General features: G+C 40.7%; 2 protein-coding genes across 3 annotated transcripts in view; both read left to right on the top strand.

The window, feature by feature from the left end:
• The first annotated feature begins 14,418 nt into the window (after nucleotides 1-14,418).
• On the top strand, nucleotides 14,419-60,082 carry adamts9 (ADAM metallopeptidase with thrombospondin type 1 motif, 9). 2 transcript variants are annotated; one of them, XM_067588037.1, is made up of 40 exons: nucleotides 14,420-15,474; nucleotides 15,785-16,185; nucleotides 17,951-18,113; nucleotides 20,088-20,425; nucleotides 21,129-21,212; nucleotides 21,307-21,431; nucleotides 21,575-21,615; nucleotides 21,734-21,839; nucleotides 23,048-23,194; nucleotides 23,926-24,067; nucleotides 24,797-24,901; nucleotides 25,956-26,101; nucleotides 26,520-26,701; nucleotides 26,832-26,968; nucleotides 29,280-29,397; nucleotides 29,593-29,688; nucleotides 30,858-31,024; nucleotides 31,228-31,357; nucleotides 32,452-32,578; nucleotides 32,686-32,896; nucleotides 33,004-33,168; nucleotides 33,972-34,133; nucleotides 35,469-35,588; nucleotides 37,414-37,521; nucleotides 37,603-37,770; nucleotides 40,175-40,423; nucleotides 41,542-41,703; nucleotides 42,004-42,180; nucleotides 47,281-47,451; nucleotides 49,593-49,769; nucleotides 54,478-54,648; nucleotides 54,881-55,075; nucleotides 55,656-55,785; nucleotides 56,206-56,300; nucleotides 56,847-56,941; nucleotides 57,092-57,225; nucleotides 57,739-57,830; nucleotides 58,495-58,599; nucleotides 59,640-59,748; nucleotides 59,884-60,082. In XM_067588037.1, the coding sequence occupies exons 1-39, from the start codon at nucleotides 15,378-15,380 to the stop codon at nucleotides 59,727-59,729; spliced, it is 5,829 nt and encodes a 1,942-aa protein (XP_067444138.1). In that variant the 5' UTR covers nucleotides 14,420-15,377; the 3' UTR covers nucleotides 59,730-59,748; nucleotides 59,884-60,082. The 2 variants fall into 2 exon arrangements, with proteins under 2 accessions (XP_067444139.1, XP_067444138.1); XM_067588038.1 differs by lacking the exon at nucleotides 42,004-42,180 and having other exon boundaries at nucleotides 14,419-15,474.
• Nucleotides 60,083-67,434: 7,352 nt separating this feature from the next.
• The window catches only part of prickle2b (prickle homolog 2b), an 88,599-nt gene continuing 83,944 nt past the window's right edge, over nucleotides 67,435-72,089 (top strand). Inside the window, exons 1-2 of the mRNA XM_067588032.1 lie at nucleotides 67,435-67,632; nucleotides 68,825-68,910. Of these exons, the coding sequence (XP_067444133.1) occupies nucleotides 67,591-67,632; nucleotides 68,825-68,910 (128 nt within the window). The 5' untranslated portion in view covers nucleotides 67,435-67,590. The remainder of the gene's footprint in view (nucleotides 67,633-68,824; nucleotides 68,911-72,089) is intronic.

The raw sequence follows: 72,089 nt of genomic DNA, 5'->3' as shown, positions 1-72,089 counted from the left end.
GCTAAAAACCTGTGCAAATAGACAGTTAGCGGCTAGCTGGTGAACATAGTGGAGCATTTAGCAGCTGAAGAGATATTCCCCTCCAAAAAACAGAGCTAAAACAGAGTAAATATTGGACTTTTGCCAGGTGGCCAGACACTATGAACTTCAAATGAATGATAATATTGCTTCATAACTTCTAGATTATTATCTGATTATTATCATATCAACTTAGAAGGTGATGATATGTCAATGTTGTGTTCACAACTTGTTTCCGCTGCCCCCAAGTGGTCAAAAACTCTGTTATAGCAGCTTTAATGTAAATGAACTGAAACCAACACTGACCTCAGTGCAAGGTTGGCAACAAATAAGGACCAGAGCAGTCTAGGCGTCAACAATGCAGTGAGTATGAGTGATGCTGTAGGAGACAAGTGGAGCAACTGTTGCTGTGGCCCATTAGTAGCTGCTTTAGCTTAGTGGTAATGAAATCTCCTAGACGTAACAACAAATAATTTTACCAGTTTTACCTGTGCTGTACTTGTATCTGCCACCATTATCATTGTAAACTGTATATTTGAAGTGCTACAATGGACAGTTAGCTTAGGTCAATTAGCAACTCAGTGTTTCTGCTGAGCAGCCTCAGTAGGACAAGTGGAAGAGCATTTTGATAAAGGCTTTTGAAGGACAGCAGGGTAATAATTTTTCACTTCCCAAATTTATTTTATCTTGTTAAAAGATGGCTTCTGTTAACAGCTCCCTTCTTCCAACTTATGGCTTTATGGAAGTCTCATAGTCTGAAATACCTTAGTTTTAAGGGGTTTTCACATTAAATATAGTGTAAATTAGTTCATGTCAGCAACGCCCCTCATGAAATCCATGTTACAAATTCACCGCTCATGTATTGCCAACAGCCCAGTCTGGTTGTTTCTCTCTCTGAACTAGACATTGTGAAAGCCCAGCTGTGCAGAGACCTAATTTGTTATTCCACACTGATTAGAGGTCAGCCTATGTTTGACCACCATTAGCTGATTGTAGTTTGTCTTTATAGCCTGGTCTAAACTTTGCTCATCATACCATAGTGACATTTTAAGATGAGGTTTGAAAATGGTTACTCTAAATGTCAAAAACAGAGCCCTTCTCCTCCCACACAGGCAATAACAATGCAGCTTTCTGCCTCTCTGAACTTGGTAGAATCACATGGTGCTTCTCACTTTTAGCATTGTGTTTTGTGTCAAAGTTTGCATTCCTGTAATATTAAAACATTCTTGTACAACTATTTTCCAGCCCAGACCTGAGAGGATATGATTAACAATGAGGTGCCACAAGAAAGGGATGTGAAGAATTTTCCTACTAGTTTGGCTTGTTATGTATGAAACTGTCACTCCTCCATGCCTCCAAAACACCAGCTGCTTGATTGTCAGGCTTTTATTATGTATATTTCTACTTTTTTAAACCTCACGTTTTTGTTTGACGTTAGACAAGGATGTTTTATTTATTTCTTGCTCAAAAGCAGAGGCCAGCTGTTCTTATCACAGTTATATCATATGTGATAAACGTATGATATAACTGTAAGAGTCAAAAGGTAAATCACACTATTTCAGAATGTCTGGATTTGATTATACTCTTAGAAGATCATCGACCCCTCTCACTCAGCTTCAACTACAAAAACAAAAGATATTTTATGACAATACTGTGACTCAGGTTAAATTACCATCATAACATTTGACCCGAGGTGTGACAAAGAATTAGTCCACGGGTAAATCAAATGAGGTGAGAAGTCCAAGCTAATGTGTGATGATGTGACTTCAGCCATGGGACGCCAACGCTTAGACTAGATTGAAACTGACCCTCAGGGTGACCCAAGTGGGAGTAAATGTGAAAAACATGACAGCAAGAGCGGAGTAGAGCAAGTGTGAGCAAAGTTGATCGCTTTGGTTTACCTCGTGTATATTCAGGCTTGTGTGGTAAGCATGAGACTATTGTCTACAGAGCCTGGACATTTTTCTTAATTGCATGGGCAGCTGAGCTACACAGATCATTGTGGAATATCAAAAATTACCCAGATGTTTCTGTGATAGCATTTACATGGACATTATTTTTAATTCTAGTGTAATAACATGTCTGTTGACAGGAAAGAGCATTGTAAAAATGTTAAATGCAAAGGCTTCACAGTGTTAGTCTGCAACCTGTACATATGACTGTTATTTTAGATTATCAATAACTTCTTATATTTCTCTCCTACAAGCTTTTGACCGAGCAATCCTGTCTACCTTACCCAATTTCCTTCATAGACTTGTGCCCTCACTTTTGTATCTGACTGAGGAATAACTATTTCCTGGGGATGTAATCTAAAGGAATCCTAGCCATCTGACATGGGATATTTCCTGTACCTCTGAAACCATCCATTCCTAAACAGAAATGTACACAGAAGAAGAGCTGCAGTATGGTTTCAATGGCCAAAGTCCAGTACACATTCCTCTTATCACAACAGTATTTTCAGCAGAAATCTTCATCAATTAAAACCGCACGAAGAGGATACAAACAAGAAGAACCTTGGTATAACATGGAGGTAGATAAAAGTAAGTGAATTTAGCTACTAATTATATGTTTTCAGTGTTGGACTTTCCAACAAGCACATAAATGCAGCATAAAAAGCTATAGATCCAGGTCACAAAGAATCGCATCAACCCATCATTTGGCCAGGGGTGATCTGTCCATTAACTATATTTATGCTGTTATGCAAAGTTCCCTTGGTTGAACCCCAGCTACTCTCAGCATTTACCATACAGTGAGATATTAGTCATGTCACCAATCTTCAAATGTAACAGTTTAGTTTTAACAGTTTTGACTGACAATATACTAAAATGACATGCCTGCTGCATCTTATGTCTTTGAAAATAAGTTGCAAAATAGAGTTTAAAAAAGCGTGTGAAAGCCTAAGCAGGCTTTTCTAATATTATATTATTTCTAATAAATCACTTTTAAAAATTGCAAGCAGCTGAGTATGTTGACACCTTTAGTTTATTTTGAACAATAACCACTATAACACAAACAAAATATAGACTTTCATACAGCAGCTTAAGTCCTCGGAAACCATACAAGTCATACATCTGTAGGTGCAATATACATTGTTTCATATTAGAAGTAAACCCATAGAATAAGATGACACAGTTTGCTACTTGACAGTTTTGCAGCTAGTGACCAGTTTAAATGCCCAAAAGTGAGTAGTGACATAATTAACATGAATGCAGGCATTGCAGTAGTTATCTTTGAACATCAGTCGCTATGGCTGGTGTAATTTAATTTTAAGATTTTTTTTTGTTTGTGCAGCTACAAGGCTAATCAAGCATGGATATACTGGTTGCACAAAGAATATGCTGTGCATTACTATCTGGAAAGCCATCAGGAAAGCCTGAAATAATTATAGAGGTGACTCACATGAGCATCTGCCTATGGAGTCAATAAGATGAGGCCAGACAAAGCTATCATCAAATTGCTCACTTCTTATTTCCCTTTATGTGTAAACAAAAGTTGACATTTGAAAGGCTGCGTTGCTGGATTGTTGTATACACCAAATGCGTTCTGCATTTTGTTGGGTTTCATGATTATAGTATAGTATACACCGTATTGTATTGTATAGCTTTAGAGCAAGGTTCCTGTGGTTTATTCATATCATGAGAAACAGCCCATCTGTTCCTAGGTTTTTGAACTGGAAGCAACTCATAGAATGCAACAATTTTCACTGAGATTCTCTCATTTTTCATCAAAATAATTTGAACAATGAAATAACTACTTTAAAAATGTACACATAGTGGCTTTAACTGTCTTTTAGCTGTGTAACTCCTCATTTTAAACTCTGGTTTGTGATTAGAATAGGGGATGACTTCAAAGACTCTAAGTCATTCTTAAATTTGAATTCACTTCTGAGCAGTATAATACAACCCTGAGACTGATTCTCGTGCGTGTAAACATATTTTGGACTCTCTACAGCACATACTGTATGCTGCTCCAAAGCCATCACAGTCATTACTTGGTGCTATTCACCCTGCTGTGTTAAAACTATAATACGATTATTGATTCATAAAAACAGATTTGGTGAGAAATAATTTCTTAATTAAGTGATAATCCTTAATGGCATCTGAAAGATCATATTAAAACAGATAATGAACTCTAACTAGTGACACAGACCGTCTGTTTGGCTTCTCTGACCAGTGATGGAAACAATTCAATACTATACAATACTATATGATATAATTTTTAAATTGTTGGAGTTGCACAGCATGAGTAACCTCAATATTAGTTTAAGGACAGTATGTATCTCAATTATATCACAGACCACCTGATGATAAGAGATTTCTGTCTGGAGCAGAAGATAGTCAAGTCTTATTAAACTATACAGGGAATGTGATTGTGATTTAAACCATCTTTGTATTATTGCAGGCCTTCCCTATGGTAAAGATTTCCCCCTCACATCCAGCTGGGGTCCTGGTGCACACTGCTGTGCGCCTGTCAGCTATAGTGAGCTTGCTGGCTCCTCTTGGTCCCAGATGACCCATTTACACAGTGGCCCTACCAGCAGGACCCGGGTCAGCCTATTCTACAAGCCCTGACAGCCAAAAAATAGAGTCCTTGACCCAGAACACTAAACTATATCCAATATGACAAAGGGGCAGATGAAGCAGGAGAAACAGATCTTACAGTGCAGTCACGTGTGGGTTGAAGATGTAAAGATATCAACTCTGCTACTAAAATTGTGGTGCAGTGCATACAGTTTTAAGCTCATGTGTTTTTTAACAAAAAGATCACATTGCGAAAAATATTAATATTGCCACCTCCTTTCACATTTGAGGATGTTAATTAATGTGCAAAGAGACAATATCACCTCCACATGCATGGGAAATTTCATATATTCTCCCACGAAAACCAACACGTGGTGAAAAAGCACATGTGCTTTGGATTAACATGTGGGTTCTCATATGTGAGTAAGCCTATACTGTCCTTACTCTTTTTAAACATGTTAGCTTAGTGCTGCATGAAACAGATGGGGAAAGAAGACCCGAGGATCATGCCTGTCGTATTCAATCAGGAATTTTAAATAAATGTGTGTTTTCAATGACGGAAAACTGATAATCTTACTCCTCCCTATACATCCCCTCATTCCCCTCTTTTGTTCTGCTCTCAGTTCGTCACTCCAGCTGTGCTGTGTCCATACAGAAAGTCAGGTGGTTAAGGGGTGTCACGATATCTTTTTTTTTTTCACTCCCTCCTGCAGCTGAGAGTGATTAGGTCATCATGCTGTACTTTTGCTAAGTGTTGGATACCAAGTGAGCTGAAGGGGGAACATGGGGACTGGGTAAGACTGCAAACTGTTGACATCAGGACTCTTAGTAACAAGATCACTACTACACAATATCTTTATCACTGAGGCAGCGTGGGAGAGCTTAGCTATACACTGTTATGCCACAGCTAGCTCTGCCCCCGACAGTGTCAGTGACACCCTCTAACCCCACCAGGCCCTGCCTTTCACTCAACATAATCATGTTATGAAGACATACATGTCCTTCTACAAGGCTTTGGTGAAGGGGGAATGACTCACTGAGCCTTCTTCTACTGTAAACAAAGTAGTTCCTGGAAGCACTGAAGGATTTTTGGAACTCTGAGAGCCACGGAGTTAATGTGTGGCATACATCTGGTCACACTGCTATCTTGGCTGTGCCACACCACATCTTTGATGACTTCTTCATTCTCTCTTCAATCTGGAGTCTGATTAATTTGGTCTCTGGCATTAAGTCTATTGTTGCCTTTCCACAGAGAGCCAGAGGATCTGGAAACATTCCGATTTTGGAGGGACCTGCTGACAGCTGCTGTACTGCTTGGGCAGAGTCCAGGCCCCTATCTTGTGGTCTGTGAAAGCTCCTCTAAAGCCCTAATTGCACTTCAGATGTTGAGCGTTGTTTTCACTCAGCTCTCAACCAACGTAAACTTGCCCAGCACCATCCTAAAAGCCCATTTAGAATCACCTCCCTCACTGGTAAAGCTCTCAGCGCCTGCTGTCTGCTTTGCCAATTAAAAGAGTCAGGGCATGTGACATAGCTTGATGTTTGAACATGTGTGCCCATCTGTATGTGTTTGTGTGCGGTTGTGTGTGTATGCCTGCAGGTCTAGAGGAGCCATGTGTCTCTGTGTCTCTGGATGTTTACCCAATTACTGCGGGAAGTCCAATGGGTCCCATGCTGAAAGATGTCTGCAGCCACAGAAATCATACTTTGTCTCCAAGGGAAACATTTGCTTCAGGACTCAGTTGTTACAATGACAAGTATTATGCACACACACACACACACACACACACACACACACATACACACACACACACACACACACACACACACTAGCTAAATTGTCTTGCAGCAGATAGGAGAACTTCCTAACAGCCTAACAGAACTGACTGAGAATTATGTTGCAAAATAATCTTGAACCAGGCAGGATATTAAAATGCAAACAGCTCAGCTGTGCAGCTAGAAGGAAACTGAGAAAGTTATTTTGATGATATACAATTTGGGTTGCTTTTCCATAAAACTGTAAAATTATATTACGTAAGGCTTAGCAAAACACTATGACATAATTTGATTACAGTTTACCTATTGGTTTTTTTTGTGTGTGTGTATAATACTGCCACCAGGGAATATATGCCCTGTTGTCTGTTGTCTGTGATTAAAATACAACTTCTTGTTTCAATTACGGGTGACTTTTATTTTCCACTTCAAAGCATTTAATTCTCATCTGTTAGTACGAAATAAAATAAGGGTCATTAATATGTTTATGTGAATTATATGAGTAATATAAGCTTGTGAAATGGTTTGTGAATGTGTAATGAGGTTTTGCAGCTGTAGAAATATTTTGTGCATGTGTGAAGAAGTTTTGTGCACACAGATATGATTTGCACATGTGTACAAGGTTTTTGTAGCTGTAGAAATATTTTGTGTATGTGTAATTAAAATTTATGAAGGAGTATTTTCAACGGTGAGGTTTCACAAAGTCTGAGAGATAGACATACACATTTCCTACCTGTGTATGCACTGAAGTTATAAACTAATGTATGTCAAATGTAGAGTTAATCTGTCCAATCAGAGGGTAGATGGTGCCATTGTGTTGATCCCCCTACAGTTCCTGAATTTTAAGATGGACCAGGTGGATTTAATTGCATTTGAGGATGTGTTGTGTATTTAGTTTTCAGTTAGTTCACTGTTATTGTAAGGCAATGCAGTTGTCCAAATACATATTTTCAAGTTCAGGAAGGCTGATTTGTACCCAGAATAGAACAGTAATGTACCTTTAGGATGTTAGCAAATGTCCGCTAGTGTTACCAAAGTAGCATTATCAACGCTGGCAAGGAACTTTTCAAGCTGAAGGCAAACCAATCACTCGGCTGTATTACATACTGTTGCTCTGCTTTAGCATGTTTGATTTAATCATGTAAGTATTGCTAGGCTAACCATTAAACATGCTTCTGAGAAAAATTTCCCTGACTAAGCTATTGTATCCCCAGATGGATCAGCAGTTGACGTTACTGTGTGACTATAATGCTTTATTTCTAAGATCTTTCTAATAAGAGTAATATCCAGTCTTCCATTGTGCCAATAAATAAAGTAATTCACTTTGTGTGCAGTTGCTAAATACATCCGTGAGAAGCGGCACTATATTAACGGACAAACTGTATCTGCAGCTTTGTGTGACCTGATAATAACACCCATTTGCTAGTAGACATGAGTTGTCATTCTCATATTTCAGATGCTGAAGGACGCCAAGATTACAGCTCCATCCCAAAAGTTCAGAGGGCCATGGTAATAAAATGAGTGTTATCAGGGCCGAGGATGCAACAACTTTGATCCAGAAGACCAGATGATCCACATCAGCTTAGTTTGCAGTCTGCTGTCGACTACCTCAAAGCCATCAGCAGGAGGCATGACATTGCATGAAAATATATCACTGACACCACTGCTTTGCAAGAGGTGGTTGTTACACCTAAGTCATACATACAAAATATGAATATTGTTCATCCAGTTAATCTACTTGGCATGAGTGTCAGTGCTGATTTCTGAAAACAGAAAAGTATTTCAAAACAATACAGGCCACATCTGTGTATTGTTAATGTTCCCAAACAGTAACTTTTCTTTTTTTTTTCTCTTGGCATGTAAAGATTCAATATGTGGATCCTTTGAGATTTTTAATTGTATTTTTTCCAGATGCAATAGAGATAGAGGCTAGCCCCTGTATCAGATGAAGACCACCTGTGAAGTATCCACAGTCACCACATCAAACTACATATCTGCCATATTAAATTGCCATCTATATAGCTGTTCATTTATATTTGTGACTGGTAATCTAACCTTCTGTACTTATTTATTCTTCAGCCAAATAAATTCTTACAACTCTAAAAAGTCATAGGCTAATTCATTTTTGTTTAACATTTTAAAGACTGCATATCATGATTAGCTGACTATTAATTGATGTGTCCATGTATTACTCCAAATGAAGGTGAGGGTCTGGTAAAAATAGTTAATGGTACAATGGTGTTACAAACATGTATTTGTTCAGAAAAAAAATACTGTAGTCACTTTATTGTAAAATAAACAATATCACAAGAAATATTACATAAAAAATAAATTGTTCAATTGAAAAAGTGACACTCTGGATATCAGATTCTCCAAAAACAGCCATTTGAGATGACAAGTGTGTGACCTGGACCTCACTGTTCCACACTGCCATGCAAATACTGTCTGTATCCTCCGCTGTGTCTGGCAGGTCAGCTATTACCTGGGTGTCATTCCTGATCCTCTGTGCAACACCACCTCCTGAAATATGTGTGCCTCCGTATGCAGCAGCATTGGAATTGTCTCTAGTCAGTGGTTGTAGCACAGAAGTACCGCAGCACAGCACAGAAAATATAATCAACTTCCTGCTAATTTACTGCCTAACTGTTACTATCAACCTCACCTAAGCTAATAGCTAATGCTAACTTTAGCTTAGTAAACAAGTCAAAATGCTGACTGAGATTACTCTGGGCAGCATGCATGGGAGTACATTACAGTATAGTAGATTTGTGTTTATTTCTCGCTTTCCCCTGCTGCTGTTGCGCTGCACTGCACTGCTCTGACTTATCTGTCCGTGCTCTGTCAGTGTCCTCTTTTTGCACCGCAACAGTATCAGTTATGAATTTGCTTTTCACTGTGTAAAAAAATAGACATGTGGCGTGAGAGCATGTGAAAAGTGTCAATTGCGTGAGTCTCATGGTCAATGCAGGAGCTCTGACCTGATAATATCTTCAAATTTACAATGAAGCTCCTGTAGTCCTACAGGAGCTAGACTGTCCTAAATCCACAAAATTGTAAATACAAAGAAGTGGGCTAGCATTCATGTCTAACTTTGTGTAATTACAGTACTTGTCTTCATTCTTGGTTTGCCTTCAGCTTGAAAAGTTCCTTGCCAGTGTTGATGCTGCTACTTTGGTAACACTAGTGGACATTTGCTAACATCCTAAAGGTACATTACTGTTCTATTCTGGGTACATAAAGCAGCCTTCCTGAACTTGAAAATATGCATTTGGACGACCGCATTGCCTTACAATAACAGCGAACTAACTGCAAGCTAAATACACAACACATTAAATGTTTACTGACCTGCAGCAGGATGAATGCAGCGGAACCATCTGCCCTCTCATTGGACTGATTGACTCTAAATTTGACCAATTAGATTCAGATATAAAAACAGGGTCAAAATTTGTACCCTTAAACCCTGTAGCTTGTAGCCAAGTCCCCAGGAAGTGCTCTGAGCTCTGAAGCCAATTTGACATAGTGGTCAAACTGTTGAATTACAACGGCTGTAAAATGGTGGATACATTTTTTTGAGCGTTGCAACCCCGCGAAATTAATGAAAATCAGAATTTGATCCATTAGGTCCAATAACATTTGGAAAGTCTAGAAGAGCTGCACGATTGAATTGTTTTATCCCCATTCAAGTTAGCTGGAGGGCTAAACTGGAATTTAGCGGAAGTCTCTAGTGAGCACACTATATGGGCACTGGGCCCAGAGAGCGTACGCAGTATGTTTTGGGTAATTTCTTTACAGCGGGAAGTGGGTTTTTTGGCTTCATGCGCCACTGAACAACTTTCCTCAACACTCCTAAACTTTCATAGGAATGAATGGGGCCCCGCCACCAATGCTGTATCCAGTTCTCTGTAACTTCAGTGTCGCATACACAGGTAGGAAATTTGTGTGTCTGTCTCTCAGATGTTGTGAAACCTCATTGACGAAAATACTCCTGCACAAATTTTAATTACACATACACAAAATATTTCTTCAGCTACAAAACTTTTTAACACGTGCAAATTATATCTGTCTGCATAAAACTTTTTCACACATGCACAAAATATTTCTACAGCTGCAAAACTTTATTGCACATTCCAAACCATTTCACAAGCTCAACATATTAATGACCCTTATTTGACTCCATATGTTAGTGCCCATCGTTTGCCTCTCATCGTGTGTTGTACATCGCTGGTTTCAAATGGCTAAATAGTCTATGCATTATAAAATACTTGCTCACTTTCCAACTCAGTGCACATGGAGATTGCCTTGTAATGAAGACAAGTTCACTGGGCCAAGAAAGTCTGCTGGGGTGGGGGGGCTGAGGGAGAGACGAGAGTAAAATGAGATTTTGAAAGCTCCACAATTAAAGTGCATCTCTTTGAAATCCCAGGCCAGGCTTGGCTACTTCATTCAAGCTTTCCGCTCCCTATCGGCCTATTATCTGATCTGGAGGGGAAGTGAAGTTTACACTGCTGATAGCTGCTCTGAATGATGCTGCCTGCGCACAACTGAGGGTGGGTGACTCTGATGACCTCAGTGACCATTGAGAACACACACACATGCACACGCCCACAGCTGTAGTGACTGTTCCATTGAGAAACATGGAGAAAAGGTCAGTTCACTGGAAATGCTGGCACACGTAGCAGCTTAAGGTGGAAGAGTCGCTCTTCAATGCTTTGGAGTCAAATGCCCATTCACCATTCAGAAACTTGAAATAGTCATTCTTAGTTTGAAATGAAGGGTGTCTGTAACAACTATTCAGTGACTATGACAGCACATTAAAAAGTAAACGGCTCACTTAAAGTTATAGTCGCTGCACACAAAAACACAGCCTATAAGGCAACTTCTGCCAACTGTTTTTACTTACCTGTGACCCCTACACTGTAAAAATGTTTTATGGGGAGTTCTGGGAAAAGGGACTAATTGTGAGAGAAAGGTTGTATTTAAAGGGATTTGTGACCTGCAGCTGCCCATGTTGATGTTTTAGGTTCTACCCTGAGGAAGAACTTCCAAATAACAAGAGGAGCATAGGAAGAAAACCAGCTCCTGTGCAAAGGTGAGCAGATTTGAGCTCTTTGGAGTTCATAAAGGTGATTACAAAGAACCTCTAGTGTATGTAATTCATTATAACCATTACAACCATCTTAATTGCTGACATGTCAGTGACCCCTAAATCATACCTAATTAGTTCCATTACACTTTAAAATAAGTGACTACATGGTGCAAAAGGCTGGGTGGCCCATGGATGTTTAGAAGATTATGTTCGTTTTGTGAAGTTTAGATCATACATATCAGAAATCATGATTATTAATTATTGAAATGATGTTCTCTCTAAAAAATGATCATGACTCTTTGTGTCACCACAGACCTGCACATGTAATGACCACAATGACAGAGGCGACAGAGCTTTTTGGCCTGTTTCTGCTCAGTAAGGATCCTGCAGACAAACATCATCATCTCTTTATTTTTTCAGATACTGGAGGCATTTCATGTGAGTCTTTAGTTTGAGGTATGCACCTGCAAATCCAAGTTAGCCTCCTTAATGATGGTGCGTGTTGATTGTGCACAGCAAATGAGCTGTAAAAGTCATGTGCCAGCTGCTAGCATTTATCACCACATAAGGTCTTGTGGGCGGGAAACATCCACGAACGCCTGCAGTGATGTGGCTCTGAGTGGCGTGACGACATGGAGGCCAGTTGAGTACAACTCAGGACAGAGTTGCTGGTGATGCATTGCAAAAAATATCCAAGTTATTTTCTAATCTTTGTGCCCAGTTTTACTATTTCAGGAATATCTCTTTCAAGGATCACTGACAAAGATTTAAACACAATTCCTAAAAGTCTAAAATAAGTCTGATGTATAATGAATGGTATTTATAATGATAATGTATTAAGATTGATGTTTTTATGTTATTCTCTCTCTGTAATCAGTGTGCTTAGTGTAGTATGAAATCTGTTGTGGCTATATGTTATCATTAAGAACAAGACTACCTTTAGTAAGCAATGTTTTCTTCATTTTTTCATACAGTAAGTTTGGGAACAGGCCCAGTCTTATCGCTAAGATAATACTGATAATGTGTGTTCACTGTGGTGTGCTCTCAATGTGTTTCATTTAATGATATGAATTCCTTTATATTTTCATGACCACTTATTGCAAGCTATTCCAGTGCAGTTGGTCAGATGTTGGGAAACAGATTTAAACCCATTAGTGTGCGGTTGCCATTAACCACTTAGCCACCTGCTGCCTCATACCATTTTGGTGTTACACAATAGATTTGGCCTTGTAGGTCCATCTCAGTAATTAGTCTAGTAATTGGTGATAAGTACATTATTCAAGTAATGTAGACTAAATTACAGGACTGAAAAACTGTACCTGTCAATGTAGTTGGGATAGTGCTGATGTGGTAATAAAAACTGGCCACTAATATGCAAGAAAAAATCCTGCACCATCTTTTCATCTTCCCCTCTTTTTAACGCTACATTAGTAGGAGCAATACAATGGCAAAAAGACTGCCTCCCCACCGGTGAGTTAGTATTTTCTTCATCCTGTATCAAATAAGTATGTAACAGTTGGTATGTCAGTTTTGTACCAGGTCTACATAGCTAGCTAGTTTGTAACTTTACTGTTGCCTAGCTAGCAACTCTACTTGTTTGTGTAGTTACAGTGTTTTTGACTATCACGTAATTGTCCAGTAAGCCAAGTTTAATAAAGTTACAGGACTTTTCTATTGGCTTACAATGCATGCTCATATTGATGTCTAAGTTTAAAATTTGTGGAGTGGAAAGCTTTCCCACTGTCTTTCATAGCATGGCAGAAATGAGCCTGACAGAGTTACCTATCCAGTAAAATTAGCCAAGAAGCATGAAATGTCATGTTAGAAGATGCCAAGCCCAAAAAAACTGTATAATGGCAATGCCTGTTACTAGCACATATCCAGACAAGTGTTAGAAAGGTGAGCTTTTTATACAATCATTTTAAAACAATATCTTAACTTTTACAAGAGAAAGGGTTTCAATGATAGAAACAACCAATGACAGGTAAACCTCCAGTAGCCTCCGGTACTGGACAGCTTCCACCTACACTGCTGTAGTAAGCGTTTCTAGCTAGCTTAGAAGTTTGTGTCAGGTTCTATCTCAGTTATAAGTTACCAGAGCTGTTATTTAGCTGGAATCTTGCAATCACCAAACAGCTGAATTCACTTTTAAATGGTGGTAAAATAGAAATATGTTGAATATATGATTAATGCAGTTATGACTTCCCAAGACATAAAATGTATATTAGCCCACATTGTTGTCATTTAATTATCTTGAAACAGTTTACCAAGAAACAAAGTTCGGCTAATATAATGAGGTTTATGTTTAGGCTAATGTGCAGTAGCAGGAAATGCACAGGTGTAATCAATGATGATTAATTAATGGCTGCATTCCATTTAGGTTTGTTCCTATCAGGGTCTAGGGATTGTGCATGCTCACTTACTGGTCTGGTTTATTGGGACTCTTGAATTGAGCAAAGCCATCAGTATCAGTATTAGTTTCAGCTGTGCTCTTCCTGCTATGACAACTCAAACTATCTGCTGTGACAAAGGCCTGTTATTTTAGATGTACGTAACTCTATTAGGTAGGTCATGTTTCCATTCTTGGTCCTTGGTATGTATGATGGATTTTATAGTCAGACCAATACTGGATTTTTGAAGCTGTTACCGATATTGACATTTGAGAGTGAAAAAAAAATATTGGCTGATAGCTGATATCATTTTGTGAACATTAAATATCTAAATATTTTTTAAGGACTTTTACCTCGACATGTAAGCGGGACATTTTTCAATTGACAGATAAACTTCTCAGTGGTCTCTTGTGGACAAACTATGTAATTGCGATACTTTTTCTAAACTACCTCATACATACACTACATTATTTGTCATTGCTGTCCTGTTCAGATGATTTACCGGTCTAGCTCTAGTTGATATACCTATTTGGAACATATTAGAAAAAGTTAAGAGAATAAGTTGTATATTCTGTCTGTAGCTCTGTGTGTGCATGCGTGTGCGTGTAGGGGAGGGGGGTCGCATGAATGGGGCAGGAGGCAGACTGGATAGCCCACTCTTTGATCCTCCACATAACAAAGGCACCTATAAAGGCGTCCATACAGGCTGAGGCTGTAGCATTGTTCTGCTGAGGAGACTATAGCTCATAAAACCATTACCATTATCCCTACACAATACCTTTTCCAGCACCTACTTAAGACCTCAAATCACTACTGTATATGGCTACGCTGCTTGCCAGTTTGCATTTTGTCACTCTGTGATCCCATGAACTTCTAAGTATACAGCCATGCCCATGGCCCCAGGGCAGGCATTTCCTATACGGGCCCCACCTCACTGTCATGGTCGCCGTTCTGCTCTGCACACTGCAACTGCCCACCCCTCTAAAACCAGATTTACCCAGAACTATTGAAAGTAGGCTAGTATGCCAATTTATATGACAGTGCGAATTTACCATTTAATCACACATGTATTCATCTTTCCCATTATGCTAGTTCTTTTGGGCCCTTTATGGTCATGGGGACCCTTGCGTTGGACTATTAGTAATTTACTGTAAAAAAAAAAAAAATCCAAGAGACATCTGAACAACGCATTAACTGATCATAACATCATACAAAGTGGACCTAAGTAACCACCCTTGTCACTACAGTATATAACGGGAGTGGCTTCACTGTAGCACCAGTGTACCTTGCCTGACTGAGCCCGCCCCTAGCTGGGGAGAGAGCTGGTGCACAGGCTTGCAGCGGAGCCCATCGCAGTAGACTGTCTGAGCAGCCCACCCCTCTCTGCAGTATGCATGTTCGCCAGGGAATCCGCGAAGCGCTCACGTCCCAGCAGTGTACTTTACCGGCCAGAGACCATCTACTGAAGAGTCGAGGATAATAAAATTGGATGTGGCAGGCGGACCGGAGGCGGAAAGCCCGGAGTGACCGGAGGAATACAGTATTACTACAGGAATACAGGCTGCCGCTCTCCTCTGAACGTGGACAATCATGCATGTGCTCTTCTGGGGCTTGGGGTTCCTACTATTCCCTGATTTCTTGAATGTAGTCGCATCTACGGGGAGATTGCTTTTGAATTCAAGCACAGGTAAAGACTGTCGCTCTGACATCCCCCCGCTTTTTCTCTTATCGAGTTATTTTCTAACACGGAGGTCAGAGAATGAATGAGTTTTGAATTCAGCCAAGCACATGACTTGCAGCGCTTTCTAGTTACCTAAAGTTCACTGATTGTCATTTCCTTGCAACGCTGTAAAACAAGTGATTTTTCAAGAAAGTAAACATTGATATCTAAATCATAATCTACAGATTAACACATCTAGGCTTGTTGATTTGTACTGATGCTGTTGGACTACCACTTAATCCTTAATCATTGTTATTCTTCTGCCTTTATTCCCCAGGAAAAGAGGAGATCGGCGCGTATGAGATTGTAACACCGGTGCGAGTGAATGAAGCCGGTGACAAGTTTCCAACCAGTGTGCACTTCAAGAGGAAAAGACGAAGTTTGGATGAGAGCACCGGCAATAGTACGGATCACTGGGCCTCGCCAAATATCCACTACAGGATATCTGCTTTCGGACAGAACTATCACCTCAACCTCACGCTGGAATCGGGATTTATCGCACCTCTCTACACTGTGACAATACTTGGAGTACCCAGAGGAGATAACATAACGGGTTTTGCGACAGATGGGGTGGTGGAGGAGGAGGAGGAGGACACGGAGTTAAGGCACTGCTTTTATAAAGGACATGTAAATGCACAAGCAGAACACGCCGCAGTCATCAGTTTGTGCTCCGGACTGGTGAGTTTTTACGCACGGAGACTCGCCGTGCATGTGATGACTTTACGACAGGGTGTTTTACTTTTCCACCATGGCTTTTTAGGCACCATTATTGCTTACACAAGGCTTGAAAAGCTGCCTCACCATTGCCCGAGAAAAAAAAAAAATCTATTTTGAAGTTTTGCGCACACGTCCCATCTTTGCGCGCTATCAAATCAAGTCATTATTAGTCAGTCTATTATGGCGTTTTTTTAACATCTTTGTATCATAAGTCAAAAACATAACTGCGAATCCTTATTGGCTGTATAAAATTAAATAAGTGAAATTGGAAACAATTTTAATAACCTAGATTTTTGTTGAAAGGAAAATAAGAGTTGAGACTGCATGGCTTGTCAAAACTGATATTTGTTTCTGTTGATTCTGTTGTGGGCTGCTTACAGAGACGAAAGAACTCTTAAATTTGCAGAGGATTGTCCTGATTTGTGGTGTCCATTATCTACAGTCGAGTTTAATGAACACTCTGCTCTATATTTTACTTCCATGCCTCTCTCTGGTCTCCCGGTAGTCGGTGACGTGTTTACGCACGCTAGTACAGCGGGAGTACGGGTGGTACTGACGTCATCATGAAATGGTCCCACTCCCGGGCTTGCTGAAGCATGACTTTTTGAGTGGAGCAAAAGTGCACTCTGGGTTTATACATAGAAACCACAGTGAGGTGACAGATATAAGCAAAGGGTCAATTTCTTCCCTAATGACAAATCAAATACAAAATGCTTTGAATGCTCTGCTCCGCCAAGAGCTTTAGGGAGTTGAGCTGACATTTATGGAGCATATCTTATTATTTATTCAAGACCTCTGAGGGCATATCATTTTAGAACAGGCAATACTGCCAGTGACCACAATTGTATTTATTTATGTACATCCTAGAACATTGTGACACTTGTTGTCCTGCAGGAACATGCTCTTTGCCTTGCCAGCTCCCCTCAATCAAAGTGCAGGTCCTAACACAGTAATAGAAATAGTGTCTTGCTTAAGGGAACATGAGCAGGAAGCTTCTCCCTTGTGTCTCCTTGCTGAAGAGCAGTCCAGCCCGTTGCACATGCAGGAACATGGATTGTTGTTATAATAATCATGTTTGCTATTATCAGGGATTATAAATATGACTTGTGCCAAACATAATTGTGTCAAATGTATTTCAGCCTGCAGGCATACCATGACGGTTCTCCACCCAATGAGCAACAAGTGAAATGTGCTTGCGTTGGCATGTACCTAATCTGGCACATCATGGACCTCCAAGTTATCGAGTTGCACTAAATGTGCCACGTGAAATACATGTAACAGGGCTTTCTGCATGCTTGCCAAGAAAGCAACAACATGCATTCTCTCTGTTGCCCTGATAGGCATCATAGATCACAATAATCTTTTCCTTCTGTTTAGGGACTACTCTTACATGCATGCAAATTCACTTATTTCACCTTTTTATGAAAGCCCTTAGGCCTTGGCATTGCTTATTTGTTTTGCTAATGGATGGTAAATGAGCCACATTCCACTGTTGCTTTCTGTAAATATTTTTTAAAGTAAATATACATTGCATTAGACTGACATAGCAGCTCACTGATTAACAAGAAGATCATTAAACTTTTTAATATTCCCCTTGGTCCCGTCATTTTTAGATTTGACAAGTTGTCTCCATGTTTGTGTATTTTGTTGATTCCTGAAAAGGAATACTCATTCGTAGAAAATGGATGGATGGAGACTAACTGTTATGCGTTTTTTCTGCTTCCAGCTTGGGACTTTCAGGTCTCCAGAAGGGGAGTATTTTGTGGAGCCCCTTCACAGCTATCAAGGAGAACACTATGAAGAGGAACACACAAAACCTCATATTGTATACAGAAAGAATGCCCCCAAGAAAGAGACATCCGGGGAGGACTCAGCTTGTGACACTTCAGGTATGGTGTGTTACATGATGGATTTGCATGCATGCAATTTACACAGACAGTCTCCGCACAAATATACACACACATAGATCACACAAACATACACTGATGCAACCTTAATGCTGCTACACATATGCTTGCAAACATAATACAGGCATGCACAGTTACTGCACATGTACACAGACTTCACCACTAAGCTGGCCAGGCCAATCAGCAGACTTGAATATCTGCTCCACTAAACCCTCACCCAGCTGGTCAGCACACTGCTGCTTCTGAGCGTGGACCTTTCAGGAGCTCTGTGTATGTATGTGCTTGTGTGTATTCATGCAGTACATGTGCTTGTGAGTAAAGCATTAGTCAGTTTTTTTTTTGTCTGTATATGCATGTGTTATCAGACCTTTAAATTAGTTCCTACAGATGTAAACAGGCGTAATCATTGCGTCACTCCCAAAGTCCCCACTATCATTTGTAACAGGAACCGATTATGTAATAGTAACTGAGCTTATTGAGCTATTAGAGTGATTGTAGTGTAGTATTAACATATATGACTTATCTGGATCAAACAAATAAAGCTGGTATGTGTGGCTGGATATTATGTAGATTTTGAAAGAAAAACATTAAAAAAGTGAAGTGAAAGAAAATGGCTTTACAACACTGGATTCTTAATTGTAAAATCACAGAAAATGTTATTATAATTGTTAAAATAGTATGATATTGTTAACTATTCAGTTGTTCTGTGCTATTTATTGTGACATAGTCATGAAATGTCACTATGTAATTTATATATTTTCCCCATTAATAGGCCACAAATGGAAGTGTAGTGACCGAATTAAACTGCAAGTATGGTGTGAAACCATCTCAGTTCACACATCATTTCATAGCTTGCACAGTTAGCGCATACAGCTGCCACACAGTAGTGAGGAAGCTTTCCAACTCTCACACAGGAAAAAAATCATTTGGAAGTTCACCCCTGTATCATCCCATCTCAGTTTACTGGCTGAACTTCCTGTTGACTCTTGTACTTCCTCTGCCTCTTTGATAAGAAAGTTGGGTAGACCCACTGCCATGAACATGCAGTGTAAATTGTATAAAAGCAAAGTGATGCCAACTTGAAACTGTCAAATAATCAAATCTAAGACAATAAATCTGAATATATTTTCTTTTTGTCTGTTGGACATCTTTCAGCAGATTCCTTTGACCCGTTCTGTAATACAGTATTTGTGTGTGTGTGTGTGTGTGTGTGTGTGTATCTTTGATATCATAGCCTGAGGGAACATACATTTGACTAAGAGCCATTTTAGGCAAGAGTGATTCATCTTTGTACAAAGCTCCATTGTTATCTTGTATGTTTTGAAGTAGAGAAAATTGTTCTTTTTGATCAGACTCATAAATCACGGACACTTTAAGTGTAATGTAACATGTTGTAGTCTAGTTTCCTGTTAATAGGTGGTGATGCATTGCTGGTGGTCCAGAAGGTTGATTTACATGTGCTGAGAAAACAAAAAAAAAAGACCAAGATTCAGCAGTTTTGTTGCCACATAATGATAAAATCTGACTTAATTTCTCTCAACATTGAAGTTCTGCTCCTGCCCAGTAGTTGGACTGTCTTCTTTTGGTGTGTGCACTGCAGTTTGTGCTCCATTTTTTTATGGCTGGGTGCCAGGTTTACCTAGCCTGAACTCTTTGCCCTCCTCTCTCCCCTCTTCTGAGAGAGAAAAAAGGCACTCCAGGCAGTGTTCATTTGTCAACCCGCTCTGAGCAACAATAAACAAAGGGAAAAGAGGCAGCAACATATTTTAACAATACCAACTTACAGACAGCCAGCTCACCTCATGCATCTCCACCTTTAAAGGCATACACCACATGTATAGCTGAGTAGCTAACACATTATATCTTGTCTTGTTTTCCTGACCCAGTGTATTTCCCATCATCCCTGCATCTTTGTGTATTTACATATGCTCCACTCCTTCTGGCTTCTCTCTCTAGGACACAAACACAGACATAAGAGGCACAAGCTGAAGAGAAGGCAGGCAGCAGGGGTGACCACTGTGTCTAATGCAGCCCCCGTGGTCAGCGCTGGTATATTCAGTGACATGGAGTCACTGAGTGCCGTTCTGACCAGAGATGCCTTGCTCAGATCAGAGAGCAGCAGTGCTAGCGCTAGACCATCAAATGATAGCAGTGGTGACTCAGGACCTCACAGGAGATCAAAGCGTTTCCTCTCCTACCCGCGCTTCGTTGAAGTCATGCTGGTGGCCGACAGCAAAATGGTGGAGCATCACGGCAGCAACCTACAGCACTACATACTCACATTAATGTCCATAGTAAGTTCTGATATATCAAAGGGGCTCAAGGCTGCTAATAGAAAAATGTTTGGTTGTGAGAGGGGGTCGGCTATGCGATTGCAGTGTGTTTATGTGTCTGTATACTGTATATATGCACATATTGACAGAAAATAGCTGCATATGTACATCTGCATTTGTATAGTAGATGTATGTCCCTGCACTGCTTTGCTGTTTGTGCTGCAAGTCCGTCAGCTTGCATTTGGAGGAGGGCTGTGGGAGGGAAAAGGGCAGCCCAGGGCAGGGGTAAACACCACTTTCAAACGGCCAGGGGGAGGAGAGGGCAGCTTGAGGCAGAGCCTGTCTGACAGCTTTGATGAATGTTAAAAAATAAGCTCAGGTATGTCACATAGACCGCATACTCTCGGCCACTTCAAATACAAGCTTCCGCAGGCGTCTGAGGCCGGCAGTCCTCAGGGGGAGGCTGAGATGACCTATATTCTGGTCTTGGCAAAGGCTGCTTTCTCCACAGGGGCGCAGGCCATTATCAACTTGATCCTCCAATCAACCAAATTCTCTGGTACTTGCTTGAAACTGCAGGATGGCAGTCCATGATCAAGATACCAGTAAATATACTGTGTCACGTTTAAGCTGGTTTACGTTAATGAAAACACTGTAATGTATTGAGCCTCATAGTAGAAGTAATCATAACTGCATGTTGATGTTTTTTTTTTCTTTTATTCAGGTATCTTCCATCTACAAGGATCCCAGCATTGGCAATCTGATTAACATTGTGATTGTGAAGTTAGTCATAATAAACAACGAGCTGGTAAGTGACATATTTGCATATTTACGTCCATAAATATGTTGTGTCTACACATTTGACAAATGAAATTTCACATTTTTCTCTCACTTTACATTAGGATGGTCCCGTCATTTCGTTTAATGCACAGACCACTTTAAAGAACTTCTGCATTTGGCAGCAGAGTCAAAATATCCTGGATGATAATCATCACTCCCATCATGACACTGCCATCCTCATCACAAGGTATAAGAAAAAAATATTTTTTTGATGCATATAGTATCAGTTGCTTCAAAGGCTTGGATTAAGTAAATAAAGAGGATCCTTAAAGGTTGGGACCTTTGTACAGTGTCATTGACCATGACCCATTATCTATGTCTTCACCACAGGCAAGACATCTGCAGAGCAAGGGATAAATGTGACACCTTGGGTAAGTGGATTTATTTTGAAATGGGCTGACTTATAACCACAAACTTTTATATGCTTTACATGCTGAAAATGATAAAGGTATTAATGAGGAAGAATGAAATGAGCCTCTTGTCATTCAGGACTTGCAGAGTTGGGGACCGTGTGTGATCCGTACAGGAGCTGCAGCATCAGTGAGGACAATGGACTGAGCACTGCATTCACCATTGCCCATGAACTTGGCCATGTGTAAGTACAGCATGTTTCTAATGATTTTTTTTATCTCAAGTTTTGTCAGCACTCCCAGTTAGTGAAACTTTTGGCTACAGTGAGACATTGGTAGAACTTCAAAAGTCTCTCTAGGAATCTACAAATGCCTTACCAGCAGATGGGGATCAAGGAATCTTGAGTATTTAGACGAAATAACGGCTGTACATTTTCCCAGTATTATCTTTTGGTTGTGCGTGTTTCTAATCACATATCCTAATTTTTGTTGCCTTTAATTTTGAGAGAAAAAATAAGAAAAGCATCTGTAGATTTGTCTCTCAGAATTGAAAAGTAAAAACCACTGGTTGTTGATCATTGCCCCTCAGCAAACTCTGTATTGTCCAAAGTCCTGAGTCAGCCAGAGCTGGGAGGGGGGTTAGCCTACTACACTGGAGACTGTTACAGACCTCAACAGCCCTCATCATCTCTAACAAATGCTCTTTCTAACCACTAAACAAATGGTGGGATTGTTGAATTCCATTTTTATCCGCATCAAGCTGTGACAACATGCTTGATGACTGCTTAGCCATAGAGCTCAGTGCTATATGGTACCTGGCAGGTGGGGTGCCGGGTAGGTCAGAGGGAGGGCTGTAGGCAGTATGGTGCTGTACCTGTCCAGCACCAACCAGGATAATATTTTTTCACCCTGCAGGAGCTTTAATGCTTCCCTTATACTCACTGTGCTCTGATTTTTACATCTAAATCTTTCTGCCCAGTGTTCATATACTTCAATATTGTGCTGGTTTCTTTCCAAAATCCCTACAGGCAGGCAAGATAAATGTTCTGCGTTATTTTCAACAGCAAGCTTGAATGGCTTTCCCAGAGCCAATAACACAGTGACAGCAGAAATATAGGATCACTGTATAGATTTAAAACATGTAGCTGAACAATGAAACACATTGAAACACAAAAACTACAATTTTCGATTGGAGTCTTGCCTATGTTGGTTCAAGAAACACTAAAATATTAAAACTTTAAAGTCCCAGCCAGAGACGGTACAGAGGCGTTTGTCACTGTAGTACTAGCTTTGTTACGGTTATATCAGCCAGGCAGTGGCCTTGCAGAGCTGTGCTTCTGTGCCACGTAAACTACGAGTAGAATTATTACTAGAAACAGGAAGGAAACCTCCCAAACTTCTCAGTAATAGTATTATTTTGTTTGATGCCTGTTTGTCTGTTTTTCTTTGCTAGGTTCAACATGCCTCATGATGACAGTAACAAGTGTAAGGAGGATGGAGTGAAGATTCAGCAACATGTGATGGCTCCCACGCTTAACTACAACACAAACCCTTGGATGTGGTCCAAGTGTAGCAGGAAGTACATCACAGAGTTCCTTGAGTATGTTGTACTCGTTTCTCCACCATTGTTCCAAACATACATAGGGATTAGATCATGTAGTTTATGTTTTTAGTACTGTTTTGGAGAAATCACTGAACAACTCAAACAACCTGAAATGAAATAGGATATGCCAAGGCGTAAGGTCATGTAAAAATATCTTAGTTGGAGTTTTTAATTTATGTTTTCTAAGCTTTTTGAAAGATTCAGCGTTTGTGAAACTGTATCATAGAGATTCCACAAATAGTTTCCATAAACATAAAAGCACACATACAACAGGGAGAGTGCAGCCTATGCATACAGTCGTTTTTTTCACTTTTGGCAGCGACAGCCAACTTTCTAAGTTATGAACACCGACACTCACAAAACTGTCATCATTTCTCAGGGCAGTGGCAGCCTCTAGTTGTTTCTCCCCCAAGTCTTTTTAAAATGAAATGGAAAAAGATGGGCTGGTATCTGGCAACTATCCACAATCCCCTCCTTAACCCCAACTATCCAAAGTTCTCTTTGCAACCCCTCAAACAACTCATAAACTCACCCCCAACTACTACATATTGCTGATTGAATATAATCAGAGTTCTGTCAACATTAAGTACAAGCTGTCTGTACAGTAGGGGTTCTATTTATGTACAGAAAAATAACCTCTCCGGCTGTACTGAGTGTGTTTTCTGTCTGTTTGTGTCTTTTGTTTTTCCCTTTTTTCTTTAAGTCATTTTATTTTTATTTCTTAATAGCACAGGATATGGTGAGTGCTTGCTCGACGAACCCATTTCTAGGCCTTACACTCTCTCGCAGCAGCTGCCTGGACGGATATACAATGTCAATAAACAGTGTGAATTGATATTTGGGCCGGGAACACAGGTGTGCCCTTATATGGTAAGTGAAGTTGGTGTGCAAATCTAAACTGTCATGTTGTACACGTGGGTCTCTGAGAGAAGCCTCTTGTGTTATGATCATGTGCTGCAGTGGTTTTCAGCTAACTCTGAAGCCTTTAAAGTCACTCGCTGTATTTAGTAACTAAATACTGATTCACATCCTCTCCTTCTGAGAAAAAAAACAAACGAAATACACAAAACACCTTTAATAAACTTTTAAAACATTGTATCTCTACCTATGAATTCTGCTAATAACTCCTTTAAAACATGAATAAGATAAAAAGTGGAATCAGGCTTGACTCATCACAGCAAACTGTCCAGCTACTGTATATTTATTTTCATAATTTAAATGAAGAAAATGCAGAAATATCTCCAATAACGCAGCATGTCTTACACCATTAAGCACTGTGAAATAGTTTTCTTGGCTCATGTTTTTCCCTTAGAAAGAAAGGTCAAATGTAATGGCTGATACAGCAAATGTACTGTACAGAGTCACCCTCTGGCATAATGTTTGATAATGTGTGATAAACTGGTTTTCTGCCAATTGGAGTCTATATATGAACAGACAGAGTTGTCTACGTTGAGGTTATTTAAAATGTCAATTAAGTGTCCTATCTTGTTCTAACAGTTTTTCTGGAATCTCAGAAATACTCTTAACACTCTGTGTGTGTGTATGTGTGTGTGTGTGTGTGTGTGTGTGTGTGTGTGTGTTCGTTTGTGTGTTTATTAGACCCAGTGTCGGAGGCTGTGGTGCACCAGTCCAGAGGGCGCCCAGCGGGGCTGCAGGACCCAGCACATGCCATGGGCAGATGGCACTGACTGCTCCCCTGGAAAGGTAAATGTCATGTGGAAATGAAGACAGGTGCTTATAGAGAGCACTGTGTGTGGGAACATTGTGAAGTAAAAAAGAAAGTAGAAAGACACCTTTTCGATAATAAAAAAAAGCATCAAGAGCAAGAAGTGTGGAATTTAAATTATTTTTTTTAAGTGAGGAACTTTGGGATGGACATGTAAAGGGAAAAATTGTTTTAACACTCTATGGGAATGCCACATTTTTATCCATTACATTATGGTTGAATACTCATATGGTTCTGTGTTAAGAAGGGACAATCCTCACCACATTTCCTGCTTTTGATCCTGCAACTTTTCTAGTCACTCATGACCATAAAGTTATTCACAATTAAATTCAGAGTGGCAAAAAAAAAACAACACTTCCCAACACTTGGCGAAAATCATCTTATCAATGACACAAGTGTAAATGTAGTAACTGAATATGGCCGTCATGTAAGTAGATGGCATGAAGTTGTGAGTGATGGAGTTTCTCTCTTGACAACTGTCTTAGTGTAGCTTTTAATTAGGACTTTCTCACTTCCTGCCACTAAGACTGAGAGGACATGAAAGAAGCACGAGCTGCCAGTCCAGAATCACACAGATACACACACATGTTGAAACCTTTTCATGTTAACACCATCCTCCTATCCCATGCCACGCCAGAGTCCACCACACTAAACACTTAAGCTGGAGTCTGTTTGTTGAATAATGTAAGGTTATCCTCCTGTTATGAGCTTAGATATATTTATTGACTATGTGCATGATGTTTTCTTGTCTTCTGTCCAGCCAGACACAGCCGTGAAATGTCTTTTTCAGTTCCTCTTTTTTCCATTTGCTTCACTGTATAATTTCTCCCAGATTAGCATCAAAGCACAGGAGAGCAGATAGATGTGTTGCCAGTTCCAAGGATAAGATTTCATGTGCTCACTCAGTCTGTTCCTCTCCCTTTTTTGACTTTTCTGTCTCGCTCTTTCATTTTTCTTTTTCACTTGCTTACCTCGATCTCCCCCTCTGTTCCTATTCTGTCTTCTCTCGTTCCCCATTCACTCTCATTGCAGCACTGCAAACATGGCCTGTGTATAGCCAAAGAGCATGACGCCACACCTGTGGAGGGGGCATGGGGAGTTTGGAGTCCGTTCGGTACCTGTTCCCGGACATGTGGCGGGGGCATCAAAATTGCTGTGCGCGAATGCAACCGACCCGTGTGAGCAGTCCCTCTCTTTGTAGTCTTGCATGCCTGGTGGACCTTGTCTCCATCTTAGCTGCCAAAGTCAGTGTTCCATAGATCAATCCACCTTAAGTGAATTCTTTCCATAGCTAGTGTTCATCAAGACAGGCTCTCTGATGGCAGATCTTAAAGGGTTGTTTCCTTGTACAGTAAATACAGAATTCACTGAGTCCTTTTGAATGCTGCCTTTCATCCTTGTTAATGGACCGATTTAGGAGAAGCAAGTAGATGTGTGATGCTGGGCAGTAGCATTAAAAGAAAAATGGGTAAATAGATGAATTGTTGAACTCATGTATAACTGGATATTAGGAAAAAGATGCTAGCATATACTAAGAGCTTTTACTAAATTAGACAAATGATCGGTCCACTTACTTCTTCAATCTCCCCCCACCAGGCCCAGGAATGGAGGAATGTATTGTGTGGGTCGCCGAATGAAGTTTCGTTCCTGTAACTCTGAGCCCTGCTCCAAGCAGAAGAAGGACTTCAGGGAGGAGCAATGTGCTGCGTTCGATGGCAGGCACTTTAACATCAACGGTCTACCTCCAAATGTTCGCTGGGTGCCCAAATACAGTGGAAGTAAGTCACTGGCATCATGCTTGCTCCTTTTGTTAGCCCTTTTCTGCTAATGCATTATATATATAATGTTAGCTTGGCATTAATATCCATGGGTATTAATTACTCGTCTTTCTCTTGCCTCCTCTGTCAGTCCTGATGAAGGACAGGTGTAAGCTGTTCTGCAGGGTTGCAGGCAGCACGGCCTACTATCAGCTCAGGGACAGGGTCATTGACGGCACACCGTGCGGACCCGACACCAATGACATCTGTGTGCAGGGCCTGTGCAGGGTGAGTTTCCTACATGGTACATGGTTGCACTTCTAAACATTAACAGGCACATAATATGTACATCTTACACAGTGGATATAATCATTTCTATATCCATACAGAAAATATTTTCAAAATGTGTTTCCATCTTTTGCCAAACCGGACTGTGTATATATGCATCGCTCCTGTGACAAATAGATTTTTAGTTTGAAAGCTTGATTACTGACAAACACGCATCAGTATACTTCTTGAAAGAAGCAGTGGGTTGCTCTGTTTACACTCTGAATCACACAGTGTTTTGGTTAGATTGTGGTTTTGTAATTTGCCTTTCTGGCCTTGGTAAATGAATTTTGATTGATGCAGTGGCACTTAAGCTAAACTCTTCGTCCTTTTTAGGAAATCAGATATGTCTTTTGCTACAACCAGTTACATGCAGAGCAACTCATATGCCCTTTCTAGTGTGGTTTTATGAAGGAAATTTATTGCAGATGCATGTCAGTGATATGGTCATAATTCAATAAGCATTTATATAACTATTTTAAGGGTCACTGAGTTCTTCCATGATCTCTACGACACTAAGAAATAAAGTTGTAATGGCAAAAGGGGAAAATTGCCTGGCAGCTGAAATTAAAAAAGTGTATTTATGTCATTTTGAAAAAAACAAACAAACTGACTTCCCTGTTTTGTCAGCCTACCATTGTCATCCAATGCAGTGGTTCCCAAACTTTTTTAGACCATGGCACCCCTTCAAAGGAAATTTTTTGTCATGACAGCCCAAGCCACCCAACCCCCAATATAACTTGCATAGCCTATATGTACACAGAAGCTTCTCGGTTTTAACAGTTTCATATTATAATATAGCCACAAGCGGCAATTTGCGGTTTCAAACCTTTTTGTGCTCAAAAGAAGGAAGCAGCTCAACTGGCTAAAATTAAAACCACGAGCAGCAACAAGCAGATTTCGGCTTTCACAAAGGTGAGCCAAGTCACTTCAGCTAGTTTAATTCTATTTAAAGGAGTGAGAACAAACACATACTTGTTTCATCATTACAACGCATGTAGCATCTCAATAATTGCACACTGAAAGTCCTGCCATTCGTCCCCCCTTCATCGGATGTGAATGAAACTCTGTGTGTGTTTTCAGGAGATAGCAAGGGATGTCTCCAGTGAGTTTAATCAGGATTGCTCAAAGGCATCTTGAGTTATGAGCAAATATGTGGTAGGCCACGCCCACTTGCACCTATCAGTATGGCCCTTTAGATTTTGGATGATACTTGTCCCCAGAGAATGCACACCAATTTTGGTGAAATATATTAGGCTATTTTATATAAATATGAAGTTAAATAATATAGGCTCATTCTCAATCATTCACAATAAAAGCCAACAGGTGCTATGCAGATTTTGCAGATAAATCATTTTGCTATAAATAAAACACTGAATACAATTAAATACGTTATTATGTTAAATATATTTCTTTCATTCTCTTCAGTTAAAATGGGCTTATATTTAAGATTTACAAGGAAAAACAAACGGTCTTACTCCACTGTCAGGACGTCTCTTGTCTTGTTTTCATGTATACCAGCAATCAGAGAGCCACATAACACTTATATGAATTTGGGAATGCGTAATACCACAGTGAATGCTCACAGACAGATGGATATCCGTCTTCCACAAGCAGCCAAAGCCTGTCTGTGAAGCCGTTAGCCGAGCCGTAGTTTTGTCGGTCGGCTCAGATTCAGTCGTCTCTGTGTTGAGAGCTGAGATGTTTCAGCGTTTCTTTGAGCTGTTTACCATCTCAAATCTTTCTATTGCTGCTCTGATGCTCACTTTTTTCTGACTGCCAAGCTCCTGCAAAACTTCCATTCCAGAAAGCGTGAGTTGTGAGTTGTCATATCAACTGCGACTACCTGCTCATTAAACTTAAAATTAAATTTTTAATATGGTGATGTTGATATTTATTGCTTATTTATTCAGTTTCGTTATGTTCAACAATGTAACATAAAACTTAGTTAATGTGAATGTCGCAGATTTTTTTTTTGTGGTGAAACTTTATTAAAAATGCATAATAGATGAACAATGATATGATTAATCTTGCGGCACCCCTGGCCTGTCCTCATGGCACCCCAGGGGGGCCACCCACTTTGGGAGCCACTGATCTAATGTCATCTGCCTAACTTATCTCCTCCTTTTTATCCTTATCCTCCAGGCAATTTTTGTCCTTTTTTGAAGTTTTCTTCCATTTAACTTTTGTCCCTTTTTCCCATTACAATTTATATAACTCTTGGTATTTTCTCTCTTTAATTTTTATCCATCCCTCCCTTTTTACTGAGCAGCAAGCAGGCTGTGACCATGTATTGAACTCGAAAGCTAGGAGGGACAAGTGTGGCGTGTGCGGAGGTGACAACTCTTCCTGCAAAACTGTAGCAGGCACCTTCAACATTGTACGCTACGGTGAGCTATTGTCACGTAATTCTCCATTCAGCAGGTATAAATAACAACAGCTCTTTAGATCCTCTTGATCTATTGCTTTAACACATTTGTACCTGTATTCATCAAAATAAATAGCACTGAGAAGGGCTTGTTGTTACCGTAGACACAGAGCTCATTGTACTCATGATCTAAGTGCACTATTCATGATATTTACAGGCTATAATGAAGTAGTGCGAATACCCAGTGGTGCTACAAACATAGATGTGCGTCAACACAGCTACTCAGGGAAACCGGAGGATGACAACTACCTCGGTAAGACACAACATACAACATTCTTTGTACTTCACAGTAGTATTTGAAAGGAACTACTGTCAGTATCCATGTGTTCATACTGTTTTCAGCTGTTTCTGAATCAATGCGATGGTAAAAATGCATCTTCCTTGATCAGCATGTTTGGTCTCTGCCTGTCTGCCTGTGAATGACAGTATTCGTCTTTTAGTAGAAATTCATGAACTGCAAATATAAGGACTTGGCATATATTATGCATGCTAACACGTTAATGAGCCAGAACTAGGCCTGTGGGTACCATTCCTGCAAGGTCAGGTAGTTTAAAAGCTTTTGTGTCTTTTGTGTGTGCAGGTGTGTTATTTTCTGTGCTTGTACCATGTGCTTGTCTGTCAGTCTGGATGTGGCAGCTTTGTCAGCTATTAGTGCAAATGTCTTGTTGGCACGAGCATGCTAATACTTGAGCTCAGATAGCCCTCTGGGTACCATTCCATTAAGGTCAAAACAAGTGTGTGTCTGCATGTGTAGTTTGTATATAACTGCATATTGCGGTGGTTATTTCTTTGATTCTGTGTGTTTCTTTGATTGAAAGATTGAATATTTGCGGATCTTTAACCCTACATGCAAGCTTCTGTACATTGTTTTTCACGTGTCACCCTTTGTGTGTAGCTTTTTGTGAGTATTTATATGTATTTGTGTATGAGCACAGTCATTAGGGGCCCAAAGTGGGGAAGATTGCCAGAATGAGTGCCGCTGTCCACAGTCATATGTGTGAAATGGCGAGGAAAGTAAAGGCAGGAAATTAGCTCCATAATCGCATTAGGGTGAATGAGTGCAGCAGACTGGCTGTTGAGCAGAACAGGACGCCCCTGGATGGGACTTCTCCAGGAATAGGGGATTATTTTACCCCAATAAGGTTTTCTGCTGCCTGCTTCATGTGCCTTACTGTAAATGAAAACGTCCGCCACTGTGTTGCTAATCTGCTCTGCAAAAATGGGCCATTGTATTCTGTAAATTAGCTCAAGATCATGTGTAATTTTCACAAAACATTTCACATTTTTAACATTTTTTGCAGTCATGTGCCAATTAAGGAAAGATAATTTGATTTTACATGGAATACTACTCATTCTGGCCTTCTGTTTCAGTGGGATCAAGTATAAAGTAGTATGTGACTGTTGTTTTCTGTCTCCCTGCAGCCATATCAAATAGCCGTGGAGAGTTCCTGCTTAATGGAGAGTTTGTGGTCAGCATGTTCAAAAGGGAAATCAAAGTAGGAAATGCTGTCATCGAGTACAGTGGCTCTGACCATGTCATTGAGAGGATCAACTGTACTGACCGTATCGAGGAGGAGATCATTGTTCAGGTAAACTGTCCTCCTTAATATACCATCATGAGATGCAAAGCTTGATTGGTTTAGAAGAAGTGGTATGAGTGAGACTGAAGATATTTTGAATGTAGGAATTTGAATGCTTCTGCAGGCTTGATCTCTACATGTTTTTTGCTGGAGGACAATCTTTAATGTTAAAATGCCACATTCTAACCGTATTATAATTAATTTTTCTCCAGGTGCTGTCTGTCGGGAACCTTTACAACCCAGACGTCAGGTACTCCTTCAACATCCCCATAGAGGATAAACCTCAGCAATTCTTCTGGGATGCCTATGGCCCCTGGCAGGAGTGCAGCCGCCTGTGCCAAGGTGAGGGAGAAGCACAAGGGGTTGGCAGAATGAGGTGATGGGAGCAGTGAATGATAAATGGTGTGGTGAGATGGAACAAAGAGGGGAGATGTTGGAACCTGTGAGCCAGAGGCATAAGAGAAGTGAGGAGTGTCTGGCTAAACTTGACAGGCCCATGCTAGACTTAAAGGTTTGGAACAAGCGATTAAAGTTCAACTTCATAGTATGCGGTGGCAAATTATCTTCCTTGGCTCGACTGCGGATATGTCAGGGTATGTGGGCGTGCAGAGGCGGATTGCAGGTAAACTCAAAAACCTTCTGTGTTATGACTCAAACATTTTGTCTGAGAATCTCTTTATCCACTTTTTGCCACTGCCCTGCTTTAACAACCGAGACTGAATTCCAAAGAGAAACCAAAGAGTTCACACAGCAGGATAAACAACTAACATGTAATGGTCTCAGCACCTTTTGATTCTCCAATTTATATGGCCTTTCTAGCAGTCTGGGGCAAAGTAAGCTCTCATAGCACTGGGTTGCAAAACTTGGTAACATGAGGTACTGATAGAGAGTCTATTTCCTGGACCCACATGAGGTTTAAATCTCTTTCCCCTACTGTACAGTAGGTGCACCGTGATTCAGTACTAGGATGTCAACACAGGAGCCAAGGTGAAGCACACACAGATTTCTGCTGGTATTCATTGGGATTCCTATGACGACTTATATTGTACTTGAGCAAGCTGTTGCATCGACTCAGATAAGGATTTGCAGGATCACACAGAAGCTGAGGTCAGGCAGTGCAGTGGTGTGTGGAGTTTCATTTAAGGATGAAATTATTAAACTTTAGATTACAATGCTAGTCATAAATATTTGAATACTGATTTCTCAAAGAACAACATACAAAGGAACAAAGGAGGCAAAATCAGTTCTATTCATTTAAACTCATACACAAGATATTTTCTTTAATATCATATAATTGTGGAGGTTACAAAAAATACTGTTGTGGATGCAATTTTTCAACTTTTTTTCTCTTATATTGTATTCAAGAATAAGACACACTGTTGACTTTTTCAAAAAATTTACCTGGCATCCAAACCTGTTTCATTGTGTCTTCATAGGAGAGCGCAAGCGGAAGATTCTCTGTAGCAGAGAGTCAGACAGGGTGGTGGTGTCAGACCAGAGGTGTCATGGTACAGCCAGACCTGCTGTCATCACTGAGCCCTGTAACACAGAATGTGAACTCAGGTTTGTATTAGCAATTTCACCAACCTTTAGTACCTATATCAACCAATCAGCAGTCTTTCTTCACTTGGTCCTGTACAAAATACTGACATCTCTCACCCCTGATGTAGGTGGCATGTTGCCCGTAAGAGTGAGTGCACAGCCCAGTGCGGCCTGGGATATCGTACCCTGGAAATATTCTGTGCCAAAATCAGCCGTACAGATGGCAAGACCCAGAAGGTTGATGACCGCTACTGTAGCGGTCAGCGCAAACCTGATGACAAGGAAGGTTGCCATGGAGATTGTAACCCAGGAGGCTGGGAGTACTCTCCCTGGTCAGAGGTGAGACTGTTGTAGGAAACGTGGGGTTTGTGTCCAAATGTTTGTCCTGTGTGTCAGATTATCACAGATTGATACCACTTGTTGATGTTCAAATGTTTGTACTTCAGTGTTCCAAGAGCTGTGGTGGGGGCACCCGCCGACGAGGGGCAGTGTGTCGAAAGGCAGCGGAGGCTGGCGGTGATGAGAGCAAGTGCAGTCAAAGGGACAAGCTGACTGTCCAACCCTGCAATGAATTCCTCTGTCCACAATGGAAAACTGGCGATTGGTCTGAGGTCAGTTCAGTTGCTATTGTACTTCCCTTAGAGGATGACTGATCCAATATAGAGGTCCTAATGAAGGAAGTGCAGAGGTTTAGCAGATGATGGTACATATCACATTATTGATATTTTAATCTTTATATACACTAAATATTTACATTAAAGTGTTGAATTTCATTTCATTTCCAATCACATATATAGAGAGGAATGAGTATTATGTTATTTTTGAGTTCATACAATCATAGCGTCACATAAAGCATGTACATATACATTACATTTACTGTATGTGTGAGGAAGACTTCCTGGTGTTTATATGGGTGGGTTTACTCAGTGTAACGAGGAACAGACGTAGTGTAAATAAGACAGCCGTAATCTGGGTCAAATGTAAAATCCCACTGTTGATTGTGCATGTCTCAACTTTGGGAGAGTTACTCCCCTTCTTCCACTACAGTGAATGTTGGGAAATCGGTGATTGCAGGGTAAGATTGTACTTAACTGCTGTACAATTTTCACATTGTAGACCAAGGAGCTTGCACAGCTTTGGGCTGCATTCCAGAAATATTTTACATCTCCCATGTGGTGCTGCTAAATACAAACAGCCACACTGTACTGTATACATATCCACTGTACTCACACATAAATAAACACTTTTGCCCTGATTTTTGCCCATTTGTTTTGGAATCTGCTTATCCTGCTTTGCATGATACCAAGAAATCATCCTCTGCCATGAGCTTGCTGCAGGCTCAATGACTGGTTACAGCCAGTGCTGTATACTGTATACACATCTATCTCTAAAACCTGAAACATTTACTTTTCAGTGCCTTGTGACATGCGGGAAAGGCTACAAGCACCGCCAGACATGGTGTCAGTTTGGTGAGGACCGTCTAGACGACCGCTTCTGTGGCTCATCTAAACCTGAATCGGTGCAGACATGCCAGCAGCAGGAGTGTGCCTCCTGGCAGGTCGGACCCTGGGGACAGGTGAGTAACCCCTGTGGTAACAGTAATGCATAGTATATAGTATACACTTCACTCTATCCTTTGTTCAAGGTTGGTTGTTAAGAATTGTTTGAACAGGGTCATGTGTGGGTAAAGAGGATAGGTACTGATGGAGTTGTACAGCTCAAGGACAGGTGACAAATCCAGGGATATAGCTACCTAAGTGTGGTGTTAAATAATGTATTAATATTCCACAACAGGTGAAACAGCAAATAACTGGTCTATGATCTGAAATTGCACTGTTTTCCTTATAGATACATCAAGTATTCTATTCTAAAATTGGCCTGTTGACCATATGAGATAAAGTAATCTGAATCATGGCAGGAAATCATGTATGCTTAAAACTCCTAGTTATGACTGCATAAATTGCAATGGTATTGTACATCTGTGCTTGATGTGAGTCTTATATTAGAAAACAAAGTGGTGTTTTTTGTGGAGTCACCTAAGAGGCTATTCCTGACATGTTGATCCACAACCACTGGCTTCATATTTACCATAAAAGTCTACCCAGTTGATGGGAAGCAGCCCAGAGGCTGACGTATACAAACGCTGTTACTTCTCTGATGAAATCTCCCCAGATATAAGCCAAGGGGAGGACACAGATAAGCTAAGCTCATCATTTAGTTCTCTCCCTTATTCTCTTTCCTGTTTAGACACAGAACACATCCTGCCAAAATAGATATAAAAAAGCTATGGATGATCTGAGTTGGGATGTTCTACAAAAGCTTTATATAGGGTTATGCATACAGTATATACTAGTGTCTGTGTGTGCAAGCTCAGTCACATTTGTGTGTGTACACAGAGAACTGAACACCCAAAAATGTGAGATATTTTTGTGCCCCCCCATAACATCAGAGGATGTGTGCATGTTAAGGTATATTTGAAGCTGTTTAATGAAGCGTGGTCAAATGGTAGCTGAAGCTGCCGCCACACAAGTTTGACCCTGTTTCATTGGAAGCAGTGAGGCAGAAGAGAGCGCGGGGTAGTACCCTCTGACTTGGCTACAGACGAAAAAACGACAAGTGCAATGTATATGAGTTAAGGTTTCTCATGTATTTGATATTTGAGACTCTTATCTGCTTGCAACTGATCTTAGGGTGTTTGTCAGGGGAGTGGAGGGGTAAAAGAAGCCCTCGTCTTTGCCAAGGCTGACTTACAGTTTTTTATTTGTTTGTGTGTGGGGGTTGTTTTGTTGGCTCAGATGAACGGTCTGTTTTCTGTTTGACTTCCTTGCCTTTTTCTCAGTATTCACATTGGCCCACTGTTACTAATGTCCCCCCCCCAACTCCCCTCCTTTTTTTCCCTCTTTGAACCCAGTGCACTACCTCGTGTGGGCCAGGCTACCAGATGCGAGCGGTGAAGTGTGTGGTTGGGTCTTACGGTGCTGTCATGGAAGACACTGAATGTAATGCTGCCACCCGACCCACCGACACCCAGGTAAAGGGGACATCTCTTCTCCCTCTCTATAACCTCTCTTTTACTCCTCTTAACTGCCCACAATCTCTGTAACTCTTCCTCATTGTGAGGGGAACAGTTTTTCTATGGCTGATTCTCAAACTGATTTATACAGATAGGAGAGAAGGAAGCATCCACGTTCATGCACACTTAACACTCAAAACAGACACAGGCAAACATGCGCATATCATTTCCACCCTGTCTCAATAAAGCTGTGTTGTCTGATCTAGTTTGGTCTAGAGGGAAAGACAGAGGGGCAGGTTATACAGGCCTCACTATCCCCACATAGAGATACACAGCTCTCAGTTAGAATCCCTCAGAGTACAGAGCCTGCAGGTAACCCCATTGCGGTCTTATTCTTCAAAAACTCTAAGAGACACCACAACACTGCAGGTCTGGCAGAGTGCTTTATGTATTTATATGTATTTACTCTTAGTTTAGATCTTACTCATACATCCCCTAATCGTGACAGGTGTTCTTGTACTCTTTACTACAGACGTGAATAAATAATATTCTTCTTAAAATAAATAATTACTAATATTTGAAGAAGGCTAGTTGAAAGGTGACACAACAGTGATGGTTAAGTGATGTAACCCCCTGTCTCCTCCACGCACTAGTAATGAAGACAGAGACAGTGCAATGTTGGAGACTTTCACTCTTCATGTTGTCTACATCTGTGTGTGCATCTGTTCTTAAAGTGTTCCACACACATAAAGACACAGAAAGACCAATGGAACCTATTTTGAGCTGAATGAGAGTTTTGTCTGGTCAGCGTGGGGCGTAAACCTATTTCAGAGGGCTGAGCATGCAGACTCAGGATGAGGCCCCCCTCTAGTCGCAGCAGCTCTTAATTCCAGTCCCTGGGCCGGCAGAGCCAGTGACCCTGAAGCAGTCGCCCCACCTCGTTGTGATTCTAACCAGCCAGCCATGAAGTGGGACACGAGGCCGCCAGTCCCACCACCACCAGCCACCAAGCAAGGCTTATAAAAAGAGGGACAGATAGATGGATGGAGGTCTGAGTAAATGGAGAAGAGAGGCGGAGGCGAGAGATGCTTTCCATAATTTCCTCACATTGATAGTTTTGAGTGTATTTATGAGCACCACTTGGGCCTATTATATAACTTGTGAAAGCTGTAAAGCTGTAGTATACACGTAAAGATAAAAGCTGACGTGGTCATCACAAAATCTGAATATGTATTTGATCAGTTTATATAAGTAAAATGTGACAGTCTGACAGGAAGTGTGCATACATCTGCATCTACTTTAAGTGCTGCCATGATGCCTGTTTGCTTCCGTTATGAGGTAGAGTGTGGAATGTGGAGCCTGCTCTGAGCCTGTGCAACCTGATTAAGGCTCTCATTCCGAGAGACTGGGGGTCAGAGGGCACCAGAGGGCATGGGGGGAGAAAGAGGAAAGGGCGGAAGGTGAGGGACAAGGGGGTGGATGAGGGGTGGAGTTTTGAACCACGCCAGCATGGGCATTGGAGCCCTGAATACCACTCCACTATGACCTGTTATGACAGGGATCAGGGCTTTATGCTGAGTGGCTTACTGCCACAATCCATAGTTTGAACTGACAGGGCAGACCCTGTTCATGTTGTTTTGGTAAGGTGGGGGGAAAGGGTTGATGGGAAACACAACTACTCTCAAATGTAGAGCTGTAGGAATATACTTTAAGTTGTTAATGACTGTCCCATGTCAGAGGATCTGTGTTATTCACAGTATTGTGTGGTCATCGGCAGATTTTGTTAGTATATTCATTTTGTTAATCACTGCATGAATGGGTATATGTGTCCTCTCTTCCACAGGACTGTGAACTGGCCCAGTGTCCCAGCAGCCACCCTGTTCCCCCAGGGACCAAAGTCCCCTCCCACCAGAGCCACAAAACCCAGTGGCGGTTTGGTTCCTGGACCCAGGTTGGTTGTCCTGCTGCATCTTCTGTCCATTTGTCTTTGTGTTGGTTCCCAGCTTCTTAACATTTCTCCTCTGCACAACAGTGCAGTGCCAGCTGTGGCAAAGGGACACGGATGCGCTACGTGAGTTGCCGTGACAACCAGGGTGGTGTGGCAGAGGAGTCGGCATGCGCCCACCTACCAAAACCCCCTGCACGAGAAGTGTGCTCGGTAGTGGCCTGCGGACAGTGGAAAGTGCTGGAGTGGACAGTGGTAAAAAACACACCCGTCGTCATCATTTATTCAGTTGTAGCTGACCCAGTTGTCATACATGATTTCAAAATTATAATGTTAAGCTGCTGCGACTAAATTTCCGTTACCTCACCTAATGTTTTAGAGGACCGTTTCAAATAATTGGAAGTTTGGAAAATTGTTGAATCAATAAGCGTTTCTCCCCAGATCTGCATCCCATTACACTGATGGACAGCACTGTTCATTAACCTAAATTGTGCATCATCAATATTGTCATCCAGATGTTTTTCTTCCTGCAAAGTTATTTATTTCAGTATACTCAACATTATTTTTCACCTACACTAACAATCAGTGTCCAAACACGCTATGTAGATGTTTGTGTGAGCAGGGTTGTGGAAACAGTGTGGCAGCTGGGAGGCAAGTGTGTTTCGAGGCCTGGAGGAGGGCTGGAATGAGGCTAGAGAGGGAGCTTGTGTGTGTGTGTTTCTGTGTATTTATGTGTGTGAGAGAGACGAGCTGGAGTGAAGCACAAGTTTCTGGAGCTAGGAGATGCAAGGGGCTGCAGTGAGGGGCTCCAGCCTTGTTTACAGATGGTTCTCATCAGCATTCTGGTGATACAGTACAGCTAGACTGCAGGTCCGGTCATCATGCAGACACACAAACACATACAAACGTATGCACACACACACTTGTTCCCACCAGGCCAAAGACATTCATTGAACCCCCAAAAGGAAATAGTTCATCTCAAGGCCAAAGAGATTCAGAAGCCTATCATACACACACACACACACATAATTTACTAACCAAAAGCAAAATGGACGTCTTTATCTACAATGACAGAACCCTGTAATATCACAGATTTTTTGTTATTGTTCTGAGGACCCAACAGCCTACAGCATGTTACCCAACAGCTTCATTTTGTGTCACATCATATACATCGACTTAATATATGTAAAACCTTCTTGCACTATATATAATCACATAAAATCCATAACATTGTGACAGAGCAGTGTAAACCTCTGGACATTGTAATCCCAGGCAAGGTTTTAGAGTAGACAGCTGTTGCATAAGTATAATAGATCACCTTATGCAAGACAGAAAGTGGACTCTGCTAGGGAGGAGCTGAGTGAGACACCATTATTGCTTGGCAGAAGATCTGGCATGTGTTATTTTCCTAGAAAGAGAGATGTGTACTTTAAGCAGATAGTGCATCGGCAGCCAGTAATGGAGCACTGGCCATTTGCTGTGTGCCATTCAGTTCCTGTATAATCGGAACGAGAGCTGTGTTTGCATCTTCACTACCAAGTCAAGCTTGTTTTTAGTGGGTGTTGAACTCTGGGAAAGTTGTGCCTTGTCTGATTGTGAAGTTTCTGGGTGCATTTTCACAGCGCAGCTGAGGTGTAGAATGTGTCTTACTTTGGTGGCTTCAAGATGAGATACCATACGTATGTAGTTGACATAGTTCTGCTGGTCTCATCTGATTTTGGCCACCAGCAGGCCTTTAGGTGGGTCTCCAGCCAAGTGTCAAGCAACTGGAAATGGGGTTAACACCTCTGTATCTTAGGCAATAGGGAACAGGTCACTGGACTGGGATTTAGTTGCTGTCTCCCTGTGAAAAGGTTTAAATATCTTAGGGTCTTGCGGTCTACAGGTGGACATATGCAGCAGCTACAGTCATTCAGACATCATGTCTGAGCATCATGGAGAATTTTTTTTTTTCACAGTCGAGTGTCATCTATGATCACAGATTTTGGGTAGTGACTGAGATGATACACATGTGACTGAAATTAGTTCTTATTTATAAGATCCTCGAATATCTTGGAATGAAAGGGGAAGACAGGTAGAAAGGAAGAAAGAGGAAGAGGAAACATAAAATTCACACACAAACTAGCAAGCATTCTTACCTTTATTTTATCAGCCACACACACAGCTTTCAATGATGCACATACACATATACAGTGTGTTCTGCCTATGCATGATGGTGGCATATCGATTATAATTCATTAACTTAATCAGTCCCTTGAAAGCCTCTACTAGAAATTTATGAAGGTGAAGACCCAAGTCTTACTACATTAGTCTCTTCATACATGAGGTTGTCTCAAGTAAATAAAATAGGGGTTTGGCCATATAAAAAGTTCACCTCATCACCTTTGTTCAAGTATCTGTGTGAGTGGGAACAGTAGAATTTATGGGTGAGAAGACCAGAAATGATCGCAGTCATAAAATAAACCCATAGTTATAGCAATAGTTAATATGGCAATCACCCTTTATGGTGTCAAACTTGCCTCACACTATGTGACAAAGCCTACTTTTATTTATAGTGCCTCCAATGAAACAGAGTCATGGAGTGCGTATGTATGTCTGTTTGTTTGTATGTGGATGCTGATATCGTTTACATAATGTTTATGTGTGTGTGTGTTTTCAGTGCTCAGTGACCTGTGGCCAGGGGAAGACCACACGGCAGGTACTGTGTGTCAACTTCAGTGACCAAGAAGTGAATGCTAGTGAGTGTGACCCAGACGATCGTCCAACCACAGAGCAGGATTGTGCCATGTCTCAGTGCCCGTCCCGCTCCAGTGAGTCCCGACCTCTCCCGTCCTCACCAAACAGCAGCAACAGGAACAACATTCCCCGTAGCCAATCCCACCAATGGCGGACTGGACCCTGGGGCGCGGTGAGGCATCTTACAGACAGCAGTATCACAGCACAATGGTCAACAAACCTTTTCTATGGGGCCAGACATTTGAAATATTGTGCTTGATCTTGTGCAACCAAACCCTTATCTCAACAATAGAAGTCCAGAAAAACTTTTATCAAGTGGGATAATGAGACAGCTGCTGAGCTGAGGCAGCACTGATATAGCTTTTTGTAAAGACACTACATTACACACTACTTGTCCACACCAGGAACTATTCAAGGCACTTCATACAGAGGAAACATAGCAATGCTTTGCACTGAGGGCAGCAATATAACATTCAATAATGTGTCTGTTTTGAGACAACTGTTACTACTAAATTTGTTGAGACTTCTGTCAATTGAACTAAAGGTGAGTGTATGCAGGATGAAACAATCCTAACAAAAGTTACTCTAGTGGTACTCTCATGGTATTGTCTGCTTTACTTGTGTTGTAGGAACTTTGGATGCTTTAAGCACTAAAGTAAATTAAAATCCAGCATATTCTTTAATAGCACTTCATGAATCTACAACACATTCATGTAACCTGATACAGACTTTGACAAACATTCATGAAGTGAAGCTCACTTCTCCAGGTCCTGCACTTTTTTTAAGACAAGGCCATAGCCATTGTGATGTAACACCACAGGATAGCGTGACCCAAGAACCACAGGCTGTCCCCCCCACCCTCCCCATGGATCTCTTTCTCTGTATTGTTCAGATGTTTTTTTTAGAAACTGGGTTAGTGATAATCTCTGTCCAAAAATAGCTTTGACCTTTAAATAATTCTGGGATGTGATTTAAGCTATTTCTGGTGACTCTTCCTTCCTCTGTCCTGAGGATATGTATTTTAATATATCAGCAGACATGGTCAGTCATTTGACATGACATTTATCTTAGTATTGTTTAGTATGTCTCTAAGTGATTTTCTATGTACACAAAGACACATTATTACTTTGCAGCAGGGACTTTAAATTACTATGTATTTGGACATCACCATGTCTGAATGTAAATAATATACAGTATATCCTTCTGGGCGTCATTTACACCGATACACCGTGCATCTGTTTGTGAGAACCATCTACTTGACAGTGTGCACTCCTCTCTCTCTGACAACAGTGCTCCAGCACATGTGCAGGAGGCTTTCAGCGACGTGTTGTAGTGTGCCAGGATGAGAACGGCTACCCTGCCAACAGCTGTGAGGATCGCAGCCGGCCCAGTGAGCAACGATCCTGTGAGTCAGGGCCATGTCCACAGTGGATCTATGGCAGCTGGGGAGAGGTAAGGCAGACACCACTTTACAGCAGTTTAGAGGGCTTGCTTAGAGAGAAAAATGTAAACTTGGGGATGTTCATTTGTGTTTGAATAATTAGTTTGACTCATGCAGAATTTACCCAGTGTGAACGTTGGAAAATACATCAGAAATCAGCTGAAGCTCAAACTCACATTCTCCGAGCTTCACACATGACAGATCTATTTTCACATTAAAAAAACAGCCCTAGTTTTTTTCCCTCACATCTTCCTCAAATCTTTTTCCCATGCCCATCTGTAAAACACAACCTCTCCTCCTGCTGTCTTCAGTGCACCAAGCCATGTGGAGGTGGGATAAAGACGAGGCTGGTGGTATGTCAGCGTCCAAATGGTGAGCGTTTCAATGATCTGAGCTGCGAGATCCATGACAAGCCACCAGATCGTGAGCAGTGCAATACTCAGCCGTGCCCGTCTAGCCCCCACTGGAGCACTGACCCATGGAGCTCGGTACGCTCGTAAAAAAAAAAAAAAAATACTCTATACCTTGTTTTTCAACCTCACATTTTTCCAAATACCTGTAGTCTTACTCTTTCACAAACAGTCTCAAAGGGGCAGGATGTCTATGGTGCTTATGCACTGGAGAAAATATACTGTGCCCCTGTTTCTCCACTTTTACTTTAACCCCCTCCACTTCCTGTTCCCTCTCTGGTGCCTGCGATTGATCAACGTTTCCTCAAGACATTTGGAAAGTTAATTTCTGTTGCACTTAAATGGCAAAGATACGCTCACTTGCAATATGCCAAAAAAGTACAACATCACACAATGCTTCAGTGACAGCTGTGACCATAAGAACTTTTTTTGTCAGTCCTAGTTACCATAAAACTGTTGTTGAGCCTTGTATTAGTATTGAAAAATTCAGGATCACTTTGTATCACAATCAAAGTTAGTTTTGTAAAATATTGTTTTTAAAGATAATTTATTAAGATATTTTTTCCTTTTTATCTTTTGTATATAGCATTAACTTTAAAAGGTGATTTATTTTGTGTCTTAGCTCTTTGTATTCGCACATTTAGCCAATCGTTGTTCATATGCAAATACTGATGAATGTTTTTGTATATCAGGAATATACAGTACGATGCCTTGTTCATTTATTATCCAAAGAATGGCCCATAATCTCCAAATATGCGGTGCTACACAATACAGTTTGATGTTCCGATATGAACATTTAAAGCACCAACCTACATGGGACTATATTTGGGCTATGTACTATATATACATCTTTGTACTATATACATCTTTGAAATGGCTATTGTATCAAGAATTCAATTTGTCTTAAGGCACATGTGGTTTGTTAGAGAAGTTATTAATCTTATTTAGACACTTTATTTTACAGTATCATTTTACTGTATTTACCCTCTGCTATGAAACCAACAGTGGTGCGATCCCAAAATAACATTGACATTGGAGCATTCATATGTTGACTCAAAAGTTCCTGAAACGTCCAGTATCATAGTTCCATAGGAAACAGCAGCTGTACCAGCACTGTAAAATAAAGTGTCTCACTGAGTTTGTGGTAATTAGAACTAATAGCCATTGTATTCCAGTTTGGCAGAGGGTTTTGACCCAGATTTCCTTAGTGTGGCCAAAACAATAGGTTTAAAGCTCTCTGCTCCAAAGGTGCTTGATATGAGTGTATTTATATTGTGTTAGTTAATATTTGCTTTGTACAGTAAGTACTTGGAGTTGCTAAATATGCTATGCTCAACAATACCTCACTTGGAACAAAACACAACTCAACTAGCCATTAAACTATGATAACCTACACTACAGTGGTGCTTTGGCCAAACAAGGGAGATATAAGATATAAATATCAAAACTGAACCATCACATTTTTGGAGCGGGTAGGTGTGTGTTTTGGCACATTGTGTTTTGATGCTGCCTCTTCCGTATGTTTTCTTTCATTCCATGAGCACTTTGTGGATTGATCATATAGTGAAATGCAGTGTGTCAAATTTGATTACATAACGCTGATGTGTCTTTGAATGTCCATCAATCAACTTTAAGACAATGGCCTATTAAAATGTTGTATTTTGAACACGTGATACCTGTGACCACAGGGGAAGTTAATAGTGTTTTGTATCCAGAGCTCTTACTCTGAGCCAACCTAATGTGTCTACCTCAGTCTCTGTTATGATTGCCCCCCTGCCGTATCTTTCTCTCCCTTGCACTGGAGGGATTTTGGCTGGCTAAGATTAAGCATGAGTTGTTGAGGCTATCCAGTGCAGTTGATGGCCCTAAACACAGATCCGGGGTGCGTGTCATCTCCCACTTTGTAACGCTTACCATCCTATTGTGGAAAGTGAAAACTGATCCAGAATCTGTGGTTAGGGGCAACCTTTGCCTGCAGCCCACCCAGTTGACTCCTCCTGGTCATAAATGTCTGTACTGACATCACACCTTATTTTAAGGGCCTGTTAACACAGCAGTGAGTACATTTTTTACCACACATCATTTACTAATGAGAACTACTGCATGTAATGATTCCCACATGCGTGATTTTAAGGCAGCATAAATCAAATCTAGGTTGAATCAGTGAAAGTAGAACACAATATTAGCACTCCACAGTGAATTTTCCTAGTATTACTGCTTCATTTCATTTTTCAGTCTTGGCAGTTTGACTTCTTGTGCTCAGCTTCTTGGTGCAAACAGCAGTACAGCACTAACACCATATCAACAGGCTCTTGAAATAAGTATATTGTATGTCTCTTATTCACAAATGGCAGTATTAGTCTGTGTTTCAAGATTTCTGTATATTTATGTAATTACTTGTATTTATTGTTACTTCATTATAATGTTATGTCAATATTTAATTTTTTTATGGATTTGTTGGATTTCTGTTCACTTCCAGAAAAGGTTACGATTAAAGTGAAAGTAGAGGTACTATTAAAGGCTTTTTTTCATTATTTGAACAAAACATTTTTGTCACGCAGTGACCTGGCCAACACTCATTTAAAAAAAAAAAAGAACTTGCTGCCAACTTACACAAAATAGTTAAGTCAGAAATAGACAACTGATAAGTACCAACCACTAACAACATTCATTAAGCTAGCATTTGCACAGTTGTAGTTACTCTGCTTAGACTATTGAAATGTAGAGTTGGTAAAGATAACTTTAACTCCAATTTTAAGGTAATTACAGTGTGTTTGTGGATGAGGAAGTGTCCTATGTTATTTAGTGCTTTACTTATGGCTTTGGCTAAAAGGGTTCAAATGAAAAGCCTGCCAAATAGCTTATAAGGCAGTCCTCCCCGCCAGTCTATTCAACAGGGTGTTTTTCCTGAATGAAAATGCACAAATCACTGAGCAATATCCTTGTTATTTTATGTGGTCAGGGCCTCTGCTGACCTCTTTGAGCGATCATGCTTTTACCGTCTGTGGCAGGAGTTCAAAGCTCTTTTCATCAAGGTAAATCTTTGTCCTGTGTGACAATGCCTCAGTATACCTCCCATCTCATTTACTGTGTTCATTCACTTTTAATGCCTACCCCGGCCTTTCTGGGACGCCTGGTGACGCGTGCTCTGCTATGAAGTTGCCAGCGCCCTTTGCCCCTTTCTGTCAGGCCCCTCTACTCTGGTCTAATGTGGGTTGATGACAGTGTACCAATGTGGGGGCCAGTGACATTGACTCGAATGAGGAGGGCCGTCAGCAAGACAATGCAGTGGTGCATTGGTGGGGTCAAGGGTCATGTTTGATCTGGGGAGGGGCCCCTTCCCAGTTCATCCCATCAGCAAAGACAGACTTCTGGGAAGTTGCTGTGATCCCAGGGGAAAAAAAAGAAACACAGGCATTCAATAGGAATCCCAAACACTATGCTGACATTGGAAAGCAGTGTATTTAGAGGTGTTTCATCTGACATGGTGTGCACAGAAGCTTTGCCTCTCTGGATTTTTGTAAATAAAGTTGTATAATTTGAATTGAGCATTTTGTGTCTGAAATTCCATGGATCGTAATCATCCTCTGAACAGCGAATATAAGTCAGTTCAAACTAATCATATTGGTGACTGGCACTGTCACCAAGTGTAGTATTGTTTGATGTGAATAAAATTATGCTTACATTTCATTACATGATCAAGTAGGAAATGTTAAGGTCAAGTATGTGTGAGCAGTTATGTTTGTATTGGTGCACTGCTCTGGATAATTACAAAACCCCAGAGACCCTGTGGGCAAAGTTAATGAACCCTGCATGGGGGAGGGGTTCATTTACTGATAAAATGCATGGTGTTTTAATTTGACCCATTTGTACTGATTCCCAAGGTATTCTGGGGGCATTTCAGCAGTGTAACAGCAGGAACACCCTTGTTAAAAGTATATAAAACTAGAGGAAACCTGATGTTTGAACACAACAACAATCCAGAAGACCGCCTTGGATTGTAAATGCCTACCTTTAATGATTTGATCCTCTACTGGAATACCCACTTTCCCCTCTAATGACCAAGTTTAGTCTCAACAATGTGCATCTAAAACAAACATGTTATATTGTGTTCACCTTGACCAGCAATATTAAAATATTACCTCTGTTGTTGACAGTGACTTATTACATCAACCATGGAGTCTCCTTCTCATATGTGCTACATTTCATATAAAGACACATGTGTCAAATGAGCAACATCAGTGTTTCAGTTTTTATTACAATTTCAACACAACAATATAACCAAAACAGAAACGCACCATCATGATATGGCATAGTTTCTTTATTTCTTGGCACAAAACATAACTAATCATTTTTCATCATTTTTTTAAATTTGTTGATTGAATAAACTGACAATCCACTGGCATCACTAACAACATAAATAATTCTAATACATGTAACACATCACTAATCGAATTGGGATGTGAAGGGTGCCCCAGCCGAACTGGGGAATAAGCATTTTATTAGCCCCTCCTTTCATGAGCCCTCCCTAAATGAGGTGAGAGGTCACAGCATGTTCCTGTCCAGTACAGTCTCTTGCTGGTCAGGACAGCACCGCACGCTGGGCCACGTACTCGTTCAACTCTGAGCCTGTCGCTTCCCATCCATCCCCAAACGCAACGCCCCCTTTGATTATCCGAGCACAATCCAGCCCTTCTCCACTCCCTCATGTAACGCCGCTGTGTGTGTGTGTGAGTCTGCCTGTCACACTGAGTTAGACTTTCAGTAACTCGGTGAACCCGGAGGTGAAACGAACTGCTACCGGGATGATCTGGCACGTATTGCCATTGGACGAGCTACCCACGTGGAACTGGGTCTGAGCAGCTCGAATGTTATCCACATAATGATCAACATTTACCTGTTTTTAATTTTACCTGTGCTGTCATCTATTTTTTAATCATGCAGATGTGGTTTAAAATCTATTTTTTTTTCTCAGTTTAAACTTTAAAGCCAGACATTTAACAAATTATGTGCATTATGAATCCAAATTATGTCACCTGACTTGAATAATGCTGATCAAAAAAGAACCCACATCTGAATTTAATTAGTTTGGAGTGTGCACTTTTTTACAGTTACAGTTAACACAAAACATACCTTTTGATTTCTATTTAACTCCATCTTTCCTTTGATATCTTGCAGTGCTCGGCCTCCTGTGGAAGAGGCTTCAAGTCCCGTAAGGTGAGCTGCGTGAGCGGCTCAGGCCACCTTGTCCCCGAGGAAGACTGCCAACACGTGTCCCCCAAACCCGGCAAGCAGAGGCGCTGCAGAGGTGGCCGATGTGCCAAGTGGAGCACTGGCGACTGGGGAGAGGTAGGACTCTCTGACCCTGCTATAAAACACTCCTCTACCACTCTTGTTCTCACGCTGCCAGACATGCACTCTTTTTTTTTCTCTCTTTCCACTTTAATGCTCACCAGCTTGCTGGCAAGTGTGTGCATATGAGTGAAAACATCTGCAGCAAAACCTGACTGTATTTATACACCATCCCAAGCCACTAACTAAGGCAGGGTGCTTTTACACATCACATGGTGGTTTGCTGGGTTACAGTACAGGCCTGGGGCGGCTGCAAAAAGGGGGTTTGAGGTAGTGTTTGCTGGGCTGCGACACCACAGTGCAGTAAGTAGGACAGCAGGAGGGATTTGCAACCCCTCTCTTTGATCTGAGGTTAACTGACTTTAAGTCCAGCCAGTGTAAATCTACCCCTCTCATCTCTATATTTTCCTCTTCCTCCGGCCCTCACTTTCCTCTTCTCTCTGTCCCTTTTATCCTCCCTCTGACTGTTGCTCTTTCTCCCACAGATCACTTTTTCTTTCAAGTACTGGCCCTCTTTCTCTCTTTCAGCTACTCACTTTTTTCTCTCTATCTTCTGCCTTCCAAATGGAAACCACATGTTGTCTTTTCTTTGAATGCCCTACTAAAGAGGCTATCCACCTACGTCACCATGCCAGACATACACTCACATTGAGCACCTGGGCTGCTCGAGAGCCTGATGCTCGCCCCCTCTTTCTTTCTCTCCCTTTAACACTCTACGTCTGTCTTTCTACCTCTCCTCTCATGTCCTCTTTCTCTGAATTCACCCTACTCGCCAAGAGTCCAAGCACAGAGACACATCTGTACTCCATACGTCAGAGAGGATGTGCGTCTGCTGTAAACAGCTGTGGGGCTGGACACAGGCCAGTAGAAAACGATACTCCGCATGAGTCTCTTAGTCAAGTACAGCATGATTTCCCATGGTGTAACAGGCTGCCTAGTGGGTCAACTGCTGGGAAGCCACAGCAGATAATGCACAGTGAAATATGTCCCTTTAAGTTGTGTCACATTTCAATGGACATGCTGTAAATATGTCTGTAAAAGATGATGTTTTTGTATAGATTCATGTAGAAAACTCTGGAACGGTTCCCATCTAATCATCTGATCTCACCTCAGCTTGATCATCTGATTATGTTCATCACTTTCTGCTCCCTTAGCCTGAAAAAATATGAGCCATCATGATCTCATGTATACACATAAACACAGACACAAATATTTTATCTGTCTTAATCTTTGATGTTAAATCCACCCTTAACATCAGTGCAGTGCTGGTTGTTTCGAACGATCAACAGTATCTGTTTGAAAAGAGAAAAGACAAAAAAAATGTTACTGTAAAATATCCCTGCCTACAGCCGTGTTTCAATTTTAAGCTAAAAAAATAAAAATGTATGCATTGCTTATATCATGTGACTGTTTCAGTCATCAGGGTTAACGGCTGAAGAGAGTTTGGAGACAACAAAACAGAACTACCCTTCTCTCATTCTTTTTTGTTCTGTGTGGAAATATGTTCTCTTTTATAGCCGAAGACATTAAAGATGCTACAGTTGCAGCACAGATCCAACTCTAAGTCATTTGCATTTCTGCAAATACAAATATCAATATCTGTCTTTATATAAAACATATAACTAAAATATGAACACAGAGGCTTGGTTGCAGTTATTTGAGCATTATGTATTTTCTTAAGAGTACCCTATAATACACCAATGTGTGTTATTCGTGTCAATCATTAAAAACCAAAGCTGACAAGCCAATGAGAGACACCTCATACTTCTAATTCAATGTTGGCCTCATTTAGACATTATAATATGAGCAAAGCACAAATTCAAATGTGAAGGGACACAAAGAAAGTAGAACACAAATAAATGCAGAATAAATAGAAAATAATAGATATAAAATTGAATGGTTTTAGTCAAGTACATTCCCTTAAATAAATTATATTGTCAATATTCATGCCACATAAAAATGCCATATCTAGCTTACAAAGAAATACCATTACATACCAGGTTATTGTACACTCACGCGGTATGTTGTGTATCGGTGTATCGCGATAGTTTTGTGTTATAACAGCAATTATTTGATATGCAGTAAAACAACAAAGTAAGAATAAACTTTTTCAAATGTCTTACTTGTCCTGCTTTCAGTGTTCAGCATCATGCGGTGATGGCATTCAGCAACGGGAGGTGTTCTGCCAGGTTGGAGACCAACGCAGCCCGCTGGAGTCTGACTGTTCCCAGCGCTCCAGACCGCCGTCTAGCCAGAGCTGCCGGGTCGCTGACTGTCCCTCCCGGTACCAGTGGAGGGAAGGAGACTGGCAGACGGTAGGCTGAGAAACTTCTGGGTACATGTACGGAAAGGAAAGTGGTTTTATACCTCTCTGTCTTAACTGGGAGAGGATGAATCTGCTCTGTCATATCTGGTGAAGGTATGAGTCACTGCTGCAGTCGGAGGCGCTGAGGCCAGGGAGAGCAGAGGGGAGGAGAGGAGGCGAGCTGATGAAAATCAGATGATCAGGCTTTTTTTTTTTCAACAAAGCAGAAGCCTTGTTCCCATCATTATAAAATGGATAATTGCCTAAGTTGCTTTGAGCAGTTGAATAGTTTGTAAATGCACACCTGTGAGGCATAACTGTTATAAACTAATGTGTGCCCATTACATGTTGCTATTTAAAAGCTAGATTAAAGGACCTGAAAACGGATTTTCTCAGTCAGTTTTTGTGCATGTGGTCCTATGTGAAAACTTTAGTTTTTTTGTTTAAGTTTGAACAGTTTTTCTGTATTTCACATGAGAAATATTATTCATTTCTAAAATCTGGTTGGTGGGCAGGTCCCAGTTGGAAATAGGTGATGTGACTTATCTCTGAGCACCAATCAGCATCTAGCAATATTTGACTAAAAATGTTAGGACAGTTATCATTTGCTTTATGCTGCCAAGCCACTCTCAATCAAATCTGATCAAACTACACTCACACAGTCCTAATGAAGCAGATTTTTGCAGTTTTTAACTGTTAAACCTTCAATGATAATACTATGCTTTTCCTCCAAATGTTAACATTCATTATTTCATATTATTATAATATCACAATGTTAACCAAGTTGTTAACCACCGATGCTAAAGTCACATGAAATAGTGAAATTCTTTTACATATTTACAGATTCATTCAAGGCATACTATGTCATGGCATGAACTGAGATTGGTTATTCATAACTCACACTGCGGTTAATACAACCGCAGTTTCCATCAATTGTACACGATTTTCACAGCCGTTCAGCTGAGCGGCCTCTGCTGCTTTCTAGCTGGAAGAAACCAAGTAGCCTAAACAGAGAGGGGGGGACTGTGTGCACCAGAGTTTAATATGAATAAAACATACAGAACAGGATCAACTTTTGTCTATGTACTATATTTTTTAATGCTAAATATACTTATCGTGAAAACAGAATTTAACAATTTCTAAAGCCAAACTAAGGGCACATGCCCCTTCAAGTTGAAAGTGCACAACACCTCTGGCTATTACTTAAATTTATTTTCATTGAGAAATGAATGTCAGGGAGTGGGTGGGGGGTTTGTTTTTTTTAGAAAGGTACACTTGTTCTGAATGAATACTATTATCTATCTATCATCTGCTGTGATTCTGAGAAGTGTTGGGTCTTGTTCCTTAATAAAAGGTTGCAGTCACACCTAGGCTGTTTTTAGCAGGTACATTCCTGCTGAGTAACATTCAGCAATTTTCTGTTGGCTAGGGGCTACAGATCCTTGTTGAGAGTTGGGATTATTCGAACAGGCAGCTGCAGCAGTAGTTTCGTCTTCACTGTGTTCAAGTGATTTTGAATCTGGGTCATCGAGCAGCATGAAATGTCTTCTCTGAAAGGAGAGTGTAATTAGTCTGGAGAAGTGTTCGGAGCTCCCTGCCTGGGCGTCCCAATTAACAGCTGGAAGTAATTACAACAGTTCACCTGGCAGGGGTTAACATGCCTATGTGTTTTATGCATTTACCCTGACTCCACAAATCAGAATGGTCTTTAAACAACATTTTCATTTTTATTCTCAGGTTTAAACATTTTTACATACTTTATATCTTTGCACTATGCTTGTTCCTGCAGGCCTAACATACTTGTTAGAATGAAATATTTTTGCTTATACCCTAGATCTATTGCCATTATTACCAAAACAAAAAATGAAACTCAGGTCCTCATTGTGCAGAATAGGTTTATTCCTGCACAGTACAGCAGCACAGCACAACTCAAAGTAACTGTTCCAGGTATTTCAGTTGTTTGACAGTTTTCAGTGTATTAAGAGTGATGAAGACCAGCTGGAGTCAGTGGCATTCGTAACACCACAGAGTGATTCTGACGTAAGTGGAAGCTTTTCTGAGCCCTCCTAAAATGTTCAGGGCTTGAATTATGACTCTTGCTGACTTGAACGTCGTAATCATTGAGTTACTATGGACATGGGTATAGTAAAAGATTGTTATGGTGGTTCTATGGCTCTGAACTTCCAGTCAAGTGAACACTTCATCTGAGGACACCACTTTCATAGCAACACCATTTTTAAAAAGCCAGCTGTGGTGGATTCAGTGACTTAAGGGCCCTGCAAAGACAGGTATATGGGCTATCCTGCAGTCTTATTCTAACCTATAAGCTATAACCTAATCTAACTAAACCTAAATAATAGACAAACAGATGTAGAAACGACAAGTCGTGGGTTTACAGGGAGCCATTACCATTTTTCCAGTCCTTATGCTAAGTTAGGCTAATTTTCTCCTGGCTCTAGCTTCATACTTAGCGGGCAAACTTACGAGTGGTATTAATTTGCTCATCTAACTCTCGGCAAGAACGTAAATAAGCATATTTTCCAAAATGTTGAACTACACTTTTAAATCCATCCTTTGGTTGGCTCACTCTGAAGCTCTCCTCTTTTGTCATGAACCCCTGGTTTTTTGACTCTTTGTGTTTTTGTTCTCTTGGTTTCCTATGTTATACTTCTGTTGTCCAGTCCTTTTGGTCATTTGGTTTTGCTTGTTTATATTATTTAGGTTTTTGGTTTGAATGGCTTGCATTATTGTTTTTTTCATGGTGTTGTGTACTGGGTAGGGATGTGCAGAGAGCACAGTATTTGTATTTGTATCTATATTTGTTGAGGCAGCAAAATGATTTGTATTTGTATTCGAATAAAAGTGGAAAGAGGCTTAAAAATCCTGTTTTTGTTTTTATTACACTTTTAATTTTAGAAAATTAAAGTGTTGCATTAAGTGTTCATGAATAAACTACTTTATGAAGGAGGTCCTTCAGGGAGGAACTTCAAAGGTGATTATTACTTTGCACTTTTCATTTATTACCTATTTTTCAAAACCTATTTTTTAACCCTTTATGGAAAGGAGAAGGGGAACAACAGGTTATGTCCCTTGGGAGCACTTTGTGTGTGTCAGTAGCTCAGATTTATCTCTGGGGAACACCCCCAACTCCGGGAGTGATGTCCAAATAAGGAAATGTGCGTCATGTAGCAGGTGGATGTGACTCCCCTCATTGAGACCTGCTGATAGATGTTACAGTGGAACAGAGGACAGAGACTGAGACAGCGATGTAACTGACTTGCGCACTGGTATTTGACGTGGTTTTTTTTCTTCCTGAAAACAAATAATTTTTAAAATATTTGTATGAAACAAATATTCATTAAAAAAAAAAAAACACCATTTGTGCTTTGCTGAATAATGTATTTGTATTCGGGCACACCCCTATTACTAGGGTTCATTTTCATGTGTGTTCTTGGACCGTTTAATGTATGCTGGGTTGTATTGAGAGTGTGTTTTCTGGGTTTTGGTTTTCAGTTTGCTCTGTGTTTCCCTCCTCTGTTCCTGCACTCCTCCTCAGCCTGTTTTTCCCCCGACACCTGCTCTGCATCATGTTTGTTAGCCCTGCACCGCTCAGTGTTTTTCCCTAGCCTGCTGTTACCTTCATACCTGCCCTGGATCAGTCTCGTCAGCCCTGTCCTCTGCCAGTGTCTTCCTAGCCAATCAACTCCCTGCCTGCCCTTGTATCTAGTCACCTGTTCCCCATTCCCTTATTAGCTCTGTCTATATTTAAGTCTTGGTTTGCAGGTCAGTTTTGTTGGATCCACTGTTCCGTTCAGTTGGGTCTTGTATTCTTCTCAATTCAGCCAGTTTTCTCTGACATGGCTGTGCATTCAAATGAAAGGGTGAACAATTACATTCATGATGTGATGAAATAATGACTATTGGATTATCATAACCAAATAGTAGATATTGGTGGCTTCTTTTAGCCTTCTCGACCATATACACTGCTCTTTTCAGTCAGAGAGATACATCTGCTTAGGATGTTGCATTAACTTTTCATAAAATGACAAATCTAAGAGAAGAAATTCTATGAAATTATTTGCATTGCCTGGGGCAATGGGTTAAATGCAGGTAGAATGCATTCACATTATCTTACATCAAGCACAGTGGTTATGTTTGAAACAACTAGAGTGGGAGTGTCTACTACTAAGAAAAACATTTATTAATTGATGAAAAAACGTATTTCACTATACTGCTTATTAGTGATACTAGTCTGGATGCTGAGACCTAAGGCAGTTTCTTACTGCAAGTGAATTTCAGCTCTGATGGTTTATCAGAGACATCGTTGGCACCGACTGTAAAGAGTTTCAGGAGTTAGAAGTTGTATAATATCTCGTAAGGACTTGGCCATGTCCTCTGCTCAGGTTGTTCTCCTCAACAACACAGTGCTTTCCTCCCAGCTCATATCTACTGTTTTGACATCTGTGCATCTGTAGTCCCATGTGGTGAAGGTGCTGCCTCATGATAACACACAAACCAGACACTTCATTGATTTATACTTTAGTATAAAGGGTTCTAATCTTTACTTTAGAACCCTTAATCTGAAGGACAAATACTTTTAAATACCAATTACATTGCACCTACGATAAAGAAAAGTATCGTAATCTTTTTGTTAACACCCATTGTACATAATTTGGCATCTTTGTGAAAGGCCAATCTTTGTTCTGTCTCCGCTACAGTGCAGCAAGTCGTGTGGATCGGGCCACCGGAGACGAATCTTGCAGTGTGTGGACCACAATCAGAAGGAGGTCCATGAGATGTATTGTGTGAACCAGATTAGACCTCCAGTTATAGAGAGCTGCAACACCCATGCCTGTGAATTCATCTGGATCACTGGGGAATGGACTGAGGTGAGAGCCAAAGAAGCAGAAAACCTGTGTGCCATGTGGTCCCACCAAAGGCTTTGAGATCTTAATTGTAATAAGTCAGTTTGTTTACTTTTCAATACTTTTCTCTTCAAAAGCACCATTCATTTAAATCACAATCTTCAAATCCAGTGATGCGGGAATGACAGAAATCACCCATGTTTCCTGTGTGGAACACTGTTGTTATTTCATGCCAGTGGTTTATTCTTTCCTCCAGTGCTCAGCCAGCTGTGGCCAGGGCTACCGCCAGCGTCTGATCTCCTGCAGCGAGGTGCATGTGGAGAATGACAACTATGAGTACGGCCATCAGTCTTTGTCCAACTGTCCTGGGACTCCCCCTGAGAGCTACATGCCTTGTAATCTGGACCCGTGTCCATCGCCACAGGAGTGGAGGGTTGGAATCTGGGGACTGGTGAGCAATTCCATGTCCAGACTCTTCTATGTTGTCCAGTCATTTATCAATATTTTGGCTACATGAGACAGGCATGTATTTAGTGAAGTAAAACCACAAGACCTTATTTGTGAAAAAAATACTTTAAAAAAGTTGTGATTTATCAAAAACAGAGTTTGATGTCAATAAATGCACTGGTTACACTGCTTTTCTCCAATTTTCTGTGACTATTTGGAAGATGATTTCATCTGTATCCAAATTTTCATTTGTATAATGCAGTAAATTAGTGAAAACATTATTACTGAAATTAATATCACAGCTTTTAATTTCAAGAAGTACAACTTTAGATTGTAATTCAGTCATTTATGCACAATAACTTTTTACACATGACGTGTCAAGGTTTTCCTTTACATAAATGTGGCCACTTTTCCTTGACATTAAAATCAATAAATCATTATGATAACTAATCAGTTATGAAATGGCAAAAATGTACATGGACATAATTTTTTTTGAAACAGCACTTCAAAGTGGGAAATTGCTGACAGACTGTCATCCAAAAGTTGTATTTTCATGCTGTCATGCTTCTTTCCCTCCCCACCAGTGTTCAGTGAGCTGTGGAGATGGAGTGATGGAGAGGACGGTGCAGTGTGTGTCAGCAGATGGTCAAGAACGCAATAGGTGTTCTGTAGATACCATGCCAGAAGCCAGGAAAGTCTGCAGAAATCCAAGCTGTGAGTATATGAGAAAACTACTGCTGGTAAACAAAAGTCAAGGCTACCAGGGTTAGATATGGGCCAACTGCATGCATCTCAAATTCCAGTATTAGGTATGGCTTGACTTGATCCGGTCATCTCCAAGATTTGGCCCTTAGTGAAATATTTATGATCCGAGGCAAACATCAAAGATTTACTGTCCGGCATATTTACTTCACTACGGTAGGATGGGACATCAAAGAGCGAGTGGCTTTTCGTTTTCTTTGATTCGACGCAGCGATTTCTCACACTTGACTTAACTCCTGAAATTTGTGTGTGCATGCATGCACATGTGTGTGTATACAGCCTTAATGCCTGTCCTGTGTTGAATCCTTGCATACACACTATGCTTACTTATTTTTCTATACTTAGTTATTTTCCTTCTCTTGTATCTCCAAGGCCATTTGCCCTCTAGCTGTCAAGACGTCCACAGCTTGAACGGCCCCCTTCCAGACAGCGAGCACGTTCTCAATATTCAAGGAAAAGCACTCAAGGTAAGATTATATGATCTCGTTATTTCCTAAATGCACAAAGAACCATCTATGCCTAAGCCCTAACAGGCAAGGAAAGTAGGCCTTCTCACATTTCAGATGACTTTTACACTGTAGAACATCTTGCTGCAGTGTTTGTATGTCTCTGTGTTTATGTGCCTGCATTACAAAGTGCTTAAAATGGATCTTTTCTAGCCTGTGTTTAGGTTTAGTTTTGACACTGTGACTTCATATACAATGCTGCAAATAGTTACAGCACATTGCATAACACAGTCAGAGGAAATTGCACTGAATGCCTGTCTTCAAAATGACTTTCGAGGACTGGCCAGCTAAGGTCAATTTTAGAAAATGTATGCATATTGCTACACAAACACAAAACAAAAACACAAAAGTGTTTTTCAGAGTTTGAAATTTCCATCTAACATCCTCTGTTTTACTCCTTTCCTATCACCTCCATTCCATTCCTTCACCCTTACTTCCCTACTCCTCCCTCTTCTGGCTGCCACCTCTCCTTCCCCTGTTACGCCTCCTCCGCCTTTTCCTCCTCAGGTCTACTGTGCAGGAATGCAGACAGAGACTCCACAGGAGTACATCACCTTGACGACGGGAGAAGGGGAGAATTTTTCGGAGATCTTTGGCTTCAGGTAAACAGCTAACAGGATAACAATAAGAACAGCCTGTTTCATTACAAAAAAGCCAAGTGACTCCTGGCGGCATTGTTTTCTGTAAATGAAGAAATTCCACGGAAGTGTAAAGTTGAGCTAAGGTATCTTGTGTATGTGTGTGTTTCCCAGGCTCAACGACCCCACCCAGTGTCCGGCCAACGGCTCCAGAAGAGAAGACTGTGACTGTCGGAGAGACTACACTGCCGCCGGCATCACCACCTTCTCCAAAGTCCGCCTGGACCTCAGCAAGATGAACATCATCAGTGAGTTGCTTGTACACATGCAGACAGCATTAGCTCATGGCTCTTAATGAGGACACAACACACACACACACACACACACACACACACGCAACAGCATCCTGTGCTAATTACGAAAATGTGTACCATCACTCTCACTATATGTCATCAAAATTTTAAAGCCCCCTGCTTTTCTGCAGTTACTCTCAAATAAGAACTTCCTTCGCCATTTAATTATGCTCATGAGGGGTTAATGGGCTCAAGATGTCTTCAAGGTTCATTTAAGCAACACACAATTACAAGGCTTGAGCAGATTAGATGAAACTGCTCTAACTAGATGGAGTTATACTGATATTACCATTAGGCTGACCGTAAAACTGAGGCCAGATTTAGGTTAAAAACATCAGCCTTGGTCATTATTGCAGATGTAAGCTATGATTATGGAAGTTCATCTGAGGATAATTTTATGTCACAGTTTTCCAAGAACTTCTTGTCACATTATGCTTGATGAAATTGTTGTTTTATCTTGTTATTTAGCTACAGATTGGCAGTTTGCTTTCACTCGTGAGGGCAAGAGAGTTCCATTTGCCACAGCTGGAGACTGCTACAGCGCCGCCCACTGTCCACAGGTGAGAACCACAACAGCTGTTTAATGATAAGATTATACTGTATACTTGTCATAGCAGGAAAAGCACAGGTGTAAACAATGAAATGAATGATGGTTAGGTCCATTAAGTGTCACTGTAGGCTTTCCACTGAGCGAGAATGCACAATACTACACTTTAGTATTATTAATTATGCCTGTGCTTTTCTGCTTTGACACGTCAACATGTCTGTTGTAAGGAAGTTCTGTTAGAATCTATACTTGGAGAACCAGTTCATGCCTGTAGTTTTTGGAATATGTTCCAAACTACACTTTGCTTGACCATTAACTGTTGTTATTGGATATAAAAAACAAACAAACAAAAAAAACCTTGAGACATCCAGCACCAGGACAGTCTCATACACCCTTATACATATTCCTAATATTTTGTCCACCCCATTTACATACACAAGGACGGCATGCATGTAATTCAGTTTTTGAATTACTGTTTCCTGTAATTCAGTTTGCACTTTCTGTGGTTTGAAAAACCCTGTAAGGGAAATATCTGACTTGAGCCAGAATCGGACCCTTAGAAGTCTCTTTATCTTTATTTAGCACAGGGCAAGAATTAGTCATTTCTAATGCATCTTTAAACACATATCTATTTATCGCTGATATCTTATTTATATTCTCCCTCGCTCTTCTTTCAGGGGCGGTTCAGGATCAACCTCTCAGGAACAGGTTTTAAGTTGGCTGAGGACACCTCGTGGATCTCCCAGGGCAACTATGCAGTGGCTGATGTACAAAAATCACAGGTATAGGCAACATGACACATACATGTCCTTTATATCCAAGGGATATGACTCTACAGAATAATTACTTCATCCCTCATCCCCAGGATGACAGGTCATGTATGGAGCAGTGATATTGCATTTAAATGGTAACATCCTTATATTGTACTCTTCCATTATACCTGTGTGCAAATCTATTTTTGCCACTGCCTCATCTTCTCCATTCTATCTTGTTACTGTACCTTTTACTCTCCATCCATCCCTCCCCACTCCCTCCTCCCTCATGGCTTCAGAGCCCCAAGTAGGCATAGTCCCAAGTGGATTCTGCATTCCCAGCTCCACTTCTACTCATAAACTTGCAGAGAAAGGACCCTTACTGGGCAGCTGCTCTCTCAAGTGCCCCCCCACCCTCTGCTTTTGAAATGGAGATCAAGCTAGAGAGTGCTTTTTGGCAAGCCCAAAACAGGAGGCAGCGGAGATGCCAAGAAGTGTTCACAGTTGATATCCATAGCCAGCCGGCTTGCTCTGGGCACTCAAGGCAGTTTAAATAAAGCCAGGTTGTGACAGTGGGGCAGAGAGAGCACTCCAGAGGAGACCAGACAAACCACTCACTGCATGCTGTGGCTGTCATGTCGTGGGATAGTGCTTTTTGCGTACTTGTCTGATGTTATTTCCTTTGTGGTTCTAGATGTTTGTATAAAACCGCCCATTGTGTTGCATGCAAATGATGCTAGTGAAGTGCACGGGATAAATTAGCTCGTATTTCTCTGCTTTCTTTTGGTGGTGATTACCCAATTCATACCTAGTGCCAACCTGCTTGGCGGGCCTCAATCTTTGTGTGCATTTTGAAAAGAAAAAGCTCATTTCAGAGGCACCAAAACAACCCTGCTGCAAATAACTTTCTAAGTGGTGAAATTCTCAGACTACTCAGAAATAACACAACCACTTCCCTACATTGTCATGTATTTTTTTTCATTACAGATCCTTCAAACTGACATTTGTTTAACACTGACAATTCACATCATTGATGGTGGAAAATCATGTTATTCCTCTTGTGTCCACAGGATGGAAGCAGAGTGTCAGGAATTTGTGGAGGCTACTGCGGTAAATGTACTCCGTCCTCTGGCTCCAGTCTGCCTGTATCAGTGGAATAGATCCAACACCGTTACCCAGGTGTGGGATGCTTTATAATTATGACAACAATATTTTAATTTCAGTTATTGAAAGGCACAATCAGAGAGAGACCAGTCCTCATGCAACTGTGACTAACTGACTAAGTGTTATTGATTTGTACATATCTTTTTTTAGCATCTGTTTCCACTGATCTTGGCAGTCATCTTCAGGTGCTCATCAGCTGTCAAGACATCCCTCCACTTTGGTGCTACAACCATTGCAGAGCTCAAACCCGTCCATCATGTGACCTCTTTTACTCCCATGTGTGTATAATGTAAATGAATCAGGTGTAATTACTGTACATAGCAGGATAAAAAATGTCTTATTTATTGTACTCGCCATTTATTTTTGTATTGTAATATAATTTTAGGGTTTTGTTGTCAATTGTAAACCCGCACAGTGTCTCTCGTTTTTGCCAGAATGTGCCTTCCATTTTGGTCATTTGCAATTTGGACTTTTTTCGTTCCATCATATGTCCACACTGCATGTGTTACATCCATACATTATGTTCTTTTTGGACCAATTCAGTAAGTTGTGTTTATTCCATGAAGGTTAATGTCATGATGGCGAACTGTCCTGTTGTTCATGCACAGTGAGGTGTCTCCAAGCAGTGCATCTTATCAAACATTTTCATGGCTTCAGGCAAGGTTTTTGGATACATACAGTAGATATAATCATGCTTCTGTACTTGGCTTCCTTTAGAAGACATTTTAGTTCTAAGAAATGCCCAATTTCTTACTTTGAATGTATTTCCCAGTCAGATGTTGCCATAAATCAATATCAAGCCTTTGAGTTTGGCTTCTTCTACAAACACTTCTCCTCTGGGTTAACTTCTGAGGTGTTGTATTTGAAGCCAGGTGTCACAAACCAGCTGTTCAGGCTGCTCCACCAGCATCTCTCAGCTGTTAACTGCAGCTGTGGGTCCTCTTCCAGCTGGACAGCAGGAAAAAGAGTCCTGGCTCGTAATACATTCTCATTAATTGGTGAGTACCAGGGTCAGGTGCAACAATAACACAGGCAACAGCTGCTGGAAAAATCCAGGTGTTGCAGCAGCATAGAAAATTATGCTACATGTAGATACTGTAATTTGAAATAGTTTTACTAAATGTTGAAAATGCACTCTGGGGATGAAGTCTGTAAAAAAAAAAATAGAAGGTGAAACAGTTTTCTGCCAATGAATGGCATAGTATGCTCTCACTACTTTCAGTAAAATATAATATATGATCTTTATGATCCATACATGAGTATGAATCTAAATATGTTTAGATTTCAAAGACAATCTCGACCTCTGTGCAGTAGAATGACAGCGGTTATGGGAGTGCAGCTGTGAGGTAGTTGAAGGGTGTAATAATGATAATAATGTATATTTAAAGCTAGTTTAGGGTTAGTATGTATGTTGAGAGTGGGTTGTTGTGGGGCTTGGATTTACAGGCCGGATTTATAGGGAGGAAGTGAGATGTTTAGCCATCCACAAACACAGTGTGGTATAACACATAAGTACAGACACACACACACACACACACACACACACACTGGATCATAAGAAGAAGGTTGCAGGTTACAAGAACCGTAGAGATTATGCTGCCAGACATCAGAGAGAACCAAATTCCTCTGTGTTCCTGCATATCTCTCAGGTAGCGTGCAGTGACGAGGGAGAGCCATTAGCCTTTAGCTTTTAGACAGCAGACAGGTTATCTTATCTGGAGCAACTTGAAAGAATTCAGAAAGAAAGACTTCACCTCAGGCCAATAAAATTCCAGTAGATACTCCGGAGATTTAATGCGCTGGTCCGGCCCAGGAGACACCTCACAAACTGCTGAGCTCACAGGCCCCGCAGCATGATATCTGTCCAGATGCTGCCTGTAAACCATTGCCTTCTGTACCTCACTTTCTCCTCTCCATTTTTGTTTTTAAGAATCTGTCCAAACTATACATACTGATATGCTCCTGTTTAGAGCATTCTGACATGTTGTTCTTTGTGACAATATCAGGGTACTTATTATTTTGTGTATATGTATGTTTTTGTATCTCTTTAGCCAGTGTTTTTTTGTTTTTGTTTTTTTTTACATACAAAATTATTCTTAAATTCTTTAAGCCTTAATTGTGTGTAGGGTGGGTATGTAGGGTACAAATGCACAACTGATTAAGAAGCCATATTTGGTTTTATAAGCCTTTGTATATGGTGCTATTTCAGTGCCTGATGTTATAATGTGTATACTTCAGCCAAAGGGAATTTCACAGTTTTAACCTGCAATTATACAAGTATGAGATGATTTCTAAAGACATGGGGAAGGAAACATTTTGCAACAACTCATCACTGCACTTCTCATTGTGAATGTTTAGTTCAGTCAATAGAATTCTCAGGTGTCAGAAACGATTATTATGATATTTAAATGTATTTATCTTATTTTACACAATGTTTTTCAGGTAACTGAAAATGTATTAGTGCAGTTTAACAATGTAAAATGTCATTATATATGCAGTTTTTTTTATATGCAAATATTTATTTTACCTTTTCTTGTGAATGTACATAACCTTTGACCATAAGGGACTATGAATTACCATGCAGTATCACTAAAAAAGAAACCGTTTAGCAACACATTTTCTTGTTTTGTGAATACATTTATTTATAGGCATGTCATATCTGCGTAAATTTCATAAGCAGAGTCTGGTGCTGCCATATAAAAAGTATGATTTATGTATGAGATCAGGTAAGGCAATGATTGGAGATAAAATGCTTGACACGTGCCACGCTTGCCTGTCTGCTTTTCACACCAGTATATTATTTTGTCCTTGAATTATTATACTGGCTGTACAAATCATGAACACACAGAGGTTACATTAATGCTTACACTGTAAAATTCTGCTTCCCCTCAATTATTATTACACGTTCCACCATCAGAACAGTCTGGCTTTTGCTCTGACAGATGTGTTTTATTGAGCTGATCTTAACTTTTTATAGTTTCAGTGTCTGTGTTGATAATTGTGAGTTATCAGGTGCCAGCAGCAGTTATCCTAAACAGATAGAATTCACTGCTGAGCAGATATCACCAGATGAAGATCTATAGTATGAACGCAGCAAATTCTAAATCTTTATTACCATAGTTACATGTGACAATAAGGATCTTCCACTATGAGCTTCAAATATTTTGCCCTACTGTAACAGCTAGCTACAGTTTGTCATATTCAAACTTTACCTGCGTGCAGCTGGCTGTTGTTATGTTGTACATAACTTGATACTAATTTTAAAGGAAGTGGAGCATAAAATACAAGCATTAAGACTTTGGGGCAGAAAGAATATGCATTTAAGTAGCTCCGCCTAACTTACATAAGCTTATGTCATCTATATTTCATATTGTTTCAGTAACCTCAGGTGAGCTGTAGCAAAAGGAGCTGACATGTTTTGGGCCTGACTTCTCAAATATCTGTCAACAGTTTTGAGTGAGTCATAAGAGTGGTTGTCATACTTTGGATAAGCACAAGTGTGAAAAGGAAAGAGAGGGAAGTAGGGTTGCAGGGAGGCAGAAGCTTTTAACAGCTCCAGAAGGCTTGTCAAAACTTAAGAACGTGATTCAGAAGTCAATTTGCAAACATCCCAGGAGTGTGTAGGAAACTCTCTGTGTTTACCTTTCTTTGTCTTGCACACACATGAAAACCACTCCACTATCAAGTAGACAGATGACAGCAGAATATCAGCAGATTTGCATTATATCAAATATTCCTTAAAAGGAAATGACAGACTGATATCTTACAGGGAAATCTTGCCTTTGCAGAAAGCAGCCAAATGTAATCCAAATAGCTCTGCCTCGCTGCTCATAAATAGTTTTGTCACTGCTGAAAGTTATGATGAATTCTTCTGAACATAATGAGTGTGGGTATAATGTTACAAAGACAAGTCACTTCTAGCAGTGAGACTGTATCTTGTCTACGCTCCTGGTTTTCAGAGGCGTATCTGATGAAGAACAAAAAGTGGCACCCGTACTGACTGTGTGCATGGGAAGTCCACTGAACCATAGTTTGGAGGATATATTCCAGTAATTTTCCATCACAAGAGATAATGTGTGGAAGAGTAATCTGACAGATCTGATTTATTGTGCAGATATTGATGCTGACTTGGAGGATGAATCAGTGCATTATATTCACCAAGATACACAATGGTAGTCATGCAGCAAAATGGTTTATTTTTGCTTATGGCAAATGGCGTTAGAAGGATCTTTGCACTGTTGTGTATTTGACATCCATATAATGGGTGTGTGCATGTGTGCATTGAACATAAGGGTGCTGGTGTGGATTGCTGAGCATCTCCATCTCCGTGGAGCCCTCACAGAGGTGTGTTTTGTTTTGATATCTGCCATCAGCACATGTATGTAGGCCAGACAGCTACTTATGACACCTTAGAGGTAAGTGTCCTAAGATTTTCAGATGACTGTTGCATTAATTAACTGATCTAAGCATGTATTATTCATCTTCATATATTGATCTATGCTTTTATCATTTGTGCAAAAACTTGTTTTCTCTAACTCTTTGCATTTGAGTTTTCACTGAGTTTTATTGAGTATAAATATATGTTGTTAACTCTTATACCACCAAAGCAGCGTCCTTGTTGGTATTCTTCCTGGGCCTGTAGTTTTACCTCTTGTCTCCTGGGTCCTTTACAGTGATCTACAACCCACCTCCACCTCGCAGTGGGCTCTAAGATCACACAGATATGGGTTCCTATAGTAGAAACCAATCATATATTTATTGCTGTCTGAAGAACAAGAAAAGGACAGAGAAAAGGCTGCTGAAGCTGGGTTTGCTGGCTGATTTTAAAGGTGCTGTTGTTTGTAAATGTCACTGGGGGTTATGAAAGTGTGTGTGTGTGTGTACAAGTGTGTGGAAGAGACAGGGAGGGGTGGATGGGGACAGAAAACAGGGAATACTTGACACTAGTGTTCCAAACAATAGCTCAGCAAACTGATGCAGGGGATATCAGATTTTTCCTGTGTGAATATTTGTGATGAATACCACAAATCTCTACATTCTTGTGACTACGTTCCTATTCCTGAGACTTTCCCACAAGGATTAGACCAGTGGCCTAAGCTGCTGTGGGCTTCAGGCTGTACTAGGCATTCCCAACACTTCTGAATGTCGCGTCCAGCACCTTGCAAGTAGCTGCTCACTGAACCCAAATCAACCCTGACAGACTTCTGCGGGTCTAAAGTTCACTGGCAAGATATTTGATTATGTGAGGCAAAGTGCCCAGTATCAGAAATACTGGAGCAAGCTTCTATGAGAGCCTGTTAGTCTCTACTTTGTTAAACTGACGTACACGATAGCACCACACTAACACTCAATGCACCCTGTCAACTGTACGACCAAAAAAGGAGCTTTTCTTGAGTTTTTGCATTGCTCCTGGAAACAGCACGGAAACTGTTTTCGATTCTGCCAACAGTGTTTAGACTCTTAACTTAAGACTTAATGAGGGGAGTTTTAAAGTCCTGAGTCCCCAGGGTCAGCTCCCACTACCATCATTATCATCATTCCTCAAGGTAATCTGGGATGACTTTGAACTCAGGCTTAGTAGTGAGTAAGCCTCAGGCCTGCGTGCACACACACACACACACACACAAATAATTTGGATGCCCAGATACAGTATGTGTGGATCTGAGTATGGAAAGGGGATGGGTGCTGTATACGTGTGTGTGCATTCCTCTCTTTTTCTATCTCACTGCCATCATTTGACTCCAGATTGCTGCTGTGTAACAAGGATGTTTGTTTTCCTTTATCCACTGGTGCAACTAAGTGTCTCAAGGTTGCCAGCCTGTCCTTGAAACAAAATAAAGATCTTCTCGCAGTCTCGCTTGATTCAATTCAGTGCAGAATGATTTTGTTTTGACCCAGCAACACCTGCACTGCTGTCTCTCTGTTTTTCTCACTCCAGACAAGTGATGGGAAATGAAAGAACAAAGTGAAATGCTCTTTCAGAGCAGAGAAAAAGCATCAGAAAAAACTGTATTCAGACACACTTTCATTGTACTTTGGTTGGACTGGTTGACACAAGTTTTTGAGTGTAGAAGTCTACATTCATGTGTTTTGTGGTTTGTGTTTTGTTAATGTAGACTACTACAATTAGCAGGCCACTACAACTACTACATAATAATGTCAGTGTTTGCAGATGGGTTTTTTTTAAAGGAAAAGTATCAATAAAGGCCAAAAAGCAGGATAAAAATTATGTGAAAAAAGATTTGTATGTACTGAAATAGGATCACATCAGTGTTTTGCATTAGAATCAGTTTTATTTTGGCGGGGTTTCATACACACCTGACGCATCATTTACACAACAAATGGTGTAATAAAGTGACACAGATATCTGATAGATACTAGATGCCCAATTATTATTGGGTGCCACAATACATTAGTGTAACTAACAAGGTTTATCACCCTAAGAAACTGAATTTACTGAGTTCATTCTTGATCTTGGAGACAGTTGTTGACAAGATCGCACTACGAGGTCCAATCAGTAGCTGATCTGGAGCTCTCAGTCTTATCACATGATCTTACTCAGTAGATGAACTCTTCCCAGCTGTCAAGGAATTGTAAATGTTAATATAGTAAAAAAAATTTCTGAGCACTTCTAGCACATGTTGGTTTAAAAGTTGAGATTGTGTGATTTGCTCGAAAGCTCCAGAACTTGTGGTGAGGTTCTTTTGTTAACTATCTAATGAATCATAATGCAGTGAAAACCATTCACATGCACACTATTACCTGACTTTCTGTAAATGGACTACTCCAGTATCCATGGTCATTATGCTAACATGAATTTTGGACTGAATTTCTGATTTCAACCTTTAATTGACCCTCGTTCTTGGCTGAAAATACAATAAATATTTCAGCAAGTCTTTGTGGAATGGGTGGAAGATGAAATCCAAGAACATCCCACACTATTTGTTCATTCCTGAAGTTTTGAGAGGCTGACAGGGCTGCATAATAGAATAGAGCCTTGAGCAAAATGTGTGTCTAGAAATAATAATATAGTATAAGCACATCTTGGTGAAGAGTGCCTCTTGAGTCAGAGCGCCCTGAGCCTGTGCTGGTGATGCTCAAAAGCCTTTTCTCTCTGGTGATAAATAGGCACTTGCTGAAGAGAGTCAACACTGTCAGACCACAGAGAAGAGAAAAACGCCCCGTGGGGCACATGGCAGATGTATTCTTGTAAGATGACTAGAAGTCACGAATTAATCTTTTCTGTAAAAATGTGAATTACAAGATGTGCAGGGAGAAAGAGAGAGTGTAGGATAGTGATGGAATGAAGCTGTGAGTGGGAACAAGAGGAAAGAATACTCTGTTGTCCCTGAGTCAATGCATTCACCTTTGCATCTGAAAGTTTTGACAATTTATAGTGAGTAATAGGAAAGTGGTGCAAGTTATATAAAGGGAGGATGTTTTGAAGGAGAATACAAAAAACATTTATTTTCTCGGTGATTACAGGGTCTGTTATTTGCCTTGAGATATTCTCAGACTGGACGTCAGAACTCATCCACACTGTTATTTAGCACTGCATAACTGGAATTTATCCAAGTCTGATGATAGTTTGTCCTTTTCTTTTTGGAAAGAATTTTCACTGGTCCTCGATTGGCTGTGCGGAAACAGGGTGGAGCTGCCACCCGGAACATCGCAGCTCCATTCATTAATGAACGAGGTTAATGGGACTCGTACTGCAGCCAGAGCTCTGAGCGTTTGGAAAAGACTTGAGCGTTTTTTTTTTTAACAAGTGCGCACTGATCTCCAGTTTCCCCCCCTGTGCGCCTTTTGTCTCGGTAGTAGCAGACTGTACGTTCACTGTTCTGGGATCAACCTGTCATGTTCAGTCGCAGCTCCAAGAGGAGAGATTCCAGCAGATCGGTAGGTAGGCAAGACAAAGTTATACTGTAGGTTTTATGTTTTCCATTGCGTATATCCCCATATGCTTTTGCGCTTTAATTAAAAAATATGCATGTGACTTTTCTGGTCATGTGAAGTTTTTTTTTGTGTGTGTGTGTGTGTGTGGTTTCTTCCCTGTCCCGTTGCTAAGGGCATCAAGTTACATCTGCTCAGTAAAGATAAAGCACTGGTATAAGCCTCATTAACAGCACAGACATGTTTTCCTGTTTAAATCAGTGGTTTTATTGAATATATGTGATGACTTCTGTAAACACACATCCCTGTTACCTGATCAAGAGCCAAAATGTTTTATCAGATCTGTTTATTTTATAATTAACAAATTATCTGTAATTATTGCAGCTTACATGAGTCGTAACTTCATTTAAAACATGTGTTGAATTGGAACATTATAATGTCATCTGGTTTTGACTCCAAACGAGTTTAAAGGATAAGTTCACAATTTTTCAAGTCTGTCTTAATACAATAGTCAGGTGCCCATATGGACACTGAAACAGGCTTTGCTCACAGTAATCGTTCCTCCTGTTCACACTGACCATTATCTGTATCTATCGATAATATGAGGCTTCCACCATCTCATCATCTCGTCGTCAATTAAAGTGGTTATATTCTACAGTTACAGTCTTTCCGTCTTTGTGTCTTGATGGACGGTGTTTTCCTGTTCAGCTGCAGTGGAAGGATCATAACAAAAAGAGGGACTGAAAAGACTGAAACATTTAAAGATATCTACTTGATTTGACTCATTTGGAGAGCTGAAGCCTCATATTAGTGTCAACTTTTAAATACGTTTTTTCACGGAAGGAGGACTGTGGATTTTGTCCTCCATCACTTACATTGAAAGCGCATCATAAAGGGATCTCTTAATGGTCAGTATGAACAGGCGGAGTGATTACAGCAAGAAAAACATGACGTGTCAATGTTCATATGGGCACCTGACTATTGTTTTAGGACAGACTTGAAAAATTGTGAACTTTATCCTTTAAGGACTACAGAAGTAACTTGAGTTACCTGCTGAAAAAAACCAACAGTTAGCCAATGACAAACTGACATTCAGAGTCTCAGGTTGTCTGGTAATGTTGTTGTCTAAAGGGACAGAATACTGTATCTACTGGTTCAAGCTGTGACCCATCATCTACTGTCCCTGTGTCTCCCCAAGCTGAACCCTGCGGATGAGCCACAGAGAGGACAGCCGTGTATCACCTGTGGAGAGCAGTGTCCTGGCTTTTCCCTGCATAAATGGAGGTATACAGCATCGCTTCACTTCATGAACCAAAATGACATTAATGCCCACACAGAAGGTTTCCTCTCTGAGATGCAGATGTATCCACACTACAGATAGAAGTTCACTTGATATCTAACCACTCTTGCGGTCTTTCTTGCACTCAACTGAAGCATCCATCACAGAATTAATTCACAATGAGAGTCAAAATCATGAATTCTTTGCTGCCCCATCTTTAGTGACACGTGACCATCTGATAAAGCCACTGAAACACTCACAATTTGAAAAAGCACCCATCCTGCATTGTGGCATACATAGTACAAAAAACAACTCTAGGGTTTCTTATTTAAGTAGAGAAGCATTCAGGTAAACCCTCACAGATGCCTGGTACTCTGAATAGAATCAGCCATGCATACTACTGTGAGAAAGGATTGTTCTGCCCCTGTGTGCCCTAAGATAATAGTTTTTACTGTAGAGACCATTCATGCAGCAGGAAGGACATTCATTTAGTCATGCTGTGTGTACTGTATACTGTAAAAAGATGTGATCCTGCTATGAAGTGCAGGTGGTTTGGGTTAGTGTGTGAAAGAGTGTGACTAATAGAGTGTGCGACTCTGTTTTTGGAACACAATACACAAAGCATCACATAGTGATGTTGACCACTCTCAGCTGACTCTTATAATCACCAATCACACTGACTTAAAGGAGATGTTGTGAGCTATACTAGTGTCTCTTTTTACTGTTTAGTGGCTGCTCAAGCACAGTTTGTAAAAATAACAAAAGCCCCAAGGGACATTATGTACTGATTACACATTCCTACATGGTGATCATGCAAAACAATGAGCCGCTTGACGTGATCCAATGAGGATTAGTTGGGAAGCAGTGGTCCAAAATTATAATCTCAACAAAGCTGAGCAGTCTGAAAAAAATTTACGGTAGTATTTTTATTCAGTTTTGATTTCTTTACACCTTGCACTGAATAAATCACACCCTGGTGGAGTCACCATAGTCCTTATTGGAATGGATTTGTCAGGAATTTTCTCCTCTAATAGGAATCCACAATAGAAGGGGAGGGTTTGGACCGTAAAGACCATCCAGCCTCCTTTGCTGTAAAGTAAACTATTACAGAGGCAACAGCAGGCTCAGGAATGCTGTCTTTAATTGCCTGTCTTTGCAGTCCCACAATAAAAAGTCAACTTTTTCCCCTCCAGCAAACTGGAATAAAACGTTGTCAGTGGACACAGACTTCAGGAGCTCGACTTTGTGTGCGCAGGAGAAAAAAGGCTGTTTTATAGCTCCAACAAGTCTTTGTTCCTGAGAAGAAAACTTGTCAGTTCCACAAAGAATTTCCTTCCTGATGTGTTTTCATGTTAATTTGGCAAGGTATGGTAGTAATGGTGTGTTTTGGGATGTGCTGGACTTAAAATGACCCTGAAGGTTAGAGATGGGGAGATGGAGGGTGCAGGTGTGCACAAAGTGTATTTTCTGATTAAATAGAATATGTGCCATTTGCCTTTTGCTCAGTTCACATGAGTAAAATAATAGTTTAAAACAAACCAAAAAAGAAGTTTTCTGAATTTTATTAGTTTCAGAGCAGAGTTCCCAGTTTTCTCTGACGTGTAGTTCATGCATTCATAGACATTTGTTGTTTGACTCAGAGGACAGCCAGGAGAGTTGAGCTCTCAGAGAATGAACAGTGAATGGTGCTAGGCTACGCTACACCGTCCTCCTACCATACTCTACACTTTTAACATATGTATGTCTCAGAATTCACTGAAATATTGACAATCCTCTAAATATTCAATGAATGAGAATACAGTACAGGCACTGTTTTTCCCGTTCCATACAACCTCTATATATGGCACTATGGTTCTACTGCCCTGAGCTCCTGGGGTCGTCTCAGACTGGTCTGTTGTAGTAGGTTGACTGAGTGTGTTGAGGCATTTCCCATTCAGTGTCAAGAGAGGAGCCAGTCTAGTGTTGCATATTTAGAATCACCCGGGCCTACCGAAACATTACCCTCAAGAATTCACTGTGGATTTTATTTGACTCAGATGCGAGTGTTAAACCCAACAGCCCGTGTCTGCAAACTTCAACATCCAAAAAAGCTTGATTACACAAATCTTTCCTAGTTACCAAAAGAATTTGATTGCAGAAACAAGCGACTGAAATAAGGAGAATTTTGCAGGGTATCCAGCCTCATTCTGTGTGGTAGAAGTTTACCATTGAACTGCTGCTTCTTTGACAGAAGCCAGTTCACGGTTCATGCATCTGGATAGATGCCCATTGGCTACCCCCCTTTGGAAGTGCACCTAGCACGGACTGGCTTCTTCACAGGCATGGTGGACAGGACACTGTTCTTGTCTCAGCATCCCTTAAGATCTCCCAGGATAAGGTGGTGGAAGTTGTTTCACAAAAAGGGTAGAAAAAGGACAGATGAGAGGAGTTACTGTTACCTGGCTGCTTGTGTATGAGTGTGCCTGCATGTGTAACTCAGTAAGCTGAGTCGACTGCTCTGGGCAGGTTAGAAGCAGGAGTAGATTCTCCTTGCACAACATGCTCCTTCTGAATTATTAATGCTTGCCTTTGGCTTGATTGATTTTTCTTGTGCTAATGAGACTCATTACCAGACTTATTAACATGAGCCCTGAGTGTGAATGTGCCATCTGATCAGCCAGATCACATGACTCTCTTCTGCACGATGCTAGTGTGTTGTGCCTAATGTACGCTTAAAAGGTTACACTTGAACTGTTGCTAAGGGTTAGGTCAGCTCATGAATCATTTTATAAAGGAGGATTTAAACCATGAGATCTTGCCATTTGCGATTCCTTCATTTCCTCCAGCCAGCAGCACAACATTAAAACTTCAGGTGGTATGTTTGCCAGAGCTGACTGGCGCTGGACAAAGCCTGTCCTTGTATACAGCAGGGCCTTAGCTGAAACTTTAGCTGGCTAAAAGCGGTGGTGAGGAGGAGGAGAGAAGAGCAGGGCAATGGAGGATGGCTGCAGAAGAACAAGAGGGATTGAAGTTGAGTTTTAACCCGGCCCTGAATGGCTTGCTGACGTCTGTCCCCTCGGTAACCCAGTGTGATCTGCATAACACAAGCCGGCCCCACTATTCACTGTGTTAACAAGACGGCCTGGCAAATAAAACTGTCAGGGTGCCCAGGCATATGAATGGGCTCTGGCTATTTCGGTGCAGA

This window comes from Thunnus thynnus, chromosome 4 (assembly GCF_963924715.1).
Source record: "Thunnus thynnus chromosome 4, fThuThy2.1, whole genome shotgun sequence".
NCBI lineage: Eukaryota > Metazoa > Chordata > Actinopteri > Scombriformes > Scombridae > Thunnus > Thunnus thynnus.
Note: the sequence above shows the minus strand (reverse complement) of the source record. Positions and strands in the feature narration are given on the sequence as shown.

Excerpts from the sequence above, each read along its gene's own strand:
- adamts9 (XM_067588037.1), top strand. The coding sequence starts at position 15,378 with ATGCATGTGCTCTTCTGGGGCTTGGGGTTCCTACTATTCCCTGATTTC. Across the intron at positions 26,969-29,279 it reads GTGTGCAGGGCCTGTGCAGG|CAAGCAGGCTGTGACCATGT; the intron begins GTGAGTTTCCTA and ends TTTACTGAGCAG. Across the intron at positions 57,226-57,738 it reads CAGCAAGATGAACATCATCA|CTACAGATTGGCAGTTTGCT; the intron begins GTGAGTTGCTTG and ends CTTGTTATTTAG.